General features: G+C 48.9%; 4 protein-coding genes across 11 annotated transcripts in view; 2 read left to right on the top strand and 2 right to left on the bottom strand.

Annotated features, from left to right (window-relative positions):
* The first annotated feature begins 846 nt into the window (after positions 1-846).
* On the top strand, positions 847-11225 carry LOC310662787 (uncharacterized protein). 5 transcript variants are annotated; one of them, XR_014504313.1, is made up of 3 exons: positions 847-2069; positions 2564-2608; positions 3159-3436. XR_014504313.1 is itself a non-coding variant. In XM_083409901.1 (3 exons), the coding sequence occupies exon 3, from the start codon at positions 7005-7007 to the stop codon at positions 8367-8369; it is 1365 nt and encodes a 454-aa protein (XP_083266027.1). In that variant the 5' UTR covers positions 1618-2069; positions 2564-2608; positions 6968-7004; the 3' UTR covers positions 8370-11225. The 5 variants fall into 5 exon arrangements, 3 of the variants coding, with proteins under 3 accessions (XP_083266027.1, XP_083266025.1, XP_083266026.1); XR_014504314.1 differs by having other exon boundaries at positions 2564-2612; positions 3164-3436; XM_083409901.1 differs by lacking the exon at positions 3159-3436 and adding an exon at positions 6968-11225 and having other exon boundaries at positions 1618-2069.
* Positions 11065-34959, bottom strand: TGFB1I1 (transforming growth factor beta 1 induced transcript 1). 2 transcript variants are annotated; one of them, XM_083409892.1, is made up of 11 exons: positions 34452-34959; positions 25165-25322; positions 22885-22964; positions 21429-21571; positions 19270-19366; positions 17841-17940; positions 16691-16942; positions 16134-16307; positions 14880-14961; positions 14229-14377; positions 11065-12573 (listed from the first exon to the last, which is right to left on the bottom strand). In XM_083409892.1, the coding sequence occupies exons 1-11, from the start codon at positions 34462-34464 to the stop codon at positions 12307-12309; spliced, it is 1515 nt and encodes a 504-aa protein (XP_083266018.1). In that variant the 5' UTR covers positions 34465-34959; the 3' UTR covers positions 11065-12306. The 2 variants fall into 2 exon arrangements, with proteins under 2 accessions (XP_083266018.1, XP_083266019.1); XM_083409893.1 differs by lacking the exon at positions 34452-34959 and adding an exon at positions 30744-30983.
* A 3840-nt stretch (positions 34960-38799) lies between these two features.
* On the bottom strand, positions 38800-49264 carry ARMC5 (armadillo repeat containing 5). 2 transcript variants are annotated; one of them, XM_083408846.1, is made up of 6 exons: positions 48724-49264; positions 46916-47023; positions 44792-45629; positions 42651-43930; positions 41022-41154; positions 38800-40573 (listed from the first exon to the last, which is right to left on the bottom strand). In XM_083408846.1, exons 1-6 carry the CDS (start codon positions 49061-49063, stop codon positions 39781-39783), a joined length of 3492 nt encoding a protein of 1163 aa, XP_083264972.1. In that variant the 5' UTR covers positions 49064-49264; the 3' UTR covers positions 38800-39780. The 2 variants fall into 2 exon arrangements, with proteins under 2 accessions (XP_083264972.1, XP_083264973.1); XM_083408847.1 differs by lacking the exon at positions 48724-49264 and adding an exon at positions 48061-48243.
* A 9159-nt stretch (positions 49265-58423) lies between these two features.
* LOC310662722 (carbonic anhydrase 4-like) overlaps positions 58424-60948 on the top strand; it is a 10815-nt gene continuing 8290 nt past the window's right edge. For both annotated transcript variants that reach the window (XM_083409759.1, XM_083409758.1), the window contains exon 1: positions 58424-59022. The gene's annotated coding sequence lies outside the window, so the exon portion shown is untranslated. The remainder of the gene's footprint in view (positions 59023-60948) is intronic.

Here is a 60948-nt window from a genome sequence, read left to right as displayed (position 1 = left end):
CAGCCGTCACTGTCACTGTGGCAGTGGCAGCAAAGTTATCCCCACCACAGTAGAATGCACGCCTCCATTTAACTTATAAGAGGACTCTAGAAAGGGAGCTGGCTCCTGAAAAGTAATAACTTTAGCAACTCAAGCTCACAAAATTTTAACAAGACATTGTCAAAAGGCATAAACACACAAATCAGGGACAGTGATTTGCCCGAGACAGGGAAGAGATAGGAACTGTCCCTAATAAACAGGGATAACTGAAGCATTTGTCATATTCCTCCAGGACTCAAATTTTTAAGGGCTATTTGCCAAAAACACATGATCTAAAATTGGCAGAAGTGACACATCAGTGAGAGCTAGAAACTTTATTTTCCTCACCCAGCAAAAGAAATAGACACAAGCTGATTAGTCTGACCAAATATAGCCCTGGGGGAGAAGTCTGTCATTCATCCGCTTGTGGTAAACTTCCTTGCTATTTAAAAATACAGATATATGAAAAATTAAACTTCCTCTTTCCTGTACTTTGGCGACCAGTAGTGAGGTGATGCAGAGAAATAATAGCAGGACAGAAATGACTATATGGGATTATTTATGGCTGAGTCCAGCATTGCAATACCACTTTTGTGCAGTGACGTGAACTCACTGCATTTGCAAGCTGACCTTGTGTTTCTCTTGGAAGCAGACGGGAAGAAAGAAATTCAAAATTAAAACGACACCGTCATCACAAATATGGTATCCTGCTTGTTTCCTTTTTAGATAGATGTTTCCTTTTTAGATAGATAGATAAGGGAAATGTATTGGCGTCAGACCTGAAGAAGCTTTATACGTAGAGCTGCACTTCATGTTACTGGACTACAACTCCCATCAGTCCAAGCTATTTTGGCTAAAGGCCAAGGATAATAGGAGTTGTCTTCCAAAAACATCAGAAGAACATCACACTGGCTATTCCTGACCTAAATAGCAATATATTTTTATAGGTTTGTTGTGGGTCAAGTCTGATTTATCCATGAAACCCTTAAAGGCTTGTGATTCTGTGTCCAGTTTCTTTGTAAGATAATTGCTTTAGCTGGCCAGCTAAGTAGCATAATTTACATGTCAAAAGAAGTTGCCCTGTTGCCTTAAGGGAAAAATTGGAATAACCCTCTTCCATCCCTCACCTAATTGGAAGTGACTATACCTTGTAAGGTAGAAGAAAAATAGCCAGAGTATCACCAGAGATTGGTGAGTTAATTGTGTTCAAGGTCCTTGCATTAATTTACAAGGTTCTTGACAACTTTGGCGAAGGATCCCTCAGGGACCACCTGATCCCTCATTCCAGGGGAGTCCCTGGGAGTTGTTCCCCCGTGGCTCAGATGCACAGCTTGTACCCACCAGGTGCAAGCATTCAATATTATGGGCCCAGTTTTATGGAACTCTCTTCCAGATGTGATGAGTCAGCCCCGCCTACTGAATTCTTTTTTTATTCCAGCATGCATTTTAACTGAAGTCTGGATTTATAATTTTAACTCTTCGTTGCATTGCATCAGATTGTAATTAAGCGGCATATAAATTGTCAAAGGAAATAAGGAATCAACTAATATTTCCAAAGAGCCCTGTTGACATCTTTTATACCAGCTACTAGAAATCACAACGGCGGGGACGGCGGAGCGCTCTTGCCAGCTCGCTGGCTTTCCCAAAGGCATCCCATGAGAACAGGGGTGCTGGATTAGATGGGGCTCTGGCTTGATCCAGCGACAAGAGGGCGTTCTGCTAACTTGCTGCAAAACATCATGCTTAAGAAAAAACCACCATCAGCAGCGGCAAAGCGGGAGAGCAAAGAGTTAAAACCACAGAGCGATCGCGGCATTCCCAGCTTTCTGCCAGCCAGGCTGGTGGTTCCTGAAGATGTTGGAGATCGCTGCAGGAAAAGAGAAGGGGAGCTCTAATAAAGGTTGCACCTTCCTCCGTGGCTGCTCCTCCCTCCAGCTGGGCTTTGCTGGCTGGTGGATGCTTTAAGCCACCTGGGGAGGCGGCTTGTGCTAGGAGCCGTCCGGAGGGGAGGCGGGGATGGTGATGTCAGGGGCACAGATACCCTGAGTTCGGTAAGTTGGCCGGGCGTGGGCGAAGGGAGAAAGAGAAAGAGGACTAATGTGTGCTATATATATAGATGATCATAGCGTTGGGAGCCCGACGATCATCTAGTCCAGCCCCCTCTGCGATGCAGAAATATACAGCTGGCGCATACGGGGATCGAACCTGCAACCTTGGCGTTCTCAGCAACACGCTCCAACCAGCTGAGAGAGAGAGAGGCGGGCAGAAAGGAGATGAACGGCGCAGGGAAACGGCAGTGGAATGCAGTGGGTGGGAGAGAAGATATAAAGGGTGTTCTATAGTATAATGCTTAGGAATGAATTGTAGCTTTACTTGCGGATATTTAATTATACATTGCATGCCGAAAAAGAAAGATAAACAGAAGGGAGGACCAAAAGAAGAAAATGCACATCTCACTGCAGGATTCAACATAGTAATTCTTCCCCAGTAGTTGCAATGGCAAACTCCGCTAAACATTTATAAAGAAACCCTCATTTATTTATAGCACAGTCCTAAGCAGGTCTGGTCAGAACTGAGTCCTGAATTCAAGGTGAGTTACTCCCAGAAAAGTGGGGTTAATATTGCAGCTTTAAGGTACTACAAGGGATTGAACATTTGATCTTAATTTTATTTACTTACAGCTTTATTGGTACTATTTTATTTTATTGATTTCTTTTATTCATTAAATTTATATATTCTCTTACAATAGTGCCAGCTACTGCCTGCCTGCCTGCTATTGTCCTCCAGCCTCATTTTATTCCAGTACTGGATAAGCAGCTGCAATATCTCTCTAGTTTTGTTGTACATTCTGATTCCTTCCTACAGGTGTTTAAAACTACTAAGGGTATAATATAGTGTTCTTAAGTGCTCAAAGCCCTTCGTGTACAATGATCTCAGTAACCCTTACAACCACCGTGTAATATAGGTCAATATTATTCCCCTCATATTGTAGCTTGGGACAGGGTGGGACTGGGACTGAGAATGAGAAATAGCAAGCAGTGTAAAGGTAGCCTCTTTAATAATGTGCTTTAACTTCTGTAGTGGGCTGACCATCATGGTGGTTGTGTGAATTATATGACCCTGCTGTTCCCATTTTGCAGATAAGGGCCTTATTAAATATGGAGAAGTCAACATTTGGATCCATCTTCCGAATCTACTTTATCAGTGATGCCTTTGGCCCAGTCCATGTTTTGCATGCCCTTACATAATGCAGCCTAAACACATGGATTTGAAGCAATTGCTTATTCTTTCCCTCTCTTGGTTCTTTCCCTGTGTTGAATTATAGACTGTAACCTTCTCAGGCAGGGACCTGTTTTCTCGTACTGTGTAAAGTTCCATGCACACTGATGGCACTATGCAAATAAATAATAAAAAACCACGCATGAGGGAATCAACCTTTTTATAATAAATTGAGTGAAGCATACACACACACACACACACACACACACACACTGCATTTTACAATAAAATAAAAGCTCAGGAGTTGAAATTACACTAGAGCCATTTTTACCATGTTCATATTGATTGTGTTTCTTTTCTCATTTTTACATTTAACTTTTATAGAATTAACTCAGACTAACATTTTTGTATTGTTACGTAGTCCAGACATCTTAGTGCTCTCTCCCACCATTGCTTTTTTGTTGTTGTGGGGAGGGGTGCCCAAAAACATAAAAGGTTGAAACCAAATGGGAAGAAAACAGCATATTTCATCAGTCACCCTACCTCATCCATTAGTAAAACGTAAAGATAAAGGGACCCCTGACCATTAGGTCCAGTCGTGGCCGACTCTGGGGTTGCGACGCTCATCTCGCTTTATTGGCCGAGGGAGCCGGCGTACAGCTTCCGGGTCATGTTGCCAGCATGACTAAGCTGCTTATGGCGAACCAGAGCAGCGCATGGAAACACCGTTTACCTTCCCACCGGAGCGGTACCTATTTATCTATTTGCACTTTGAGGTGCTTTCAAACTGCTAGGTTGGCAGGAGCAGGACCGAGCAACGGGAGCTCACCCCGTTACGATGATTCGAACCGCCAACCTTCTGATCGGCAAGTCCTAGGCTCTGTGGTTTAACCCACAGCGCCACCCACGTCCCACTCATCCATTAGAAACGGTGCTAGTTAAATACAAAAGAAACACACGCAGGAAAGCAGTAGAAAGGATTTTGGGGGCGACGACCAATAGTAATAACTGTAATAACCAGGGTACATTATATAAGATAGAGGATACTAATGAAAAGAAAAATAAAGAGGGGAAAAGAGAAGGGGTGGGGAGAAGAAAGGAAGGAAGGAAGGAAGGAAGGAAGGAAGGAAGGAAGGAAGGGAGGAAGGAAGGAAGGAAAGAGAGAGAGAGAGAGATTGTATATGTAGTGCAGAGGAAAGGTATTTGAAAATGGGTTGCGGGGTGTTATCGCCAACCCTTTCATTCCAGTGACTTATAAAAAGGACCCATCGTTTTAAGAACTTGATCTCTTGTTGGTTTCTGGCTTCTCGAGTATGGCATTTTAATGCATTTTACCACTTCTCATAATTTCTCTGGCCAGTCTTTTCATTGGGGGTGGGGGTCGCTTCATCTTCCAGCATTTAGCTAAGCAAATTCTGGCTTGTGTTTCTTAAAATGAATACTGCAATATACATACCTATTTCCTTGAATGTCTGAGCATTGTTTTGGTCTGGACCCCCAGCCACCTGCCCCATTTCCCTTTCTTCCCCACACAGAACACATTGTTTTATTTAACAGTATTTGTTTTTCTTTTTGGAAAGGCCAATAAAAAACTATTAATAATAATAAATCAAAATTCCAAGAATTCTGATTTTTTTCCCTCTGAACAAAATACAGTAGGTTAGCTTTCTCTCTATATATATGTGCTTTGAAATTCATGGTAGCTGCTAACATATCTAAAATAAAGGTATCTTCTAATGAAAATGAGTTACTAAGTATAAATACCATTAAAGAAATTGTGGAAAGAAGTACAATATTAGCTTCCCAAATTGCAAACCAGGGGGGTTTACTCGTCAAAGCATTTGACATAGATGGGTAATAAACTCCGTTTTAGGCCCCTAAACTCATTGGGTTTGGCCAAACCTACCTTACCTGTTTGTTTTTAGGCATTTGTAGGCTCTTCTATATCAAAACGCTTTCAGGGCAGCTGAGTTAACCAAAAAAAGTTAAAAGACAACAATAGGAAAATTAATAGAATACAATGTGAAGCAGAATTTAAATTCCACATTAAGCTCAGAAACAAAAAGGGGAGTGTCAAAAATGAAAACAGCAAGATTTGAAAGCCCTAGGAAATTAAGGTTGGTGCCAAGGAAGCCTCTCTGCGGAGGGCATTCCACAGCTGGGGTGCCACCACTGAAAAGATCCTTTGATTCATTTGACATCTCTTCCCTGGTGGGACACCTAAAGAAGATCCTCCAGCTTTGATCTCAGGGTCCAGGTAGGTACGTTAGGAGCGGCGACCCTTCAGGTACCCCCGTCCCATGCTATGAAGGGCCTTAAAACTGCATTTTGAATCTGGCCCAGAAACAGACTGTGAGCCAATGCAGGTGTCAAAATAACATGTATGGTGTAAGATGTTTTTAACACTCAGTCCCAGCGAGCAATCTTGCTGTCATGTTCCTTACCAGCCGGAGTTTCTGGATAGTTTTCAAAGGCAGTCCCCTCCACCTCATGACATGTTGTAACAACCCAGATGGGAGATTACCTGGGCATGGATCACCAGAGCAAGGCTTTCTCTGTCCTGGTAGAGTTATAGCTGTCCCAGCTCCTGCCAACCTAGCAGTTTGAAAGCATACCAGTGCAAGTAGATAAATAGGTACCACTGTGGCGGGAAGTTAAATGGCGTTTCCATGTACTCTGGCCTCTGTCACGGTGTCCTGTTGCACCAGAAGTGGTTTAGTCATGCTGGCCAGATGACCCAGAAAGCTGTCTGTGGACAAACACTGACTCCCTCAGCCTGAAAGCAAGATGAGTGCCACACCCCATAGTTGCTTCTGACTGGACTTAACTATCAAGGGGTCCTTTACCTTTACCTATAGCTGGGGTACAAACCTAGGCTGGGAAGAGGCACTCTGAGCTAATGACAAAGATTGCTCCACAAGTACCTCTGAACTACAAAACTGGCCCTTGAGGGAGAATGCAACCTCCTCCAGAACAGGTTGAACACAGAGGAACCACCTATTAACAGTACCAACAACATTTTGTCTGGATTGAGCCTTGTTTATTGGCCCTTGTCCAATCCATTTCCACGTCAAGCCACTGATTTAACAACACACCTCACCTAGGTTTTGATGAAAAAGATAAGTAGAACCCAGAGTTACCTGCAAATCCCCCAGTGACCTCACACAGTTAAATAGCATGTTTTGAAGATAAAGAGGAGGGGATAACCAAATTAATGGAGGTTAACCTGACCTTTTAAAGGGGACTGTTTGCTCCTGTAAGATCATTTAGAATTAGATCATCTGAGGAAATTCTATTCATGGTACCACACTACAGAATGTCATAGGGCAGTGACCCCAAACCAGGCATTTTCTATTGTTGCCCCTCTTCTATGGAAGTCCCTTCCCTCTGCCATACACAAAGCAGCAACCATCAGTTGCTTCAAATGTCTTCTAAAGGAATATATTTTCGCCAATACCTTTCCTGACCAATAAGATTGGGGCCTGTTTTTATCTGTTGGAATTCCTGTTTTCATATGCTTCAATTTGCTTTTACATTCCATTTTGCTGGTTTTATGTTGTATTTTGTTTTAAAGATACTGTTCTGCTGCTTTTAAGTTGTACACTACTTAGAGATTTTTAAAATATTAAGCAGGTTTTCAACGTAATGGCAAGGAAATAGAAAAGACTCATCAATGATTCTTGACAGAGCTTGTGTGATCCATAACCCCATTTCTGTGGTTTTTTTCCAGTCTCAGTCCAGGATCTCATGTCCTCCAGGCTCCTAGAATGGATCAGGAAGAGGATCTGATTACCCAGAGTTCAAGGGATCTACCTGAGGCTCCTAGAGGACACATAGCAAGCAGTGGGCCTGGGATGGGGGGACTTGCGGGCGAGCCGGCCCCTTACAAGTGCTCCGTTTGCCGAAAGAGGTTCAACAAGACATCCAACCTGGTCCAGCACGAGAAGATCCACACGGGCGAGAAGCCCTACAAATGCTCGCAGTGCGGGAAAAGGTTCACCCGGAGCAACAACCTGGCCGAGCACGAGAGAATCCACACGGGAGAGAAGCCTTTCAAATGTCCCGAGTGCGGGAAGACCTTCAACCGCAGCTCCATTCTGCTCAGGCACCGGAGGATCCATACAGGAGACAAGCCCTACAAGTGCCCCCGGTGCGGGAAGAGTTTCAACGAGAGCGCCCGGCTCCGGGTGCACCAAAGGACTCACCTGACAGAGGTGGCCTACCTCATCGACAGCAACGGGGAGGCCACGGCCATCGACACGAGCGGCGTGGCCCACAGCTGCTCCGACTGCGGCAAGACCTTCAGCCTCTACTCCAACCTGACGAAGCACCAGAGGATTCACACGGGCGAGAAGCCGTACCGCTGCGCCCAGTGCGGGGTCCACTTCAGCGAGGCCTCCAACCTGATCCGCCACCAGAGGTACCACGCGCGAGACAAGCCCTTCCAGTGCCCCATGTGCCAGAAGAGCTTCGGCCAGAGCTCGCACCTCATCCAGCACCAGCGCATCCACACGGGCGAGCGGCCCCACAAGTGCCCTGACTGCGGGAAGAGCTTCATCGAGAACTCAACGCTGAGGAAGCACCAGCGGATCCACACCGGGGAGAGGCCCCACCGGTGCGTGGAGTGCGGCAAAAGCTTCAGCCTCAGCTCCCACCTGGTGACGCACCAGAGGAGCCACACCGGGGAGCGGCCTTACAAATGCGATCAGTGCGGGAAGGGCTTCGCAGACACGTCCTCCCTCATCATCCACCGCCGGAGCCACACCGGGGAGAAGCCCTACAAGTGTGACGTGTGCGGCAAGGCCTTTGTGCTGAGCTCCGTCTACCTGAACCACCGCCGGACTCATACCGGGGAGAAGCCTTTTGGCTGCCCCGACTGCGGCCGCGCCTTCCGCCAGTGGTCGCAGCTGGTCATTCACCGGAGACTCCACACGGGCGAGCGGCCCTACAAATGCCCCTATTGCAACAAGGGGTTCTGCGACAGCTCCACCCTGACGAAGCACAAAAGGACCCACACGGGAGAGAAGCCAAACACGTGCTCTGAGTGCGGGGTGAGCTTCGGCTCAAAGGCGCAGCTGGTGGAGCATCAGGCGCTGCACGGGGGAGAGGCGTCCGCTCTGGCTATCCTGTAGCCCACAACTGGCCATTGGGAACCTTGCCTTTTATATAGGAGGTCCAGATGCCGTTGGACTCTTCTTCCCATCATCCCTGGTAGCTGTGGCCAGTGGTGAGGGATGATGGGAGTTGTAGTCCATCAACATCTGGATGGGCCATTCTTGCCTTTATTTTTGAGATGTGTATGGGATAGCTCTGCTATCTGTTTGCTCATCTCTGTATTCATTCTTGACCCTTTGCCTTCCAGCGCCAGTGAGCATGGCAACCTTCGCCCCCTTGCTTAGTGTGAGGTGCGTTGGTTGCTGGGCATGCAAATAGGTATGAGATGAAGGTGGACATCGGAGTGGTGACTGGTAATGTTGCACAGGCATTGATGCTGCCAGAAGCAGAGGAAAGCAGAGGTGTTCCCCTCATTGGTTTCCACAGATGGGCACAGAGGTGGGGGCTCCTTTCACAAACAGGCTATTATCCTCCCCTCACTCTTTACTTTCAGATGATGCTCCTATGTGCACCAGCAAAACAGTGGACAGACTCACAAAGTATGGAATGTTGAGAGATGCACACTTGAGGGTTGTTTTTTGTTGTTGTTTTTAGGGAGTAGAAAACCTGTCCTCTGTTTTTTCTCTGTGTAGAATTTTGAGAGTATAAGAACAGAAAGTTCTCTCGCATAGCACTGTTACTAAGGGTTGACAATTACCACAGCTGCTATTTTTTTCCTGCATTCCACTTGGTGCTACAAAATATTTTTTTCTCCTTGTGAAAGGAATACCCCACCATCCATGGATTTCACGGAAGAAACACAATGTGCCAATTCAGTGTGTGTCCATAAAACCTTTTTTTAATTGTCTTTTTGAAAGGACCCCAAAGCCAATAGCACTGCTTCCTCGGGTATAAGGGGCAGCATGGGAACTTTTGGCACTGGTTAAATCACCCCAAGCTTGCTGTGTTGTCACACAAAATATAGTTAAGATTAACTGTGGCTTGTTGAAAGAAGCCGACTTCAAACCACAAGAAGCTGGCCTATTTTCAACAAGTGGGGCTGTCTCTGCGGCTCTCAGAGGGCTGGCCCAGCCTTAGTCCAGCCCTCAGGCTAAAAGGGGCCATTGCCCCGCACTAAACCATGGTTTAGCTTTCGTGTGAAATGCACATGTGCAAAAGTAATCCAAACATTTCCCAAAACACTATATTTTTGTGCTTCCCCTTGCATTTGTCAATTCTGTTTTGGTCTGTTCAATCTTCAAATGTTTGTTTTCTCCAAGTGATGAAATATGAAGTTATGCAAGAGCTGAATGCTTGATTTAATGGAAGTTCCTTCCAGGAGCTGCTCTAACGTTCAAGAAAATCCACAATGCTACATCTTGCAGGGATATTTAGTTTTCTCTTTGGAAGACTGATATTTTGAAAGAGTGGTGGGCCAAAGGGTCCAAAAACAGACTGGGCATTATTCCATAATGTTCTGTCAGCTCTGAAAAGAAAGATGGCCAATGATGGTCTTCTCTTATGGCCTTAAAATCCTTCCAACAAAGATTGCAATATTTAGTCATTTATTTGATTAAAAGCATTGATAAAGGAGATGCCCCCACAATTAATTGGAAAGAAGATCAAGATGCATTTAATTGACTCAAATGCCTGATTTCTAACACCAGTATCTGGGTATTAGAAGTGGGGATAATGAAACTAATGGGGCACTGAATAACTTTCCCTAAGTTTTGTTGTATAGCGCACTAGGGCCTAGAGAGGGGATCAGCAACCAGAGCCCCCTGGGACTAATCAAATTTCCCAGAGGATGCTCTCTTTTCCCCAACACAGAAGGCAAAGAGATGTAGTAATATTTCCATCTGTGGGATCCTCCTCATGCTGATGGAGGGGAGGAGCTTGAGGGAGTACCTTGATTTGCCCATCAAGAAAACAAGTGTTTTATTTTTGAATATGAGACCATTTAGCGAAGGGCAGGCTTTGGACGATGGCTTAAGGTCCAGACCAAGATCATCACACTTCATTCCTATTGAAATCAGTGGGAGCAAAGTAATCGTGACTACCTTGTCCCATTGATTTCAGTAGAAGTGCAACTAGCTTGGATTCAGCTCATTTGAATTATGGGCGAGGCATGTGGGTGATGATGAGTTATATGAAACTTTGGAAGGAGAAGTGATGGGGACAAAAACTTCCCTCAGGACTGATTTTGCGCCTTGGCGTCAAACCACAAAGAGAGGAAGCTGTGCTCTTTCTGTGAGAAGAGGACCAACCAGCGTAGAAGCTCTGAAGATCTTCCCTCCAAAATAAGGTGCCCTTCAGGTCTTCGCCCTGTTGCTCTTTTTGTGGTAAAGGCGGTTAGGAATCCCTTGAAAAGTGCATAGAGCTGAAGGGGGAAGTCGAAAGAATGCCACTCTCTGCCTACTTCCTCTGTCGGCACTGTGCTTCTCAAGGCTTAGGTTATTTCTCCTGGATTCAGCCATTACCCAGTTCCCTCAGAAAACCAAATTGTGTGTTGTCAGGGGTGGGGAATGAGAAGTGGCCAGAGGGGATGATGCCCAGGGACCTAAATGGACTGATAATACCTGTCCTACAGAAAAACATCCTAACAATATCTTCATGCTATCGGGGAGAAGGACAAGAGTTTATTTTGGAGTGCAAAGTTTTCCAATATCTACCACACTTCCTTGTAAGTCCACTTTTTAGCTGAACCACCACACATGACAACTGTCTGGATTCTTTTTTTTAATATACGTGAATTTTATTATATAATATACAGCAGTGTGAGGGTAAAAAGTTGGCGGCAGAAGGAAAACCACATGCTCCTTGGACTCCCGACCCAAGTTCTGTCATAATAACAGCCTCAATTTGGGTTTACACCGTAAGATTTTTTTATTTTTTTTAAATGACCCTGATAAAGTAAAACTGCAAGCTCAGGCACATTCCCCCACCCACCCATTCCCTTCCTCCTTGATTCTTTAAAACCCAAACCAAAAGTGTTTTAATTATTTGCAATCCAGGGCTTTTTAAAAACTGCAACATGCAAAGGGAGGGGGGTGGAGTGCCACTTCCTTTCCTCAACACCAGCCGGTCATCTACCCAAAGCTGCTACATTAGGGAGGCTTTACTCTTGCCATACCACTAACCTCCTTAGGACTCTATGGGTCCCTAAGGGAGAGAGGCATCTTCCCAAATCCCACTGACAGCTCACAGATATAACCCTTGGGGTGGTGTCAAACCTGATTTTACATAAAATCGCCCCAAAATCTCTGCCACTGAAGGATGGGCCACAGAGTTACTGCTGCCTCTCCCCTCTTGTAGTTGAACCATTTTAGATCATACTTGATCACAATCGTAAGTGCCTTAGGGCAGCCCCGAAGTGAAACAGCCCCTCACCTTGCACCCGAAAGCAAAAGCGGTAAAAAATACCAAAGGACCTGGAAGTAAAGGGTTTTTCTCCCCACCTCCCACCTGAATGGCTTTTATGGCTTGAGAGTAGGGAGATGGGTTTCAGGTGCTTCCTTTCTGACACACTACCAGACGGCATTGCAGGAACAGACTTCACAGGGAGCAGAGGGGGTGTGGCTTCTTTATGGCCCCGCCTTCTACCTGGATGACATCGCCAGCTAGTCGTGTGTGAGTTGCGGCTTAAGGCACTGCCTCCTGTCTGAAGCGCTGGTGCTGTGTGGGTGTGGCTTAAAGTAGCATGTGATGGGGGTGAGGGCCAAGGATTGGCTGCTCGTGGCTGCGATGGGATTGGCTCCTGAGTAGAGTGGGAGAAGCGGACAAGTCCAGCTTCTCGCCTTTGGCTAGAGGCGTGGCTTTGGCAATCGTGTGGTGGCTCCGCCGGGGTGGAACCCATAAGGCACAGGCCTCTCCCATGCGTGGCAGTGGGCGTGGCTCGGTCAAAGGCTGGGATTGGTGGGCCTTCCCCCTTCCCATGCTGGTAGCGGGCATGGCGCGGCCGTGGCGCCCTCCTGGTCACCCAAAGAGCTTGATGAAGCAAGGGTGGCAGTAGGGCTTGTCGTTCTGCTCCTTGAAGGTGCCCTTGTTGAGCTGCTTGAGGCAGAAGGCGCAGACAAAATGCTCGGGGTGGAACTTGCGCGCCATGGCCGTGATGCAGCGGCCAGTGATGGGCTTCTCGCAGCCCGAACAGAGCGAGCCGCGCTGCTTGTGGTAGTGGATCTCGCAGAATGGGCGGCCGGCGTGCTCAAAGAAGCTCCCGTTCACAAATGGCGTGTAGCACTCCTGCAGCGGGGAGAAAGGCAGAGGCGTTTCAGCAATTTGAAATGCAACGTGAAAAAAATAGTTTAAAACAACTTACAAAAATACGCCAGGGCCTAAAAATACACATCTTGGGAGTCAACGGCCAGGGTAAACAGGTGAATCTTCAGCATTTGCCAAAAAATGCACATTGAAGGTGCCACACACCCCTGTGTAGGGAACAACTCTTATTTAGTGGTCCAGCTACATCTTGTTTTCTACATCTTGTGTATTTTTCATTTTTATTTTTGGTGCTCACACTTTCAGCATGGTCCTCAATTTCCCTTTTTGTTAACTTATGTTTGCTTTGCCAGAATTTGTGCTCCTTTTCGTTTCCTCACTTGGCATGACCTTCCACTGTTGAGGAGAAGTTTTGTTGCTTGTAAACCACGTGCCAATATCTTATTGGACTTGATCGCTTCCTTTCCTACTTTCTAGATGAGCTTCTGTTATTGTGGCTTTAAATAACCTCCAAATTGGGGGTGGGGGTGGGCCTGGATAAATTTATCCCTCTTAACTGCTCTTAATTATTTTAAAAATCAATTCCTCTTTTGAAATCCAATGGGATAATGCTGGATTTTCTCAGAAATTTTCAATTGAGGTGATAGCACTACGGTCAGTGCCACTCGCATCTCACACCAAGTCCTGGACACTGTGGTTTGGATCCAATGTTAGTTCTACTCAATGTAGACCTATTGAAACTAATGGCCAATACTAATTTAGGTCCATTGATTTTAACTGGGCTACTCTTGAGTACAGGGACACGGGTGGCGCTGTGGGTAAAACCTCAGCGCCTAGGACTTGCCGATCGTATGGTCGGCGGTTTGAATCCCCGCGGTGGGGTGAGCTCCCGTTGTTCGGTCTCAGCTCCTGCCCACCTAGCAGTTCGAAAGCACCCCTAAGTGCAAGTAGATAAATAGGGACCGCTTTCTAGCAGGAAGGTAAACGGCGTTTCCGTGTGCTGCGCTGGTGCTGGCTCGCCAGAGCAGCTTCGTCACGCTGGCCACGTGACCCGGAAGTGTCTTCGGACAGCGCTGGCTCCCGGCCTCTTAAGCGAGATGAGCACGCAACCCCAGAGTCGGTCACGACTGGCCCATACAGGCAGGGGTACCTTTACCTTTACCTTACTCTTGAGTACAATTAGCATTGGGAAATGGAAGTTATCCCCCCCCCAAAATAATCCAGATATCTCAGCTGCCTCCCTCCACCAACTGCTGTTCACATCAGCAAGGCTTCCTTAGCATCAGCCCCCTATTCCCCACTACCACTAGCTGAGTTACAATCCCCAGAGTGAAGAGGGATAGATTCTTAAACATCTCTGGAAATCGTAGCTCTGTGAGGGGAATAGGGGCCTCCTAACAACAAACTACAGCTCCCAGAATTCTGTGGGGGAAGTTACAGCCTGTTTAAAGTGTATCACAGTGCTTTAAATGTATTGAGTAAACGCAGCCCATGTCCAGATTTTCATTCGCTGATCCCCAACACCCACCCACCCATTTTTGCAGGAAAAGTTCCCTGAGGGACTTTGGGTGGAGCCCTAATTAACCCATCACTTTCTCACTTGGCTGCCTCCCTCATTGGCTTCCCCGCACCCCCATGAAGCCCTGCCAGCCATAGGGCCCCTGTCCGGACATGCATACCCTGCAAACAAAGCATTCTGGGTGCCACAAGGCATTCAGGGCCGAGATGTAGTTCTCCAAGATGGCCTGGCTGCACCCCTGGCAGCGGGTGGAGAAAAGCTCGTAGAAGTCCTGGCGGCAGTACTGCTTCCCGTCCTTCTCGTGGAAGCCTGCGGGGAACAAGAAGGGATCCTTGAGCTAAGCTATTGCCGCGTGTTTCCGTGGATGGAGGATTGGGGTGGGCTGTCCACACTTTTGCCATGTTCACTATTGCAGACCCTCCAAGCATCCCTATTTTCATAGGACAGTCCTGGAATCACAGAAGCCCTCCCGGTTTCTGATCCGAACCCCTGAATGTCCTGCTTTTACCTTAGGAAGTCCTCTATTTTCAGTGGAGAATTGTCGGAGGGTAGGCAATTGGCATACGGCCCCGGGAAGGCTTCCCACAAGAAGAATGGGGCCCTCAGGGTGAGTAAGTTTCCCTGTCTCTGCTCTAGCCATGTTGTCTCATAAACTACAGTAAGCTTACACGTAAAATACAAACGGGCCTATAATTCTTTATCCCCTATTTCCAAGGAAGACTAATCATGCCTCTGTGTGTGTGTGTTTTGTTGTTTTTCTTCCCCGCCCGTCATTTGAGGGGCCACTCACTAAGGCCCCGCCGACACTCACCTTCCTCCCCAAAGGGCCGCCCACACTTGACGCAGCAGAAGTGCTCTGGGTGCCAGTTCTTATCCAATGCGGTCACCATTTTCTACACGAGTCAGGTGGATGCGGGGCAGGGGGGAAAAGGAGGTCGCGTCAATGAGGAAACAGCAACCTGGCAGCAAAGCAGCAAACTAGACACGACAGGCCTGTGTTTCCCAGGCTTGGCCCCTTTGGTGTCTCCTTGCCACTCTGGCACCCACAAACGGTCTACATAAATATCCCCTCCCAAAAAATGACAATGTGCAAGAGATCATTTGCACCTCCTGTTCAGTTCCTGTATGGACTGGAACATGCCCACATGTCCATACCACTGTGTGGTCCTATCTCTTCTCCCACTCTTTCACACGTGGCAGCCATTTTGTGTTGTGCCATGCTGCCGCCACGGCAGCCATTTTTTGACCGGCGCCCACAGCACTTGCTCAAAAATCCAAACGTGCCAAGAAAAGCAGGCAAGCCCTGTATACTGTTGTCATATTCAGTAACATTTTCTGGATTACACTGCATTTAGGCACACTGCCCATGCCTGGAGTGCCGTTTTAGGTTTCATCAGGAAGGGAGAGGAAGGGAGTTTTGGTCTAGGGTTCAAAGGATTGCTCTTGATATACTCCAACTGTAAAAGTGCAAAAGGACCGGGGGGCGGGGAGTGGTGTACTTTAAGAACATTTGGCACAATTACTTTTTTTGCAGCACGTAATGACCAGAGATCTAGGAGAAGTGGTCTGAATCACCAAAGAAGGCAACAGCAGCCCTCTCCACAAAAGAATAAAACAGAAATGATGCCTCAGGGTGGTCTGTCTTGCAGCATGAAACTGAAGGAAATTAATGAGGGGTAGCCAATGTAATGCATCAAAATGTAGTTGGACTACAACTCCCATCATCCTTAACCATTGGCTACACCTTCTGGGGCTGATGGGAGCTGGAGTCCAACAACCCCCGGAAGGTACCATGTGCGCCAGCCCTGAAATAATAGCTCAGTCGGTAGAGCATGAGACTCTTAATCTCAGGGTTATGAGTTCAAGCCCCACATCAAACAAAAGATTCCTGCCTCACAAAGCTCAGTTGCCTCTAACTGTGATGTTATTTCCCTGTATAATTTTCTTTTAATATGCTTTTTTTGTGCAAATCTTTTGTGAGGCACTGAGAGTCTCTCGGGGCTGTACAGTCTTCTACAACCATCTGTAAGGAAGTAGGGACCAGCTGAGGGTTAGGGCAACTCACGTCCAGGATGGGTTCATTGCAGAGTCCACAGCGGGGCGAAAAGAGCTGGAAGTAGTCCCTCTCGCAGTAGGGGGCGCCATCCTTCTCAAAGAAGTTGCTGCCCCCCATCTCCTTCTGGCAGTGGCTGCACACAAAATGCTCAGGGTGCCAGGTACTTCCCAGTGCTGTGACCACCTGGGCAAATGGGAGCGGGGAGAGGAGGCAGGGAAAGCAAAGATCCATCTGAGTTCAGGTAGCGACAGATGATTCTGGGGCTCACAAGTTTCGAGAGGGAGCACGTCATGCGTACCACACAGGGTGGCGCACCTCTGTTTCTTATGCTACGTCCAGCAGTGGCCAAGAACTTCCAAAGAAGTTGGGAGCGACAACCGTGGCAGGATTCCGTGGCCCTTGAAAATGGCCGACAGCATGCACAAAAACGACTTGGTTGAGGAGTCCCTCCCTAATCCCAAATCCATCTTTCTTCCCCCTGCTTCGGCCTTTGGCAATCATCTATCTGCCCCACCTGATGACCCCTCCAAGGAGAAGCCCGTTCTCCACCAGCAGCCGGCACTCACCTGCCCTGCGATGGGTTTCTGGCAGGATGCGCACAGCCCCTTGGCAGTGGTGGAGATCCCTTGGCGGCTGAGATCTGACTCCAGCATCACAAGCATACTGTCCAGGTTCCCGCTCGGCTGCGCTGGGGAGGTCTGTGGGGGCGCAGCAGCGGGGCTGGGGCAGACGGATGAGACCACTGGCAGCTGCGCTGAGGAGACTCGAGCAGGAGCTGGAGGGGGCGACACAGTGGTGGAGGTGGAGGCTCCTGGGAGCTAGAAGGTCAGAGATGGATATGGGTAGAGCTGAGATTTCTCTCTCAAAGACATTTCCAGACAACTTTGAATGTTTCCTCTCCTCCCGCCCCAAACCAATGAAGAATTTCCATCCTCCCATCAAGCATATTTGGGTGAAATGGCCTCCTCCATTTCAGCACCCATGAATTTTGGCACACCTGTGTGTCTAGCTTTATTATTGCTGCATCTTACTTCATTTTCGTTGATGGCAGGAAATGCCCCCTGCTCCTTCCAGTCCTCCCTTTGCCCATTGCTCCCTTCATCAACCAAGAATAATCTTTCTTTCTTTCTTTTATTCTTTCTTTCTTTCCCGCCCATCTGGCTGGCTTTCCCCAGCCACTCTGGGCAGCTTCCAGCAAAATATTAAAATACAATAATTTATCAAATATTATAAGCTTCCCTAAACAGGGCTGCCTTCAGATGTCTTCTAAAAGTCAGATAGTTGTTTATTTATCTAGTGGGAGGATGTTCCACAGGGCAGGAGCCACTATGGATAATGTGCACTAGCTACAAAGTGCCATTTTAAAGAAAACAGTTAGAAAATTTCACCTCCTCCAGCAGAATATTTGGCGAAATCCCCCTCCCCTCAATTTTTCTGCTTGCAAATAGCAAGTGGAATATTTGACTGGCAATTGTCACTTCATTTAAACGGCATAAATAGCTTCGGCAACTTTGCTAGGTTTAGCTGCCTCACTTTGCAGCCATAATGACTAGAAACTTGCCTTTTTTAAAAAAAGAAATCTGGGCTTTTCAGGTTTGTAATTATGCACACAATCCCTGTGTTTGCAGGTTCCTATCACCAAATCACGAACAGCCCTGAAAGTAACCCCACTCCACCCCTTCTTCAGTCCCAGTGGTACCCGAGCCCCACACTCACATTGCTCTGGACCCGGAAATCTGACAGGGAGGCCATCAGCTTGTCCAACTCCAAGGTGGCAGACGTAGCCGATGGCTTGGCAGGCGGAGGAGCTGTTGACCTGAGAGTAAGAACGCAGCATCAAGGGGCATGAACAAAGATCCAGTTCTCTCAATTGCAGTTTGATTCTGAGATATTTTACAGATCCTTCATTTTAGTGACACGAGTTCAAAGCCCACTTTGGCAGCCATCTACAGACACACTGATGGCTTCTGTACTTTAGCATGGGGAATCCACCAGCACGGCTTCCTTTACGCCAGTAGCACTGGGACAGGAAAATTCTCCCTTCCACGAAACTCTGAAAGATACAGACGCTCTCTCAGGTGAGGGAGCTGGCAACACCAGGTCCCACCTCTCCCATAAGCTGTAGTCTGTATATGGGAATATGGTAGCAAACCCATCCTCACTGGGATGCTGTGAAAGCAACTCAAAGTGTTTGCATTTGAACCTGGTTAAGATCTTAGGAATGTCTGTGGGGTAGAAGAAAGAAGGCAAACTGTACTAGGGCTGCCATACATCCAGGATTTCAAAGGCAGAAGTGACATCTGGGGACAAGCAAACCGAAAATCATGGGATTTATTTGAGTTTTTGTAAAAAAATAAAAAAATAAAATATATGAATAAAAATGTTTAGGAAAACTCAGCAACTATCCTGGTTTTTACTTTTTGAAATATGGCAATCCTAGCCGCACAGCAGTGGTCCAGAGGCCTAATTAGGCCCATTAAACCACACCCACATGACCTGGCACCAAATGTGGCATCAGGTATGGACGTGGTTGCAAAGTAACCAACCGGGAGCTTAAAGTGAGCCCCCAATTGTTCCTTTGCAAGCAAGGCTCCCTCTTGGTGCTGATCAGCTGACAGGAAGCCCTGCTGGGGCCAGAAGTCTACCTTCGAAGGAACCTGCTGTAACCATCAACAGAGTAAAAATGCAAGAGGACTTTAAAGGCCTCTGTGTAACCAATGATCAGCTGAGCCCCTTGGAACTTTGGCAGCTGTCAGTCACCTGACACCATTCTGGCCCCGCCCACCTGTCAATGTTGGCCCACAGGGTGGGATGGTGGGAATTCATAATCTGCCCCCTCCCCCCTGCCAGATCCAGTTCCCCACCTTTGCTCTATGGCAAGGCTGGGGAAACTATGGGCCTCCTGATATATTCTGGACTCCGATTCCCATCTTCCCTACCAGCTGGTCATGGGAGTTGGAGCTGATGGGAGTTGGAGTCCAGCAACACCTGGAGAGCCACAGGTTGTGCCTACATAGATCACTGGGATGAAAATGGGATTTTGCACCAAACATCTGTTTGCCAAGACCCAAAGCACAGCTCTTTTGGTGCAATGCCTTTGCTTGCCATTGATCCGCCCATACTACCTCATCAACCATCTGCTTACCGGGAAATGGAGCTGCCGTCTATAGATTCTTCCGGCCTGTCTTTGCCCTTGTCTCCGCCTGGGCTTTTGCTGGTTGGGAACTGAGACATTATTTCATCTGGGATGAGTGAGGAGAGAGAGAATGAGAATACATCTTTTTATCACTTGCCATTTCACATCCTTGCCAGCAGATGGCAGCACTGCTGCACTTCTAACAGCAAGAAGAGCACTCAAGCAGCACTTTGGTCCAGGGCCAGGGCTCAGAGCCACAAAGGACTGGAACCACTCCATAACATGGTGGCAGTGCCTCTGAGAATTTGCAGAGTGCCCCCCTCACACCGCTTAGCATGTCTTGGATGAGCCTAAAGGCCTTTCACCATCTGAATGTGAGGCAATGCATTCTGCTGCTGTTTCACTGCCTCTGTTCAAAGGATTCTGTACTGTCTTGATTGCAATGTATTTTGCCTCTTGCCTTTTGGATTTGATATCACGCTTTATGTTTTCAAAGCTTTGTAAGTCGCTTAGGGGCTTATTACAAGTAACCAGGCAGAGGGCCTTATCAGTGGTGGCACCCACTCTGTGGAACAACTTCCCATCAGATGTCAAGGAAATAAACAACTATCTGACTTTTAGAAGACATCTGAAGGCAGTCCTGTTTAGGAAAGTTTTTAATGTTTGATGTTGTATTGTGCTTTTAATTCTGTTGGGAGCCGCCCAGAGTGGCTGGGAAACCCAGCCAGATGGGTGGGGTATTAACAACAACAACAACAACAACAACAACCTCATAAACCGAGTGGATTAATAATAATAACAAAACCAGCCAGTTATCACCAGGAGTTTCCGCTTACACTGTCTTTAAAAAGGTAGAAGATGCAGCCTCTGCAGACCTGTCCCCTCTGTCAATCTCCTGCTGTATCCAGCAGGGGTCCAGTTTTACCTCACAGCCTGGGCTTGCCCTCCCAAGAGGCAGAGTGAGGCAGCAGCCTCAGGCGGCAAATTCTGAGTTGCAGAAAGTGGCTAGAAATGTGTGCCATGTGGTCTGCCTCAGGTTGGGGCCTGGCCACCTCATGCAGGAACAATGGAACAAAGCACATGGCACAGGTGGAACCTGCAATGTTGTGCTCCGTTGCAGGAAATAGCAAGAGCCCCACAGGCCCCACAGCTCATGAGGCCAACTCCTACTGCTCCCAAAGTTAGCATGCAAGAGACATCACTCAGCTACAGCGTCCTTCAAGCTTTGTTCCCCAGATGTTGTCGGACTACAAATCCCATCATCCCAGGCCAGCTTAGCCAGTGGTCAGGGAACGATGGGAGTTGTAGCCCAACAAAGAATGCTGAGAGCACAGGACACCCGGAGCAAACTGTGGGCTGCTTGTCGAAAACAGGGGGGCTGGTCCAATTGTCCTGACAGGGTTGAAGGGAGAGAGCTCCATTAGGAGAGACGAGATGCAAGGCCTAAGGGGAGCAGAGAACGTCACCCTCTGAGTCACAACAAATCCAGGTCCAGCATCAGGACCTGAGCCAGTGCCAAAGCCTGGAGTGTGTGACCTCATTGCTAAACGAAAGCAATGCAATGCCTCTGAGCAAGGGCAACCATTGCCTGCTCTCAAACACTGGAGATTGGAAAGGGACCCTGGCAGGCAGGATAAATCAGCTCCAAGGGATCTTTAAGAACACAAGAGGAAATCCTCCTGGTCCAGCAATTCATGGCCAGCCTGAGAAACTCACAGACCGCAGACTGCAGCAGTCGCTCCTTGTTACTCATTCCCAGCAGAGGCATGCCACAACTTATACACGCTCTGTTTTAAGCTGTCAGTGGGGAAGGGCTGTAGGAGCTCAGTGCCTTGCGATCAAAAAACCCCAGGTTCAAACTCCAGCCCCTCCAGGTAGGAATACCACTTGCCTGGAATTTTAGACAGCTGCTGCCAGCCAGTGTAGGAGGTGCTGAGTTGATGCACCATGCCTCTGACTCAGAATAAGGCAGCTTCTTACGTTCCCCATTGTGGTTTGTGTTTTTAAACCTACGCTAGCATCTTCTCGTGGCAGCGAGTGAGAAATGCATGCACACACAAGAGATAAATAATTCCTTTCACTGTTCCATTAGAGTCTTCACTTCTCTCTCCTTCTCTCTCTCTGCAAATCCACCCCCCAAGCACCATTTCATACCCCACTTGCCGTACCTGTGATGTTGAACTGGGTCGCATTGAGTTCCTGCAGGAGCCGGTCCAGTTCACAAAGTCCTGCTCCGAGCACGCCGCTGGAGGAGGAGAAGGGCGGTGGGGCCCCTTCCTTGGGCTTGGGCGAGCGAGGCTTGCAGACCGTGCTGGAAGAGGCACCCGCATGAGAGAGAAAGAGATGGGATACATTAGAGAGAGGTGGGGGCGGGGGAAGGAGAGCTCAGGACTCTCTCTCTCTCTCTCTCTCTCTCACACACACACACACACACACACACCCCACCCCAAGGAGGAAGATGCAGCATCCCTCTGCTCCAGAGAAAGATGGGGAAGGACGGAGCAGTAAAAGGGAGGCAGAGGGGTGGCAGCTATTTATAGGATTCCTCTGCTTAATGGATGCTCTGGAACGAGGCCAGGGGAGATGGGCACAGCTCCCAAGGAGGCCAAACTCCTCGTCGTATTTCTTGCTCCTCACAGCTTCCCACACCCTGGTGCTTGTGGTCCTCCAAATCGGGCCAGGTTAAGGGCCAGAGAAAAAGGTGCTTCTGATATTTGAAGGGGGGTTTTGATGCTCGCCACTTCTCCCATCAAAGAGCTGTAGCAATAGGAGGAACGGCACACACCATGTAAGATTATAAGCAAGAGGCCTGCTGGATCTAGGCCAGGATCTTGTTCTCGCAGCGGCCAACCAGATGCCTCTGGGAAACAGCGCCTGAGATGCAACCGCAGCTCTCCCCGCTTGTGATTCCCAGAAAACGACATTCAGAGGTAGGAGATTCTCTGCACCTAAATTCTCCCTGGTACAGCTGTTAATGGGAGAGAGAGCCCCAGTCCCTGATCAGAGGCACATTTAGGGGAGCGTAACCAGTTTGGTTGCACTGGGCCTGGTTATAAATGGTTTCGCCTGGCGCCTAAAGAGATGTGTAATGAAGGTGCCAGGTTCTTGGACTACAGCTCCCATCAGCCTCAGCCAGCAAGGCCAATGGCCAGGGGTGATGGGAGTTGTAGTCCAACAACATCTGGAAAATGCACCACTGTTGTTATTGTTATTGTTGCTGCTGCTGCTGCTGCTGTTCCGCCCATCTGACTGCCACTCTGGGCAGCTTCCAACAAATTAAAACACAATAAGGCATCAAACATTACAAAACTTCCCTGCCGCAGACACTGTGGTTCGTAGGATTTCCTCCACCATCTTTTCTTAAATGAAAAAAGTCACCTTCCTTTCACAGCTTATTTCCCTGGTCCCACACCCCCACATCTTTGTTCTCTTGCCCCTCTCATAACCACCTCACCAGACTGTTTCCCTTCCTTGCATTTAAAAGTCATGCTTTCATCTTATTTGGGGAAACTGCTGAGGAAATGGGAGAAATGGTTCCCCTAAACACAGCCAAGGTAACGCTAGGGAAATAAGCCCTCTCTCGTGTGCATGCAGAGAGGCCCCACAAAACAACCCACTGTTTACCTGTACAGGTGTTCCTTGTCACTTCCGCCCTGCATGGTCGATGCTGGGAATGGGTCTACCGGCATGGCTGTGGTCCCAGCCTGAGATTAAAAGGTGGAGATGGAGGTTGTAAAAGCAGAGGAAAGAGTTTGCATCTTGCTGTGCTGGACAGACACAGACTAACTAGAAGAACATGAAGCCTCTGAATAATCCACATGCAAAGACAAAACATCTAGAGATGGACAGTTTTCTTTCTTTCTAGAGCGTTGGAAGAAGCAAGTAAAAGAGAGCGCTGCTCATCTGGGTTCTTATCCTGTTCCTGAAACTTGCAAAATCTTGATCAGTGGGACAAAGGAAGTATTTGGGGAGTAAAGCCTTCCTCAAGTCATACATACAGCTGTGCATCATTTGGTTGGTGAGCTCACTGCAGAAGTGCACATTTTGTTTAGACATACTGGTCCAGGCCACACATTCTGGTAAACCAGGAGTGAGGAGTCTCAGGCCTGTGGACCAAATGCTGGCCTCCCTCTGTGTGGTCCCTGGGACTCTCTCCCGGCTCCTCTTTGGCCACACCCCTCTCCCCAGGTCCCACCTATGACCAGCCCTAATGTGTACCCTCCGTGGGTGGTTTTGCCTGGCTGGAATGTGTCCTTGAACTTTGATCTTGCCTCTTGCTTTTTTCAACAGGTAAGTGCAGGAGCATTGGTAAAACTTGCCTACTGTACACAGGTAAAAATTTGCATTTGTTTCTCTATCCATTTTTGTCCCTGTCATGCAGCTCCTGAAATGTGACCCAGGAGGAAATGTGGCCCTCAGTCTGAAAAGGGTTCCCCATTCCTGTGGCAAAGCCATGTTTGAGTTCCCTCGCGTCACAGTAAATAAACCATAGTTCTCATGTCACAGTAAATAAACCATAGTTAATGGTTTACCATGATGGTACACAGAAGAAGCAAACCACCATTCATGGCTTAGCAGTACATCTGAAACAGATATCGGTAAGCTAAGAATTAAGTGTGACTGGTTTGCTGGGAGAGAAATAAACATTGACCCCTGGTAATGCTAAGCCAGAGATCATGGCTTGTTTCCTCCCAGGAGGAGCCCAGAAGACAAACAGACCAGAAAGGTGTGATCATGGAAAGCCATTAATTATAGTTTACCATGAAGTACAAACAATGATGGAGCTCAGGGGGAGAAAACTGGAGCTGTGTGTTTGAGGCTGTGCACAGTGCTGATTGGCTGGGAATTAACAGCATCACTAACTCAGTTCCTCCCCAAAGAAGCTTTTCAGTAGGGTAGTTGTGACCACTAGGCCACCACCACAGCCAGCAATCAGACACCCCCGCTATCAACATCTCACCCAATCCGCCACTGCGCTCTTGCAGATACCACCTAATCAGGAGTTCAGTTCCTCAGGACGTAAGAATTCAGTAATCCTTTTTGTAGTACCTTTCCTTTAGAATTCCCTCCCCATGAATAATAGACAAGCACAATCTCTGATATCTCTTTGGTGTCTACTGAAGACCTTCCTCTTTCAGCAAAGCCTTTTGAGTTAAGATTTTCCCCAGACTGCATCTGCACCGGAGTTGTTTTAAGAAACTTTAATTTTTTTATCAGTGGTCATTTGCCACCCAGGGCTCATTTAGATAAGATTAATTAATTAATGCTTACTTTTATTGTATATTTCTCAGGGAAATGTTCTCATCAACTTTTTTTTGAGCATTAAAATTTTGTTATATTTTGGAGCTTTAGTGAATCATATCATTTTTCTTTGTGTCATGAGCTGCCTTGAGCAGGATTTACTATGGCAAGGCAGCATTCAAATAAATGATCATTATTTTTATGGACAGATGTTCTGTTCCTTTAAAGAAACAAACAAAAGTGTTTACAGTCATACCTCAGAAGTCTAATGCCTTGCGACCTGAATGTTTTGGCTCCCAAATGCCGCAAACCCAGAAGTGAGTGTCCCAGTTTGCGAACATTCTTTGGAACCCAAACGTCCAACATGGACTCCAATCGGAAGCTGCGCCTTGGTTTCTGAAAGTTTTAGAAGTCGAACGGACTTCCAGAACGGATTCCGTTCAACTTCCGAGGTACAAATGTATTCCCAAAGCAGCAGCTACATACATAACTCAATGGCAATGCCAGTCAGCTTGTTTCCTTTCCTCCCATAATACCTGTTGCCTCCCTTCAAACAAGTTATGGTTAAGCACTGATGCTAATGAGAGGGAGCCACTCCCTGGGCTAAGGTCTATTGCCCCACAGAGCTCCTCTGCCCCCTCCTTAACCTCCCCAAATGCTTACCTGCTGCTGAGGGTTGTTGTACGGTGGAGGAGTTGGCTTGGGGTCTGGGGTCCCGTCTTGGCTCAGCCCGTTGGGGTGGGCTCCTCCGGAGTCGGTAAGCAGGACGGGGCGTTTGGATATATGGGAGGTTGTCGTCTCCAGATCAGCCAGGAGAGCATCTAGTACGGAAAGAGATGAAGCAGGTTGAGAATGGGGGGAATAGCGGGAAAGGGCAGGCGGGAAGTCAGGAAGGGGGCATTCTAGGAATATGGGAGGACCTGGGGAGGCTTTGATGTAAACATGAGGGACAGAGCAGGGGAGAGGAAGAGGCAGAGGGGGGAGAATCACTACCAATTCCAGCTCTCTAAGCAGAAAAGGCAAGAATCCTCATTCTGAGCAATGCCACTGCCGCTCCCGCCCCCAATATAAGGACTTTAAAGGGGCCCTGCTAGATCTGTCCAAAGGCTCATTTTGTAGGAAGGAGCAAACATAACAGTTATAGTTTCTTTCAGTTTCTCTCAGTTTTCCATTCTTAAGTTTAGTTCCGCACATTTCTTCATTCGTTTGCGGGGGGGGGGCGTTGTTTTTAATCCTCACGAAACTTCACCAGCCTTTAGTGCAATTTTCTCCTAGTTTTCGAATGCAATTTTGCCCCAAAAGACACATTTTTGGCAGGCCAATTTTCCCCCCACCCCCCATATATTGTACATGATTTTCACTCATATATTCATTTTGAAGCACCTCCTAAATATATGGAGTTTTGCACCCATGACTTGGCTGGAGAGCTCCATTGCAAAATTTGGAGCAGTGCAAATTTCAAAGAATGGCTGTGTTTTAATTCGTATACAGTTTTGGGAAGTGTGAATTAGGCAGGTTCACTGCAAACTGAACTGAATTCCTCCCTTGTCCATACTATTTATCCAACCATCTTGTTCTCACAGTGGCCAGCCAGATGTCAATGGGAAGTTTGCAAGCAAGGCCTGATAGCAACTCCCCCCAGTTGTGATTCTGCACAATGGATGCTCAGAGGCCTCGGTAGCCACAGGTAGCCACAAGTGTCTTCTGGAATGGTAATAATGCCGAGCGCTGCAACCAGTCCTTTCGACGCAATCTGAACCTTCCCTCCACACAAACACACCAAGGAAAGTTCCCCCTAGAATGACCCTCTTTTAGTAAAATCTGGGGAGAGACAGAAGTCTCTGATTTTCTCCTCTTCCAGTATCCAGCAGCTAAATGTGCAGGGAGAATGCTGAAGTCAGCCTGCAAGACCCCAAAATAAGCTGCAAGGCCACCCCCCGGCCAGGCCTGCTGTCTCAGAAACACAAGCAAGCAAGCCAGCAGCTGGCTTTTCCTTGTGTTTAATACTGAAAAGGAAGCATAGCCTGAATTTACATTATTTAAGCAACCATCTATTGCGTCCTTTTTATATATTGGCCCTGATTGGGCCTAAGGGACATGATCCCCTTATAATCCCATCCTGACTGGTTCTATACTTGCCACAGTCCAATGCCCTCTCTGCATATATTGATGGGGAAGGATAGTCTTACAGCAAGAGGATAGACTTGACACTGTTTGCCCTGGTTTTTTTCCCCCTTTTAATCTAGATATCGAGGTGCCCTCCTGCACAAGAGAGGAGGCGTGCACAGCTCCTAAAGCATTTTATTAAATGAGAATGGCAACCAACCAACAGCAGATCAATAGGATCCAGCCTAGGCTATGCCCACAACAGGAAGCTTACACAGAGTCAGGCCATTGGTCCATCTACCTCAATACTATTGACACCTACTGACAGCAGCTCTCCAGGGTTTTAAGAAGGAGTCCTAACTAGAGATAGAATAGAATCATAGAATCATAGAGTAGGAAGAGACCACAGGGGCCATCGAGTCCAACCCCCTGCCAAGCAGGAAACACCATCAGAGCACTCCTGACATATGGTTGTCAAGCCTCTGCTTAAAGACCTCCAAAGAAGAAGACTCCACCACACTCCTTGGCAGCAAATTCCACTGTCGAACAGCTCTTACTGTCAGGAAGTTCTTCCTAATGTTTAGGTGGAATCTTCTTTCTTGTAGTTTGGATCCATTGCTCCATGTCCGCTTCTCTGGAGCAGCAGAAAACAACCTTTCTCCCTCCTCTATGTGACATCCTTTTATATATTTGAACATGGCTATCATATCACCCCTTAACCTCCTCTTCTCCAGGCTAAACATGCCCAGCTCCCTTAGCCGTTCCTCATAAGGCATCGTTTCCAGGCCTTTGACCATTTTGGTTGCCCTCCTCTGGACACGTTCCAGTTTGTCAGTGTCCTTCTTGAACTGTGGTGCCCAGAACTGGACACAGTACTCCAGGTGAGGTCTGACCAGAGCAGAATACAGTGGCACTATTACTTCCCTTGATCTAGATGCTATACTCCTATTGATGCAGCCCAGAATTGCATTGGCTTTTTTAGCTGCCCCATCACACTGTTGGCTCATGTCAAGTTTGTGGTCAACCAAGACTCCTAGATCCTTTTCACACGTACTGCTCTCAAGCCAGGTGTCACCCATCTTGTATTTGTGCCTCTCATTTCTTTTGCCCAAGTGCAATACTTTACATTTCTCCCTGTTAAAATTCATCTTGTTTGTTTTGGCCCAGTTCTCTAATCTGTCAAGGTCGTTTTGAAGTGTGATCCTGTCCTCTGGGGTGTTAGCCACCACTCCCAGTTTGGTGTCATCTGCAAATTTGATCTTGGATGTCCATCATCCAAGTCGTTGATAAAGATGTTGAATAAGACCGGGCCCAAGACAGAACCCTATGGCACCCCACTAATCACTCTTCTCCAGGATGAAGAGGAACCATTGATGAGCACCCTTTGGGTCCGGTCAGTCAGCCAGTTACAAATCCACTGAGTGGTAGCATAGTCAAGACCGCATTTTACCAGCTTCTTTACAAGAATATCATGGGGCACCTTGTCAAATGCCTTGCTGAAATCAAGATGTTGAGGATCAAACCACCCAAAGCATGTGCTCTGAACTTTGTCCCTTTCCCTCTTGCAATCGCATTCCTCACCGGAAGGGATACTGTGCTTTCTCAGGAAATTTAGCATTCTCCCTGGTACAAATCAGCAGGATTTGCGCACTCAGATAGTGTCACATCCCAGCAAACTTCAGAGAAGATACGAGGAGTGGGCTGGATGACAGATCCGAAAGAAATGCCTGTTTGTTTATGAGTCATTGACTCCACAAAGCTTAGAGTGGCCTATGCAGAACTGCCAGGCAAGCTCCCATATGCAGGCCTTGATCAGACCCAGAGCTGCTTTGCTTGAGCAAAGTAGGCACGTCATGCGCCTTCAGAGCCTAGGCGGAATCCAGAGGAATTCTAATGCCACTTACATGGGAGCAAGCCCCACTGAATCCACGGGGATTTACTTCTGAGTAAACATGGTTAAGATTGCAGCCTAAGTCTCACTAAAATTAGTGGAACTTAATCAAAACCCTTTAATTTCAACGGGATTAAAATGTGGTTGACTTCCCCCAGAACCATCCTATGCTTTGAAATCCAATTATTTATTTTTGTGCTTTTTGTGTGTGTAATAAAGCACACAGAGAGGCCTTCTCATGAAGCAACACAAAGCAGATTGGTCATTTTCTTTTCTCCAGCCCTCTAGTTCTGATTGACATAAAGAAAAGGAACCCAGCTAAGGTTCTGAAATAGCCAGTGCCTATAAGGCTAAAGTCACTAGTCCTCATTCATCCGAAAGAACTCAAAGCATCCTGGTTCAAACCGTTCCCCCTGACAACAACCACTAAAGAACCCAGGGATTATACCAGGCATAGGCAAACCCGGCCCTCCAGATGTTTTGGGACTACAACTCCCATCATCCCTGACCACTGGTCCTGCTAGCTAGGGATGATGGGAGTTGTAGTCCCAAAACATCTGGAGGCCGAGTCTGCCTATGCCTAGATTATACTGTATTTATTATTATTAATCTGCAGGGAGAGAGACTGATGGGCAGTATGAGGGCCCTCACCAAATACAGGATTTTTTTTACCCAACATGGGGCTCAAACCCACAACCCTGAGATTAAGAATCACAACAACCTTGTGAAGTAGGCTGAAGTTGATGTATTGTTCAGAGCTAAAGGGATGTTTTTTTCTTGCACATGCTCAGAGCCTTCCTCACAGGGTCAAAGCCTTAGAATTTAAACCACGTTCTTGGGACAAGCCCAGGAAATTTTGACCTCAGCATTGAATTCTCCCTGCATGGGCTTACAAGTTTGTTGCTTTCCATCAAGCCTTCTTGCCTGCAGAGACTTAAACTTTCCGTTTCAACTGCAGGCAAAGTTGCTCGGCCTTCCCGCACAATCACTCTTTTGTACAAAAGACCCCCTCCCTGCCATTTTCCCACCCAGAGTGAGATGTCCACCACAGAGGCCTTTTTGAGTTCCCTAAACCCAACAGACCATCTGCGGCAGATCAGATGTGCATCTGGGACAAGAAGTCTGTTCATCCTCCTGGTCTCAGTCAGCTTGTCCCAAGATGCCAGGAGCCAGCGTCTATATAAACAAGAGGCCGACATGGTTCTCAAGTGCGCCCAACGCCAGTCGGCAGTCCGGGAATAATAAAGATATTGACAAGGTGCCCCTCGCCACCCGCAACCTGTTGTGGCAGTTGTAGTCTGAAGCCTGTGGAGGTCCCCTCCATCCCATTCGCCCAGTCCATTTGCTTTAATACATTGGCTCCATCTAAGGCAGGCACTGTACCACTCCTGGGTCCAGCCTAGACTCCAGCACATACTGCAGATGCTACAGAATAAATGTTAGCAGCACTTGGGCCGACAACAAGAAAGCAGCAAATGTTATTACAAACCCACCAAGTCAGGACAGTCTGTATTATTGCTGGCCAAATCTTCTTTTTCCCTTTTAACATTCCTAATTATTGCAATGTTCCCATTTAATTAAATGCCCCGGTTTCATAATTAAATTCACACGTGCAACCCAAATGTATTCCTGGACGCACAACACACACATCTTCCCTCCAGATTCTTTGCTTCAAAGCCCCAAGCAACTGGCTCCCAGGGATCCCCTTCTAATCTGACCCTGTGGATTCCTGATCCCTCCCAGCCGGCATGCTCTTTTGACCACACAGGCTATAATTATAATGCATCCCTTCCAAGCCATCCTCTCCCATTGGAGGGACAGCCAGCATTTCTGGAACAGCCATTCAGAAGTCCTCTTAAAACTCAGGCCTTTGTGGTGTCAAATAAACCTCCATAATAATTGATTCCCCCTCCAGTGGGTCTTTTACCAGATCTGCGCTGGATCTCCATCTTTCAACATCCTTTTTCTGTATCCCTAACCATCTATTTTAATGCACATTTGGAGCAGAACACACAGATCCTTTTGAAGCCAGAAAATGTCCCAAGAGGGTCCAGCAATTCTGGTATGGATCGTCGAGTCGAGTGGATCTGAGGCTGCAATCAGTTCCTTCCCCATGCAGAGACAGTCACATTATTATGATGATGATGATGATCATCATCATCATCACCACCACCCATCCCCTCCCACCCCTTGCCCCTGACACACAGCCCTCTTGCTCCCTTCACCAAATCTCCAGTAAATTCACCCAGTAAGCTTGCTCAAGCCTGAGTGTGCCTCTTCTTCCAGAGGTCATCTCAGGCCAAAAAGGGGAGGGGGTGTCAGAAGGAGAGAGGGATTTGGAGAGCATAATTAGAAAGAGTGGATCTTTAACTGTTATTCCAGCTGTTTGCTGGAGTGTGCGAGCATAGAATAAGGGGAAGGGGGGAAATCTCTCTCTCTCCCTCTCCCTTCTTTCCTTCCTTCCTTTCTTCCTCTCACTCTCTCAACTTTGCCTCCCGCCCCTCTCTGGCTGATGTCACAGCGCAGAAATGTGTCTAAAGCTGAGAAGCAAACCACAGAGGGAGAGACACAGGAATGTAACATACAAGAGGGGAGGATAAGAGACATGGGGACTGGGAGCAGGGCGGGGAGGAGAGGGGGAAGAGCCAACACACAGCCATAACCTCCCTCGGAGCACCGATGCTTCACCCCGGAGCCAGCAGATGGAATAAAAGAGGACCACCACCTCTCAACGCTCACTACTGATTAATCCACAAGAAAGCTGTTTCTGTGCTTGAAGCTGACAAATCTAAACACACACAAACAAGGGGTCTGTCCACTAATGCGCACAGCTGCTGTTTATTTCGGTTTCTTTGTTCCCTGCATGTTTTAGCCACCCTTCCTCCAAGAAGCTTCAAGCATTTAAATGGCAGGACAATCCTGCGAGGTAGGCCAGGCCTGAAAGACTATCATAGGCCCGAGGCCGCCTGGAGAGCTTCCAGGGCTGCCTTAGGAGAACTTCCTGGTGGGCTACTTCCCACCCGAATCAGATCTGCCTCGGCAACAGGAAACCGGCACCCAGATCCGGACATGACCTCCTTGAAATGGGAGGTATAGAGATTAGGAAATAACTCTCCTCACAAGTGCTCCCTGAAAAACACAGGGCTCCATCGCTTCTTTGAGCAGTCTTTGTAAAACACCCCCTTGCACATAAGTCCAAAGTTAACAGTTTAAGTGTGGCCAATCCGTGTTATATGATCTTCTTCAGCCCACACAAGAGAGTGAAACTGCCCTGGGATGAGCTCTCTCACCCTGGCTTTCCTATCAGTTGGTGGCTGAGCAGCAATTGGAGGATGAATTGCTCCACAAATTTGCCCCTTGAAAATAAACCAGCTGGGAGAGGGATTATAAAAGAAGATGGTGGCTTGGTGGCAGCCAGAGCTCCTGGTTCCATGAGGTGTGTGTTTTAATGCACTAAGAGGAAGAGGTGTTCCTTTGCCTGTTCACCACATATCTGTGGGGAGTTTCTGTTCCCAGCATTGTGAGGAAACTGAAGGCAAGAGGGGGAACCCACAGCGGGCACTTCTGAGAAGAGCCAGTCCTGCCATTAGGCAGAATGAGGCAGCAACTTCAGGCGGACGTTTCTGGTAAACAGGAAGCAACTGCAAAGTGTTAGGCAGAGGTGTGAGTCTTGCACGGAAGGCCAGCCGCCTGCTCCCTATGCTACCCTGCAGGCCTCAGGAAAAGTGGAGGGAGCTGCCCCACATACCAGTGGAAGATTCAGCTACCAGTCTGGTCAGCTACTTTATGTGGAACGCCGTGGGGCAGTGCCAGGGAGCAAAGCATCTTGGGCGGGCCCTGGCTCTTGGGCCCTAGGCCAGAGGTTCCCAAACTGTGGTCCACAGACCACCAGTCATCCATTAATGTTGCTCAGATGGTCCACTGCGTGTCTGTCAAGAGCAGCAGGAGCAGCAGCCACGAACAGCGGGTGCAGTGCACTGAATATTGATATTGGAATTTAATTTTTCTTATTGCTTCTTTTTATATTGTATGGTACTATTGTATTTGGTATTCTGTGGGATTCTGTGGGGTTGTATTCTGTGGGATTGTATTCTGTGGAATTGTATTCTGTGGGATTAAAGTTGTAGAACAATAAAATACAAAATGGGAAATAAAAGCAATTAGAAATGCAATTAGAAACCATGCAGCAATTAGCACAGCACATTAAAATTGCAGCAACAGACAGAAATATCATTATACAGTCCGCCACTATTTTCAAGTAGTTGTGGACAGTCTGGAAACCACTGTCCGATACATCCACACTTGTCTCCACACATTTAAAGCATTATGGTTCCACTTTAAACAGCCATGGCGTTCTCCAGAGTCTCCTGGGAACTGTAGTTTGTTAAGGCTGCAGAGAGTAGCTAGGAGACCCCTCTATTCCCCCCACATTACAATTCCCAGAGTTCCCGGGGGGGGGGGAAGGATTGATTGCTGCACCCCTCTGACAGTTGCCACTCTGTGCAGGGAATAGGGGCTCTCCTAACAACCTCCAGCACCCTAAACAAACTATACTTTCCAGGATTCCTCATGGGAGGGAACAATGACTGTTTTAAGTGTCAAAATCCTGCTTTAAATGTGTGATGCAGATGTGGCCTCAGTCTCTGATCTAGTTTGAAGTAAAGGGAGTGGATGAGGACCTCAGATTTCTGGGCTCTCTGCTGCAACTCTTTTCTCCCATGAATGCTGGGGTGCAGAGGAGGCCCCCCCCCCCATTTTCCTGCCTAGCTGAGGCAGCTGCAGGCAATGTCAGCGGGGTGCTGGAGAAGTTAAGAGAGGACTGCGAGGCACCCTTGTTCTCCCCTGGCGTCGAGCCGCTGTTCAGCTATTCCGCAAAGCCACAGGAATACGCTGAGAAATACATTCCTTCTCCGGATGGGAAGGGCTGAGGAAACGCAGCCTCTTCCCCCACCCCACCCTCGACACCCGCCCTGCCAGCTACAAGGATATGGGGAGAGAGAGACAGGGAGGGGCATTCAGGGAAAAGAGGGAGAGAATAGGAGTGGCAAGGGATGAAAGGAGCCAGGGAGGAGGAAGACAAGGAGGTGTCAGAGAAAGAAATGGGGGGGGCGGTGAAAGCAGGCACAAGGAATAAAGTGCCAGTTCACACATTACTTTTGCACACTTGAAAATGTTAAATGAAGGCCACAGGCGTCAGGCGGCAATAGGAATTTGTGTGCTTGCAGACACGTGTATCAGACACAAGTACACACACTCTTCCATCAGGAGAGCCCAGAATGGGCAATCCGTCATTTCAGAGGTTAAACCAGGGTTTGTCCTCACGTAATGTGTGAAAGGGCCCGCAGAACGCGAGGAACAGCCAACAGGGGGTTTCATTTCTTTCTTTTTGTAAAGAGTGAAAGAAAGTTATTGCAAAAACAGCACAGCACAAAGACTGTACAAGAATCCATTGCCGGGGGGTGGGGGGTGGGGGGGTGTACAGCATCTGGCACAAAGGGTGTTTCCCACAGTAGCAGGAGCATTAAAAGAAGTGACAGGAAGAGGGATAGTTGGACAAAAGGGGACAGCGAAAAAGTAAGACAGAAGGAGCGTCGAAAGGAAATATGGCAAGATGAAGAAAGGAGGGGATCGCGCGCACAAAAACCACCCAAACCCTCAACGAGAGTAGTAAGTGAAAAGAAGAAAGGAAGGAAGAAAAAGAGGAGGGGGGCAATTCGACAGGCAGGCAGACAACATGGGAAGCAAGGAGATCGGTTTGGGTCAAGAACTGCTGCCAGGCTGCATGCAAGAAGGAAAAACTGTCACAGAGAAAGACAAGAGGGAGCGCGGAAGAAAAGGAGAAAGAAAGAAGGAGGAAAGAAAAGGAATGCGCGAAAGAGCGCGAGGAGGGAGGAGGGAGATGGGGTAGTCGGGGGGGGGGGCGCGGACGGAGCTCCCTCTCGGCTCTCCTTACCCAGATCGTCCATCCCGGGCGGGCGCGGGCTGGGTCCCGGACTCCGGGGCCGGTGGCTGGCTGCTGGGCGGCCCCCGCCCCAGTGACGCGCCTTCCCGGAGCGCAGCCCCGCTCGACTGCCGCGCCGCCGCTGCTGCCGCCGCTGCCGCTGCGGTGACCATTTATGGCAAAGGGGATCCGAGGCTCGGGCAGGAAGGATGGAGACGCCCCCCCCCCCTCGCCCCACAGCGCATCGCGCGGCAGGGGGGGGCACCGCTCTGGAACTTGCCCCCCCAAACACTCGATCCCCCCCATCCCACCCTATAGGGCGCGGGAGGGGGGGGCGTTACAGGGTAATAAAGCAAGCAGCCCGTAGAAATCGCCTCCTGATCTCCCCAGCTAGGACGCCTGGGTTCCATTTCTGAGGGGTCTTGTCTTTTGAGCAGGGGGTGGGGGGGCTGGATTCTCTTGCAGGAAAGTTAATAGCGGGCTAGAACCGCAGGGTGGGAGTCTGGGGATGGAAGAGAAGAGAATATAAGCACCTTCTGGGAAAGGGAAGTAAGGCCTAGTGAGGGGAGGCAGTTGCTGAGGGCTCCTGGCACCGCTGTGGAGCATGAGACAGCAAGGCCCCCAGTTTTGGACGTGGTAAAGAAGAGGCAATAACTTTTTAAGCTACTTGATTTTAGATTTTTACCTGAGCTCCTGTGGTTTTCAGCCTCAGGGGCTAAAATGACTTAACTGGCCTTGGGATACTTTGCTTTACCCCCTTGGCTTTTGAGGGGAGCCTTTGCTGCTGTGCCTCAGGCGGCAGAACATCTTGGACCAGCTCGGCAAAGATGTGGGGTGGCAGCTGCTCAAAGCTAAGAGAGCTGCTTGGCCATTTAGGAGACTCCTTCTGAAGAGGTCCAGCCTATTGCTCCTGCCAGCTGGCTTCTTTTAGGGAGCAGAATGAGATGAGGCTTGTGCAGAACCCTGCGCGGCATGGATATTATGGAGTAAAACAGTGAGAACCGGAAAAGGTGTGAACTTCGGAGAAAAGTTATCAATTGGATTTTGAACACTGGGAAGAAAGCCTGGCAGCTAAGCATGTATATTCTCTCTTTCTCTCTCAACACACAGTCTGCACTGTATATTTAAAGCAGTATTTTATCACTTTAAAATAGTCATGTCTTCCCCCAAAGAATCATGGGAAGTGTAGTCAGGGGCATACCTGAGGTTAGCTAGGTTGCTCCTCATCAAGGGTTTAGGCCAGGATTCCTCAAACTCAGCCCTCCAGATGTTTGAGACTACAATTCCCATCATCCCTGACCACTGGTCCTGCTAGCTAGGGGCCATGGGAGTTGTAGGCCAAAAACATCCGGAGGGCCAAGTTTGAGGTTCAGGCCCAGGAGGAGCAAAAATCACACCTCTCCTCTCTGGCTCTGAGTGGCTAGGAGCCCACCCACCCATTTGCTCACTCCTCCTGGGCCACTGGGCACATGTCCTTGCCAAGGGCACAAGGGATGGGGGGGCACTGCCAAAACAGCTCCTTGCCAAGGGCACAAGGGAGCCTAGGTATGACTCTACGCATTGTTTGTTAAGGGTCCGGAGAATTTTTTGGAGACCCCACTTCTTCCCAGAGAGCTACAATTCTCTGTTCTCTGGGAAGAGGGATTGGCTGTTAAACCACCCTGAGAGTTGTAGAGGAGAACAGGGTCTCACAACAATTTTGAGCAACCTTAACAAACTACAGTTCCCAGGTGGAAACTGTGGTTTAAAGTTGTATGATCTTGCTTTAAACATATATAGTGCAGATGAGGCCATAGATGTATGCATACGGGCCAATTCCTAAGGGCCACGGTGGCTTTGGCCCCTACAATAAAATATTTGAGGGGGCTGGACCCCCACAAAGTTGATGGGCACTCCCGATCAACTGGTGTGTGCACAATGTGTCATGCGATCGATTATGTGGAGCGGGGCTTACCTGGTCCCCCACAATATTTTATTCAAGTTGGCACTGCGCCTACACATGCACACAGGGTGGTCTACTAACTTTCCAGTATCATTTCAAGTTCTGATGAGGCCCAGGAATTCACAAGATTCCAGGTGCCAAAACGGGGAAAGAGATGTACAACTTCCAAGTCCAGCTGAGGTCATGAGGTCTTTGGACAGAAATGGGTTTTGGCTACGCTGCAGCTGTTGTTCATGATGGGGTGAGGACGGAATCTAATACCTTGTGCCAAATGAGATTATTTAATTCAGAGGATGTTTATAGGACTGAGGAAACACGGGGTGTAAATGGTGCAAGCCAAAAAAAAGTTGCTGAGAGCGAGAGAACTCTGATACGCAATAAACGTACCTGAATGTTAAATCAGGGCTGGATTGTTAAAAGCTTTGGTGGAGGTGGGCTTTTGACCATAACAATTCTGGGGTGCCCATAAGGTTTGATGGCTTAAGGAGTGGGGGAGGGGGACATTTGGAGCAGTCTGTAAGAAGAGGGTATGCTAATGAGAGCGAGAGTTGTGATTAGGCATGGGAGCTCAGAGCCCAGAGGTCCCTGCTTCATATCACCTCAGTTTTGTTCCGACAGGTAAATGGTTAAGATGGAGGGTTACCCCTTTTCCCACGGTCCATGGCTCAGTAGCAGAACACATGCTTTGCTTGTGCCTCCAAGGTCAGATGCAGCAGGCCTGTGAATATGAGCTGCTGAGAACAGCAGGAAGAACAGTGCTCTGGCATCCTGTTGACCACTGGGCAAGATGGGATACTGGCCTGATCCCACCAAGCCATTCCTGGTTCTTAGACTATTCAATAGACAGGACCTGGTACAGGCAAGCTTCCTAGGCAGTTACGAGTGAATTTGTCAGGCCAAAAGGGTTATTGATTTTTATCTGCCTGTTGACAGACCTTCTACATCACATCTAGTGGCAGCCCTAGGCAAGCCACTTAAGACTGAGCCCTGCCCCCAATTGAAATAGGATTTTTAAAATCCTAATTTACAAGCGTATTGATGTACTCAGAATGCACCCTACGAGTTGTAAGCATGCGTGTGTTAAAATGGGCTGTCACAATCCTGCATGATTTTGCCTTGCAATGGTTTGTTGTTTTGAATTGCAGACCATAGAGTATTTTGGGGATCGGGCTGTACTTGCAAGGTTTAGGACTTGCTGAATTTTCTAGGATAGAGGGGACATTTTTGAAGTGAACACTTTGTAAGAGACTTTTTCGCAAGGTATGGTCTCAGCCCTCCTGAAAGTGGCCTGCTCACAGTGTGGGCTTTTTCAGATGAATGCTTTTTCAGCACCATAATAAAAACTCTCCACCCAGGTTGAAACACTCAAGAGCGTAACGGGCTTGTGCCAAGAGAAGAGCCAGGCACAGGAGGAATTCGGGAAGGAAAACAAGCCCTGGAACACTCAGCCTGGTTTGCTTCTGCACCAGATATGTTGAGACTGCATGATGGCTGCGGGATGAACAAGGGCTGCCACCGTTAGTGTTACGCCCGGCTCCTCTGCCTTCTACAGCAACCAATCATGCAGAAATTAAGCAGGTGACTGTTTTCTTGGCATAGAGATAGAATTATAGGAAATGCTTCTCACATGCTGAGGAACTGGAGCATGACCAGAAAATAACATTAATAAAACGAAGTCCTTACAAAACTTCAAATCATCCACACAGTATTCCAAGAGGGAAGGAGCAGCCTACCTCTGCTGCATCTCCCAGCTGTGATTTTACACCATAACCTCAGCGGCAGGGTTACGTATGCTAGCCGTCAGCTTCCAGCACCCAATAAACGCCATGGAAAAAACAGAAGACAGCCAACCCTTCAAAAACAACAATGGTACGGGACAGAAAATGGGACCCAGAAAGAACCCACCGGGGAAGGCGCTCCCTCCCACCCCATCCTAGACGAACAGACTCTATAGTAATCAGGCTCTCAGGAAGTGGTTTCTCCCTCCCCTTCGCCAGTTCTCCAGACCATCTGGATGCAGTTAGAAGCAGGCGTTTCCTGTCCTTGGCGGGGAAAGGAGGTGGGGAGGGGAGGAACGGGGGCTAAGAGGCCTGGCATCACAGGGCATGCAAGTGTAAATCCAAAATCCCACCCCTCAAGAGCTTGCTCAATGGCCAGAGAACTCTATTGCGCAGACCAGACACATTTTATCCCTTGTGCCAAGAACCCTCCATTGGATGACACTGAAAAATCCCTCCGGCCCATTAAGAGTGAGCGGGGTTAATGGTGAGAGACTCATTGTGGGGGTCTGGAACAACTGGTTTGTTTGCAGAAGGCTGGCTCAAAAATGGGTCACAGCCAATTTTGCAGCAACAAGGGTTGGTCACCTCCCATTTGTTCACTCACAGAAATAAGCTGAGGCCAGGTAGACGCTCCGAGTACCTCTTTGATGTCTGTATTTCTCTATGTACAATAGCTTATATGCAATATAGTTCCATCTATACAAATGGGCCAGACTCCTCTCAGTGCTTCCACGTGTCCTGGAGAGAAGCACCTTGATATCCTGCAAATTCCTTCCACTACTTGGTGGCATCAACTCTTTTGCTGCCCCCCCCCCCCATCTCTGTGAGATGGCTCATCTTTCTTCAGTTATACATTCATGCTCTTTTAACATCTCCGCCCAAGACTAGGATCAATCCCAGGAGCAGCTGGCATCAGAACGGCACTCTCAGAAATGTTGTATTTTTCAATCTGGGGTCCCTTCCTGATACGCTATCAGAAAGGGATCCTGCCCACTTTGAACATACTGCCATGCCCAAGATCACATTGAGGCTGGCCGTTCTTTGTTTTTTAAGTGCTCTTGACAGAAACCCTCCTCAAAAGGGGCTATTGTTGCCTCCAAGCGGAAACTGACACCTGGTTCCTCCACCTTTCATCTTAATCAGGTGTGGAGAACCTCTGGCACTCCTGTCACTAAACTACAATGCCCACCATCCCTCAGCAAGAGTGGTCAGCGGCCAAGGATGATGGGAGTTGTAGTTCAGCAACATCTGGAGGGCCAAAAGTTCCCCATATCTGATTTAAAAGCTCCTCCATGCCTTTTGGGTGGCAGCGTTCCCCTGGCCCTCTTCCACCCTCATGCAGTCACCTCCACCAACCTTACACACACAACCACTCTATCAAGTGGAGCGCTCACTGCCACATCACTGCCCCACACGCTTCCCCACTCCAGAAGTTGACCCTTTGACTGCTGTGAGGCCATTCTTTTGAGTCTCACCCTATTTATTCTCCTAGCACTCCTTTTGTCGTCATACTTGGGTTTCCACTATAAAGCCAATATTTCGGTTATGTGTGTGCATGTGTGCGTGAGAGAGAAAAGGGGGGTGGAACAGGGCAGGAGGAGACAGAGCTGTAAATCCCTCAGCCCAGCTGGACCTCAGCACCAGAGCCCCACGGGGACTCCATCACCACCCTGAGCAGCTCCTCAGCCAACCTGCTAGGATTCCCAACGGATTGGAGAAGCTTGGCCAACACCGCGGCTTGGCGGGTGGGCCTTGCCACGTCCTGGAGAGTGTAAGCAGCACATTTCCGAAGCAAGCGGGGCCGGTTCTGCCGTTCAGCCAGGCAATACACCTGGCCTAGAGTCTCGGGGCGCAGGAAGTCCCGGCACACGGCGTCATCAACCAGGGACTGGAGCTCGGGGAGGAGATACTGCTCGGCAACCGTGAGGATTTCTTCGGCTAAAGCGAAGGGGACCGAAACCCCCAGCACCGAGCAGGGTTTGCCGCGGCAGCCATGGAGGAAGTGTGCGAGAGCCAGGAAGGGCTCAGGAGACACACCGCCCAGCCTCACGGTGGTGTGGCACGACTCTGCAAACCCTGTGCTCAGCATGGCACAGAAGACCTCGGAGGCTTCGCTGATGACCTGGCGCACGGCGGGCACCCGGGTGCCAGAGTCCAGCTGGAAATACAAGTCGGCCTTGCCTTCGTCCATGAAGCGGCAATAAGAGCAAGGGGGCGGGGAGTCCAGGCGCGGCCTCTTGGAGGCAGGAGGGGACGGCGAGGGAAGACTTGTGGCTTGGGAGCCCAGGAGGAGGGAGAGGGAATCCAAGGCGTAGAAAACAAGGCAGGGATCGGGGTCCCGCACCAGGGCACCTAAGAGGAGACGCAGGCCAGAGTGGTCCAGCAGAAGTTTCCGGCAAAGGGAATCCTTCCTATGGGAGACAAAGAGAAAACCGCTTTGTATCCTCAGTACCTTTCGTTAGATCCCAACTCTCCCCTTCTATTAGCTGAAAAATGAGAATTGTAAAATATCAAACCCCCAACATTAGCACACACTTTCCTCTTTCCTCAGTCTCCACACTTTTCGCTTCTTCCAAAAATAAATCTCTCATACACTATTTTGAGTGCCTTGTGGGTTCATGTGGTGAGGAGTAATATATATTTTTTTTTCATAGTTTCACTGTCCATACCCCCAAATTTCTGAATCTGGGGCTAAATAAAACCCTGAGGTCACTCTGTCCCAGCCCGGTGGCTGCTCCTCATTCAAGATGGCCGCCACCATTTTGGTAGCCACATGAGGAAACTGCAACCACGTGAGGAAGTAAATCCTTTTTATCCCCTTCTCTTCATACCAGTTTGACAGAGTAATGTCAGACCTACCTGCAGATAAGCGGAAGGGCGAGTGCACAGGCCACCTGATCGGTTTCGGAGCCCGACAGCAGCATGTGGGTGAGAACACCCACTCCATAAGGGGACTCCGCTTGCACACAAAGGTTCATCAGCAACGTCTCTCCTGGTGGGAAGCGGAAGAATGGGTCAGAAATGTGTTCAACAAATAGTGCCTCCGTTTGATGCGGCATCTGCATCAACTCTGAAGGGAGCCAGCCCACTTTTTGGCATCTGCCCCGCCCCCAACTGCCCAGTCAGCCTTTTCTGTATCGCAAGAGCTGCGGTCCCCCCACAATTTATTTCATGCTCCATTTTACGTCTGCAAAACATGTGGGAAGCAAAAAGTCTCTCTCTGATCTGAAGCCTCAACCCCAGCCTACGTCAGCTGGGGTGAGGTGGAGGGGACTTCAATTACGCAGCGGTGAGGGGAAAAGTGGTTTCATACACTACCGTAAGGGCTCTCCTTAGGGTCGCTTTACACGTTCCAACACTGAAAACCACTTCAGAGGCAAAGGCCTGCTGAGCATCAGCTAACAGCACGGCCTGTAGCAAAGACAGACTAGGAACCACAGTATCCCAACAAACCAACTGGCTTTCCAATGAGCCAAAGACCCACTAAAGTGAGACACCACAGCATCTTCAACGTGAGAATACCCGGTTCAGAAGCCCTCTTTAATATGAGGAACTCAAAAAAATAAACTATGCAGGCTTGAATTCCAATATCCTAGAACAGAGGTTCTCAAATCATCCTCAGCAGACCACCTTTTTGGTGGTCTCCTTTTGGGTGCTCCACAGAAAGGTTGTGGAATATCAATACTTCGCCCTCAACTCCCAGGCCCTGGGATAGCTCAGTTGGTAGAGCATGAGACTCTCAGGGTTGTGGGTCTGAGCCCCATGTTGAGCAAAAAGACCCTTGCATTGCAGGGGGTTGGACTAAAAGACCCTTGTGGTCCCTTCAAACTCTACAATTATATGGTTTATTTTTCTGACGAGCCAAGCTAGACTTCCCTGAACTCCATTCAAAAGCTCCCAACACATCCATTGCATTAGAAAGGCATTATCAAATGCCAATTATAATGGGGGGGAGGGAGGTTATTAAATGGCCTTTTGAGATCTCCTGAAATTTTTAATTTACCGTATTTTTCGCCCTATAGGACGCACTTTTTTCCCTCCAAAAATGAAGGGGAAATGTGTGTGCGTCCTATGGGGCGAATCCAGGCTTCAGGAGAGCCCCAGCACCAGTCCCACAAGGTCGGGGGACAGAGGAAGGCGGAACGCCGCCATCCCGCTATCTCCCGAAGTGGTTTGGAGGCTGACGGCGGGGAGACCCCGCCGACAGCCCTGCAAGCTCCGGGGACAGTGGGGAGGCGCAGCGCGTCTTCCCGCTGTCCCCGTACCTGATCTGAAGGCGGGCGGCGGGGAGAAGAGCGCTTCTCCCCGCTGCCGGCCCCACAAGCGCTGGGGGGGGGGGAATAATTTTTTTTTCTTTATTTCCCCCCAAAAAAACATGGTGTGTCCTATGGGCCGGTGCGTCCTATGGGGCGAAAAATACGGTACTAGTGGGGGGAAAGTTTAAGAACCGCTACGCTGGAATGCAGAGATAATAGAAAATCCACACACCAAGTTCCTTGAACCTCCTGGCGTCATGCTCCCCGGCATCCAGGCTTCTTGGCTCCGCCTCTTCCCCCTCTTCCTCGGCAGTAACAGCCGCCGCCACCTGCTCAGGCGACACGCCAAGGATCAGCCAGGCATGGATGAGCGAAGCGCCGTAGGAACGCACAAAGGCCTCCAGGCAAGTGGGGTTGCAGGTGAGGCGATGCAGCAGCCGGAGGCAGCGAGAGGAGGGGACGGGGCTTCTCGTGATGTAGCGCAGCAGCCCTTGCAAGGTGGCCGGTGTCACCAAGCTGCGGCTGGGATCCTCAGCCTGGGAAAAGCGGGAGAGGAGCAGCAGGACGGGGGCCTCGGGGGCATGGAGCTCTCTGTCGCCCCCGTGTGGAGAGAGGGAGAGCGGCAGGGCTAGGGAGAGCAGTGGGGACAGAGTCTCGCCAGCAGGACGTGATGCTTGAGGAGGTGGCGCCTGCTCAGACATTGACCGGAACTTGGCGCGGCGTTTCCAGCAGGACGTAGGTGTCCTGTGCTCATCGGGGGAACTTGAGAGGCTCTGAATGCTCAGCTTTGGGGAGCTGGCCTCCTCGCTGGCTGGCGATTTGGCAATGGGCCTGGGGGACAGTGGGCTTTGGTCACTCTTGCTCGGAATCAACGCCATGGCAGCCAAGTGCGAGTTACTGGTCCCAGGCTCATTTTGGTCCATTGTCAAAGCAGCAACCCAGGTTGACTGTTCCGTATCTTCATCTGGTTTTGATGGATTCGTCAGCACTGAATTTGGGGCTGCCCCTGAAGACAATGAACAGGGCAGCTTCAACGCGTCCTGTCCAGGAAGCCCTTTCTTTGGACTGGCTAGACCTTCCTCTTCTGATTCCATCAGCAGCCCCTTCTGCTGCTTATTCGTCTCAACCATTTCTAGCTCCTTGATCTCCTCTGAATCTGGCACCTCCAAACAGAGACTTCCAGGTTTGTCGAACATCGGTGATGCCACTGGGCACAGGCTCTGCTGTGGATATGCTCCATCTCCCTCCGCTGGGTTTAAGGTCTCGGTAGAACTTGGCTGACATGCAAGGGGCAAATCCAGTAATGGAGAGTTTAAGAAATCGGGGGATTCGGCCCGGGACTGGGTTTTCACTCCAGATATGGCATGGCAGGGCCCATGGGGTTCATCTTGCAGCTCTTGGTTAGGGCTGACACATCCTTGGACATCCAGTTCAGAAAGGGTGGTGTCGGGGGACCACTGTGGAGAAAGGTCTCCTGGGCTGGCAATGTAGCCTTCAGAAAGAAGCCAGGATCTGCAGAGTGGATAGAAGGAAATGCACAGATATAAGGGATGAAGTACAAAGGCAATTGTAGAGTTTGGGGTAGGCAGTGGGGAGGGAATCACATGACCATGTGGCATGTGGTTGGTAGCCATTAGCGGGTGCGAAGTCTTGGAGAAGAGTGCATGTATCAGCTCCTAGCCCACAGCAAGCGGACTACAGGCATCTGTTGTTGCGTGCATGACTCCGCTTTTGGCAGCCAGCTGCAAAATACTGCAAGCGTCTGCACGTACAGCTGTGCGGTGGCACATGCTTGCCAGAGCCTGGAATCGAACACTGCAGGCTCCCGCTACTGCTACCACGCGGCCAAACGATGGCATCAATAGGACATGGAAGCAAAATACAAAGAACATCTGGTGGCAGCAACCACAGCCACCCTCAGTAGCACAACAATCCTGGGGAACAAAGCAAGCACAGGACACAGAACCCTAAGAAACTCAAGCCCCGTTTAAAATTGCTTAGTTTTCCAACCTGCGTTTCCAGCGGAGAAAAGTCTGAAAACAAGCTAAAAGTGATTCCGCAGAGCTGGCAATGGTTGGAGCAGGGCAACATCCCTGTCCAGTTCCTTTGACCAACAGTCCACTAGCCCCCAATCTTGACACCTTTGCTTCTTTCCATTTTCCACGGCCTTGCTAAAAATTTAGAAAAAGCTACACATTTAGATATGACTAATTTGCACAAGACATTCCAAATGGGGTTTGATTTGTTTTGCTGGTACATAACTGGCATGTTCTGGGTATATACTTCGCTCACCATAAAAAGCCCTTTTTTGAAAGGACATCACCTCTTTCAACCCTTGCATAAAACAACCCCCTAGCTCAAGACATTCTTTACCTGAGACTCTGAAAGCTGGAAGACTCTGCTCCAGGCGTGGCCTGCTCCCCACGGCGCCCCTCTGCAGGTAGGTCAAAAGAAGCTGCATCCTTCTCATCTACCAGGTCGTCCTCCTCCTCTTCCTCTTCTTCCTTCCGGCCTCTCCATTGGCCCAGCGCTGCCAGCCTCCCAACTAGCAAAGGCACAAGCCCTCCAGCCTGCAGCACCTCCAGGGCCTCCTCATCATAGAAAAAGGCCACGAAGGCCACCACCACGCGGTCGTGGGAGGAGCTGTGGCCCTGGTCCCGCAGCAGGGACAGCAGCAGCTCCAGCCCCCCGGCTTCTCGGACCCGGCTTCTATTGATTGCCTCTCGGCACAGCAGGCACAAAGCTTTCACCAGAGGATGGAGGGCCATGCCAGGTGCCCCGGCCCTCTGGCGTTGCCGGATCTCCCCCACCAGCACCTCCACTCCGCCAGCATTGCCCACAGCTGGCCTCAGCATGCCCTGCAGACAGAGGTTGGACAGGGCCAAAAGAGCAGTCTCCCGCACCACCCGCTTCTCGTGGCTAGTCAAGGACACGAGGGTTGCCACGGCGCCCGCCAAGCTGAGCTGCTGCGCGCAGTCGCGGCTGCAAGCCTTCGTCAGCTCCAGGAGGGCGCGCACGGCAGCTGCAACAAGGGCGGCGTCATCCAAGGAGGAAGCCAAGCGCTCGGCAATGGAGCGCACCACCCCCTGCTGGACCAGCACAAGGCGATGCGCAGGCGTGTCAGCCAGGTAGCGCACTGCCCTGATCACACTCTGCAAGCACTCTCTGTCCTGGGAGGTGGTGAGGACCTGCACCAGCGGGGGCACTGCTCCTGTAATGGGAGGTTTTTTTGGGTGGCGGGGAGGGGGAGAGAATGGAAGAAAAAGAAAGCCAAGTTATAGAGTCTCATATATTACAATTTCTCTACGGTTTGCTAGCAAACGTCCAAGCCTCTCCAACTGGCCTGCCAAGTCTCAGCACCATCTCTCTCCACAACCACCCCCATCTTTTTCTGCTACTCTCAGCAGCTGCTGCAATGAAGGTGCTGGGAGCAGCAGATGCAGAGGACCTTAAAGGGAAGTAGCCACTTCCCAGGCAATTTTATCAAGGAAATTTGCCACACCCTTCCAGGCTACTAGAAAAACACGTGGGTGATTTTTTAGCAGAGATGGGTGTCCACCTTACCCCCAGCTCCGCAGAAGGGAGAAAGAAGAAAAGGGTTCTGTGGCCACATCCTTTTCTTTTGAGAGGGCTGCCACAGATTCCAAAGCAAGCCCTCCATCTGCATCTAAGTTTTTGAAGTTTATATGAACGTCTGCACTTGAATCCAAACACAAAGTTATGTGGAAATTTCACCCAAATCACGGCAAAATTCCCACCCCTCCTCTGTCCCAGATAAATGAGGGTGGGGAGAGAGATACACAGAGAGAATTAAAACAAGTTTCCCCACCAATTTTACCTAGGCTAAAAGAGAAAACTGCTAACATGTTACCTAATTTAACACACAACCTGTTTGTAGTTTATCCAGAAGTGACCAAATGCTCCACACAGATCCCCTATTCATTCTGGAATCCCAGTGCATTCTATCTGGGAATTTTGTAATACGTGAAGACTAAATATTTTCAATAACGAGAATAAAGCTTCATGCTTATATAGTGCATTTCAAGGGCTCAGAGTACTTCGCAGACATTATTTCGGTAATCCTTACAACAGCTCAGTAAGGTAGGCCAGCATGATCCTGGTATTGCAGAGCAGGTGCCAAGAGTGAGAGAGCAGAAGTCTGCCTGGGGCCACCAAGGGAGGCTATAACTGGGATAAAACTGGGCTATTCCAGCTCAGATTCTTAGCACTCCCCCCCCCCCCCACTATGCTAGTTTTCACCAGGAAGCTTCCAGTTATTAAGATAGGAGGCAATGAGTAATTATATAAACTCATGTCAGTCTAACATGTGGAAATGAGGAGCACCTCATTATGGAGGGGGAAAGCAGGCAGAAAGAGATGCCCTTCCCCCTGTTGAAAAGGGGCAGGAAGTCATAGCATATGGACTGGACCCCCACCCAGCCCCTCATGAGCAAACCCGCCCTCCATCCCTACCCAGTGCACCATCCCACTTCCAACCTGCTTCGTGAATGGCCTGGCAGTTTTCTGTGTCTACAGCCAAGTTGCCGAGGGCGCGTGCCGTCCGATTCTGGATGCTTTCTGCAGCAAGCGATCTCAGGATAGTAACTATAAACCCACAGATTGTGGCGGGGGGGGGGGGCAGGAAGGAAGAGAGATGGAGAATAATGTAGCTGTAAAACCACAAACAACTTTCAGGGGAATAGCTGTGGTAGTCTGTTCCAGTGAAAAGCAACGAGTCTTGTGGCACTTTAAAGGCCAGCAGATTTCGCTCTCTTTGCTTTTTTTATATATAAAAAAAAGTTGTGTAAGAACAGCTGTTTAAAGAGGGTAGCATTTTCTGCCTGATTCTACCCCCACCCCTTCCATGTAATACAGGCCTTAAGCCCTCAACCAGGAATTATCACATTTCTGCACTCTATGTACTGCAGTGCTTACTCTACACTGTATAGTGCTAAAGATTTATGAAAAGGTGTGGTCTCTCTTGACAACCAGTGTAAACACTGCTTTCCAAACGCACAAGGTCTTGCTACTGCTAGGGGGAACCTCAATATAATCCCAAATCCCCAAGATCATTGCTAGCTTCTCCTAGAGGGAAAAAGCCAACCACTTCTAGTTTGCATGTGTTCACTCATCTTAAAACAGCCCCACAACCTATGAAAGAACCAAACAGGGTAGAAGCTCAAAAGGAAAACACTGAACTTAAACAAATTTGCATTGGTTCAAGCCAGCAGTTTTGCACCGTCCTTCATCAATGGAAAGACTGAGGCTTTGGCATTTACATGTTTAACGGCCAGGTGGCGCTGCCAGCTGCAAAAAGCAAATTACAAGTCCCTGCGCATCCTCAAGCAACTTCCCTTAAAGGCTTAGGCATCTCCTCCCGCATCTCCTCCCACCGCAGCATTCAAAGGGTCACAAGTCCAACTTGAGTAGCTCAGGATGCCAAGACGTGTGCCCATGTTCCAGGCCAATGCCCTTTATTCTTATTACATTTATATCCCACCTTTCTTCCAAGGAGCTCAAGATGGCATGCATGGCTGTCCCCCCACCCCATTTTATCCTCACAACAAGCCTGTGAGGCAGAGAGTGACAGGCCCAAGTTATTTTATTTATGTATGTGTTCAGTTTGTATACCCTTCACCCACAGATCTCAGGGCGGTTCATCCAATGAGATTCGTGGCTGAGCAGGGATCTGAACCCTGGCATCCCAGGTCCTATTCTGACACATCAGTTGGGCGTAGAGGTTAACCAAGGGCGACAGCTCATCACCCTTAGAACTGCACATATGGCTTCAACCCTCCCCAGCCCCACAGGGCAAAGCCTAACATTAGCTGCAGGGGCTTGGGCTGGCTGGCCCTTCCAACAGTTCTGCGACTCTGTGATTTCCACTTGCCAACACTTAACGCCCTTTAAGCACGAGATTTTTTTATAAAAACCAAAAACTTAAGGAAATCCGGGCTACATCATCTTATTTAACGAGATGGGTATCACACATGACAGCCCAAAGTAAAGGTATTGGAGAAGGCAGAAAGGCACAGAAAGTGAGCCAAAGCAGCTATTATTGCACGCGAGGATCCAATAATCCTTACAAACTCTGGGGGCGGGACCCCAACCTTTGACAAGTCAAGGGGGCCTTGGCAACACAGGCACCCAGGCAATTTGAGGGGGGCTGGAGGGTTTACTTGGGGGTCTTAGGATCCCACCTGGCGCCCCCCAAATGTTGTGGGGGTACCAAGACTGCCCCGCGAGCTCCCCCTTACCCCCAAGGGGGTACCTAGTCCTCCCCATAAGTGGGGCCCCCCACTTACCGAGGGGCGGGATCCCGCCCAGCTCGCGCACCTGGGTGCGGCTGGCGCCCTCGGTGCAGCAGTTGCCCAGGATGCTGAGGGCGAGGTCCAGGGTGCGTCGCGGCCGAGGGGCGCCGGCCAGGACCCCCAGGAGAGGCGCCAGGCCCCCTCGGCTCCGGAAGCGGGCGATGCCCCCGGCCTCCTTGATGTGCTGCGTCCTGAGGGCCAGCAGGGCCCGGCCGAGGCCCGGCTCGGCGCCCTTCTGCAGCTGGGCCAAGCAGTAGCCCAGGGAGCCCCCCGGGGAGGTGGCCCCGACCCCGGCGCCCCGGGGAGCAGCAGCAGGAGGAGGGGGAGCCGCCATCTTGGGAGAAGCCCCTGCCAAGGCCGGGCGGGGGAGGGGCGGCGGAGACCTTAGAGCGGCCGGGCCCCTCGGCTCTGCGGGAACTGTAGTTCGCTCCCCATGAGGACAAAGGTGCGCGGGGGGGTGCGAAGACTATAGGTCCCGAGATATTGCCCGAGTCCCCCTCCCGGGCCAAGGGAGGCGCGTTGCGTGACGGGAGTTGTAGTACCTTTCCCCTCCTCCTAGCTATAGACGTTATAGGGAAACGTCGGGAGGAAAGACTGCAACTCCCAGAAGGCAACGCGCCACCAAATGGTTCACTCGGGGAAAATGGAGCAAGGCACGACGGGAAAGTATCCCGGACTGCGCCGCGCGTCGTTTTTGGGGTTCGCAGCCGTCAGTTTACCCTGTTTTTCTGGGGAGAAATACGCGAAAGTTGTGTCTTGATCGATCGTTCCGGGCTTCAGATATAATAAAGTGTTATCTTAAATGCTTGCATAGGAGCACCGTGGCTTTTGCTCGTTCGATTTAAGTTTCAAAGTGTGGTGATGAAACATTGCATCAGCTATGTAGTTAATGGCTTACACACTTAAGACGGAAAGTCAAAGGCGAGGGTTTTAAAAAAAAACAACCCGTCCCGGGAATTGTGTACAGTAGTCTAAATTTAGGCAGGGAAAGAGAAGACAACAAAGGGAGAGGAGAGTCGCAGAATAAAGTTCCGCTCTGGTCACGGGGTTTTACTTAATGTGGTTGCTTTGATATTTATATTCAGAGTTACGCTTTCCAAGGTGACTTATTATATATTTTTAAAAAAACAATTACAATCATGTTACAATTTTTTATTTATGAAATGTATATCCCACCTTCCAAAGGAAAATAAAAAGTTATAACTAGAAAATCCTCACACATATGATAGTGGCGACAAATTAAAATAGCAGCAGAATCAAACAATGCAGTGACCCCCAAAAAGCAGCAAATGTGTATCTATGAGTGTTGGCATCCGTCTGTCTTGGGAGACAATGGAAGAGTGCATCATCGAGGGTAAAGTCAAACCCAAACTGCTGGAGAATTCCAGCACCTGCTCTGGCTGTCGAGACCAATGAGGGAGAGACATGCTTTATTGCAGCTGTGGCAGATGAGGGCATAACTAATGCAGGTGCACCATGCCATTTCTTCTCCTCTCCTCCAGTGGTCATTTCTCCTCTGGTTACTGATGTGGCTATACAACTTGTCTGTCTCCAGGGATTCCCATACAGTGGGGTTAATGTTGCCAGACTTCATGTCACTCTTGCAGACGTCTTTGTAATGCAGAGTTGGTTGGTCAACAGGCCTGGTGCTGAAGCCAGCTCCCTGTAAAGCACATCCTTGGAGATCCTGTCATCTTTCATACTATGTACATGACCAAGCCAGTGTAGACGTCACTGAGACAGAAGTGTGAACAAGCTGGGAATGTGGGCTTGAAAGAGCACGTCTTTCTTTGTTTAAGACTCTGTCCTGCCATATGATGCCCAAAATCTTCCTGACACAATGCATATGGAAGGCACTGGGGCGTTGCTCCTGGCCGCTGTAAGTTGCCCACAACCAACTCAGTATGCAAGCTTGGTAGATCTTCATGTTGGTATTGATCATTCTCCCAAACCCTTTTGGAGAGGCAAGCCATTGCCATAGCTGCCTTGCCAATTAGCTTGTCCAGCTCAGCGTCAATGGAAAGGTTGCTGGTTATGGTGGAGTCCAGGTAGACAAAATTGTCTATCATCTCAAGCATGTGGTCACCACCACTGATGCATGGAGTGCTGGTGACATCCTGACCCAATACGGCTGATGGTGAGACGTTTCCCCACAGGTTTGGGCAGGAGCCTGTCTCTAGTGTCCCATCTATTGTGTCCTTGAGTCTAATATCTCCTGAGGGTGGATTCGCAAGCATGGCCTCAGAGGTCAATATTAACCTTGGATCCAAATAAGTGGGCATAGGATTGCAGCCCCTGTAACCCGATTTCCAGTCGGCCATGCCAGTCCATCTACAGTATAGGACAAATGTTTGCCTAAAAGGGAAGCCTCAAAGGATCAACCCCCCTACTAATAATTAAACCTCACAGCCTTGCTCAGTGTACTGTGAGAGGCAGCTAAATCCAAGAGAAGATGCTTGAAGCCCAAGACAGGCTCTCCTTGGTGGAAGAGGACAAGCCCTTTGAAGGGATCAGCGGCGGTTCACTAGGCTATGTGGTGGAGAACTGGCCTCAGCTGGACTTGGAAGCCTCTTCACCTTCCTGGCAGTAGAGATGGAGGACACTTGGGGGAGCTTGTAAACAGAGTGCTGATGACTGTAAACTTAAACCTATACCAGCAGCCACTAATTTCATTTGGGGGTAGAAAGTTTATTGGGAATGGGGTGTGGGGACAGTCCGTCCCTAGGAGAAAACAAGCCACACAAAGAGCACATTTTCAAAACAAAGCAACACGGATCGGATGAGCCTACTGATCTAGTCACCTTTATCGATTGGACAATCTGAACAAGTGTTGGCTAAACATCAAAGATGGACAGAGCCAAGGGGCGCTATTTTTCAACCTTCAACCCTCCACCTCTGGGGCCTGGTTCAGACAAAAGTACATGGTGAAGGAACATGATCATGGCCACCCCACTCAGCAGGCATGGCTGTCTCTTGCCACACGTTTCAGGGGTGAAATGTCTTTTTAGATCATATTTGCACACAGACCCACACTTATGTTTTCATTAATGTACATAGAATCTGGGAAAGAATGGTTCAGCCTGAAACTACATTCAGTGGATTTTTTTTATGAACATCACCCGTCTGTGTAAAATTATGTCCATGTGTCATGTCTGTAATAAGTAAGCATGGTCCTGTTTCTTCACTGTCTGTTCCCTCAGTGTTTATTCAGACTCGGCTTCTGCGTCATGAAAAAATGAGCTAGGCAGCATGCAACATTTTGGTGTTTGTACTTCAGATGTGGCAACATCTAGCATCGTAGTGGTCCGAGCCTGAGTACATGTTCCATTGACATTAATCATAATGTCAAAAGTAGCCTTACGTAACTCAGACCCTGTATACAAAATACATTTAAAGCACTATGAAAGCATTCTAAACAGCATGGCTTCCCCCAAAGAATTATGGGAACTTTAGTTCATTAAGGGTGCCGAAAGTTGTTAGGAAATGCCCCATTCCTTTCATAGAGCTACAATTCCCAGAATTCCATGGGAAGGGGATTGATCGTTAAACCATTCTGGGAACTGTAGGTCTTTGAGAGGATCAGGGGGTCTCCTAACAACTCTCAGCAGCCTTGACAAACTACAGTTCCCAGGAGAAGCCATTTTTCCAGGTGCCTCCTCAGTCTTGGGGCAGGTATTGAAGGAGCTGCAGGCTGTCTTTCTCTATTATTTATCACTCCTTTGATGTGTTAACCTTTCAGTCTGAGAATTTTGTCCAGGATGCTGGACTAGGTAGGCCATTGGCCTGATCCAGCAGGCTCTTCTTAAGTTCTCATCAAAATGAAGTAAGAAGTAAGAGCCTGCTGGATCCGACCAAAGGCCTACCTAGTCCAGCATCCTGTTCTCACAGTATTCAAACACATCCTGCCTCAGACAGCGAAGATTGAAACATAGCCATCATGGCTGGCTGTCACTGATAGCCGTTTCCTCCATGAATATGTCTAATCTTTTAAAGCCACCCAAGTTTGTAGCCATTGCAAATCTTGTGGAAGTGAATTCCACAAATTAACTACATTGTGTGAAGAATGTCCAGAGGTGGGCAACCAAAATAGTCAAAGGCCTGGAAACGATGCCTTATGAAGAACGGCTAAGGGAGTGGGCATGTTTAGCCTGGAGAAGAGGAGGTTAAGGGGTGATATGATAGCCATGTTCAAATATATAAAAGGATGTCACATAGAGGAGGGAGAAAGGTTGTTTTCTGCTGCTCCAGAGAAGCGGACACGGAGCAATGGATCCAAACTACAAGAAAGAAGATTCCACCTAAACATTAGGAAGAACATCCTGACAGTAAGAGCTGTTCGACAGTGGAACTTGCTGCCAAGGAGTGTGGTGGAGTCTCCTTCTATGGAGGTCTTTAAGCAGAGGCTTGACAACCATATGTCAGGAGTGCTCTGACGGTGTTTCCTGCTTGGCAGGGGGTTGGACTCGATGGCCCTTGTGGTCTCTTCCAACTCTATGATTCTATGATTCTATGATTCTAAGTAATTTTGAAAAATGTACCGTATTTTTTCGATATAACACGCCCCCATAATTAAGACGACCCCTATTTTTTGGGACCGCAACAAAAAATGGGGTGGGGCGGGGATTGCCCAAAGTTGTTGTTGAGCTTTTGGGGGGAGGAGCCGCCGCCGCCAATCACTCTACAGTCTGCCCGCCAATGCAAATTGCATGCATTGCCACAGCCACCAATTGTCTGCACACTTGGTGCCAAAAGCAGACCTGCACACTCGACGAAACCACAACCAATTGCACACACACCTTGCTGATGCAGTAAATAGCCCACCCAACTTTCACAGCTGCAGCCAATCGTCAGCAGGCCTTGCCGCAGCAACCAATCACACACCCTATCACCACTGCTAATCTCCTGCTGGATGCTGCCACCAATCTTCTATCTGTGTATAAGACGACCCACAATTTTGGCTATTATTTCTAAGGAAAAAATATCTTATACACGGAAAAATACGGTATGTGCCCAAGGTGGGTCTCGAACCCATGACCTTGAGACTGACGCTGTGAACACACCATACATTTAAATAACACCTCCCTAAGCTTCCTGGGAACTGTAGCTTGCACCTCAGAGAGCTACAATTCCCAGCACCCTTAACCAACTACAGTTCCCAGGATTCCGTGGGGAGGGACATGCACATATTATGTGCAGGCAGTCTAGGAGTCTCATGCTCTACCAACTGAGCTAGCTGGATGTGTAGCCCAACCACAATCTAAGATTTATTTTATCGAAAGGTAACTACTGGCTTGTCTTCTAAGAAGCTTGAGGCGGTGTAGATGGAGCTATCCCATTTTTATCTTCACAGTTACCCTGTGAGGTAGCTTCCTAGTTGGGAGGCAGTTGCCCAAGGCCACAAAGTGACCTTCATGTGTTGGGACAGCATTATCTTCCACTCCATCTCTCACAGCCTGGTTCACACTTGGTGTCAATGGCAGCAGGGACAGGAGGGCAGGAAGTATCCAATATGGTTAGTAGGGTAGGGCTGACTGGTATAAAATCAAGCCTTTTTATACCATAATATCTGCTGTTCTCAAAAGTCCTGAAATCATAAACTCATCACACCACATTCCACCTTTTTGGTTTATTAGGCGTGATGAGTCCTCAGAATGGAAGGGAGGACACTCGTAAAAAAACTAAAAAAAAATCTGGTTGCTTCGGGGTGAACTCTGGCATAGGCATTGTTGGCACCCCGGGACCGAGGGTGGTTTGGAGAGCAGAGAGCTGCTTGTCAGCAGGTAGCTGATTATGAAAACCAGGCCACAACAAGCTCCTTATATCTTGCCCAAATCGTTGCTACCTGTCTTTGTTTCCTCATCAGATGAAACTCCGGCCTGGCAGGCGGAAGGATGATGCAAGAGATTGCCACCTCCAAGTTGCCGCACGCAAAACAACTCACTCAGCGGCCTCTCTGCCTCAGGGCTCTTGGGTTGACTCACAACAACGAGAGGGGAGGGTAGCTTGGGATATTTGGGGGAAACCCTGGGCTCCTCAATTCCCTGCCAGCATTTCTTCCTGACTTCTCAGAGCCAGACATTCAGGTTCCTCTTTGACCTGCTTCCATGAGATCCTATGGTAGCCACCATCGGCTCAGCTGACAGCAAACTGGCATGTGGTTCCTGCTCTCCCAGGACTGCTTCCCACATTATAAAATCTGTGTCACTTTAGGGAAGAATTAGGGCCTGAATGTGCTTGTTTTCCTTTCCCTCCTCATGCCTTTTTCCTTTTGTATCGGAAGGTTGGCAGTTCAAATCAGCCCGACAGGGTGAGCTCTGTCCCAGCTCCTGCCAACCTAGCAGTTTGAAAGCACACCAGAGCACATAGATAAATAGGTACCGCTGCAACGGGAAGGCAAACGGCGTTTCCGTGTGCTCTGGCACTCGTCATGGTCCTCCGTGCGTCAGAAGCAGTTTAGTCAAGCTGGCCACATGACCCGGAACACTATCTGCGAACAAATGCCAGCTCCCTCCGCCTGAAAGCAAGATGAGTGCTGCAACCCCATAGTCACCTTTGACTGGACTTAACTGTCCAGGGGTTATTTACCTTTTTACCTATCCTGTCTACTGGATGGCAAGCCTATGTTGTATACTAATCTATACAACTAAAAATTGTAAAGTAAAATAAAATAAAATACTATTATATTGCCTATAAAACTTTGAGAATGGTGGTGGAGGTCACGAATGGACTAGCTAAATGAACCAATAAGGAAACCCTACTGAGAAGTTATATAATGTGACTCAAAATGTCCACCTTGTCCTAGATGCTTAAGGGGGTCAGGTGACTTGTCTTTCATGCCCCAGGGTAAAAGAACAGTGCTACATTATCTGAAGTCCATTTCCACTCTCTGCTTTCACCATTATTGAGTAATGCCTTACTTCCCCTTTTCCGGGAAGAACCCCGGAGTCCTGGTGTGCCCATCCCATAACCCACAGCACGTTTGACCTCATGCACCAACCCAGAGCCAGTAATCCTGACACACAGCCCAGCTCTCTCCTTCCAAAGAATCTAGAAGTCTTGAACCCACCCACCCCTGAAAAACCAACCTGATCCTCTCTATGGCTTTGCCCAGTGCAACTCAGTCCTCTTCTGGAGGTCTCCAGGCACCAGCCCCATACCCGTCTAATCTCGATTTCTCCCCTTCTAACCTGTAGTGGGAATAGAACTCCACTACCCTTGAGTATCCCTTCTCAGCCTCACTTCCTCTATTGCCCCTACAAGGATTAATACCGGGTATTGTTTAGGGTGAGTAGTACGAAGTGGATCAAAGCTGGTCAGTCCACATACCCCGCCCTGCCCCAACCGGTTCTCTTGAAATTTGCAGTGGGAAAGAGGTTTGTTGTAATGACAAAACCACATCCCCCAAACGTACCAAAGAGTGTGCTTTGATGGCTAAGTGCGAGTGCCCCTACAGCACTCCGGTCAAACACGTGTCTGATCTTAATACAGAAATCAGTGCCAGATTTAGGGTGCTGTGGGCGATTCCCCCGCACAGGGTGCTGAGCTGAGAGGGTGCAAACTCGCTGCCGCCACCACCAGCATCCCTGAAAGATCCGTAAAAAAGCTGTACCAACTGTACCAAAAGGAATTATTTTGAAAATTATATTGGGGGGGGGGGTGCAATTTATGTCCTGGCTCAGGGCGCCATATTACCAAAGTTTTCCCCTGAGGGAAATAGCTGCTTTGGAGAGACAGGACCCCTGGTTACCCCCCCCCCAACAGAGAATTGGGGCTGGGTGTCTGATGGGGTGGAGGAGGAATCAGTATTTTCCAGAGCAGGGCTATGTGCCCCTTGTCTGCCCTTCTAGCCTGGCTGGTTTCTTCTGTCTGAACAGCTGCATCACAGGCAGAAATTATACAGAAACATCTGCATCTGATGCTAGTCCTCCCCAGAGCAGACCCACTGAAGTTAATAAGCATGACTAATTTAGGCCCATTAATTTCAGTGGGTCTACTCTAAGTAGAACCTAATTAGATTTTTTTCTCTCCTCTGTTCAGCTGAAAAGGCTCCCAGAGAGCAGCTTACAGAACAATCATTATTTTCCAAAAAGCTGTTGTTTCCCACAAGCTTACAATATTTTCAAAAATGACAGAAAAGGAAAAGGGAATGGGGAGTAGGGAGGAAGAATGTCAGGTGCCATCAGTTCCTACTGCTAAAAAAACACGTGGCTTGAATTGAAATACCATATTTTTCGCCCTATAGGACGCACTTTTCCCCCTCCAAAAATGAAGGGGAAATGTGTGTGCGTCCTATGGGGCGAATGCAGGCTTTCGCTGAAGCCTGGAGAGCGAGAGGGGTCGGTGCGCACCGACCCCTCTCGCTCTCCAGGCTTCAGGAGAGCCGCAGCGCCAGCCCCACAAGATCGGGGGACAGCGGGGAGGCGGAACGCTGCCATCCCACTGTCTCCCGATGTGGTTTGGAGGCTGACGGCGGGGAGACGCGTGCTTCTCCCCGCCGCCAGCCCCGCAAGCTCCGGGGACAGCGGGGAGGCGCAGCGCGTCTTCCCGTTGTCCCCTGACCTGGTCTGCAGGCGGGTGGTGGGGAGAAGAGCGCTTCTCCCCGCTGCCTGCCCCGCAAGCTCCGGGGACAGCGGGGAGGCACAGCGCGTCTTCCCGTTGTCCCCGGACCTGGTCTGCAGGCGGGCGGTGGGGAGAAGAGCGCTTCTCCCCACTGCCAGCCTCACAAGCACCTGGGGGGGAAATAATTTTTTTTTTCTTTATTTCCCCCCCAAAAAACTTGGTGTGTCCTATGGGCCGGTGCGTCCTATGGGGCGAAAAATACGGTAGTTCAGATAACCATTAAAGGCATCCCCAAATTCGGCCCTTCAGATGTTTTCGGACTACAGTTCCCATCATCCCTGACCACTGGTTGGTCCTGTTAGCTAGGGATGATGGAAGTTGTAGTCCCAAAACATCTGGAGGGCCGAGTTTGGGGATGCCTGAGATAACCTGATGGAATGGCTGAGATGAAGGGAAAGAGCAGTCAGAGCACCTGGTGTGTCAGCAGAGCTGATGGAGAAGCCCTGCTCTCTTCTCCCTCTCCCTCTCCCTCTCCCTCTCCTCTGCAACCTGCCAATGTCTTTGACTGTAGAGATAAAGCTGGCAGGAGATGCAGTGATGGAGCGAAGCTTCACCTGCTGAATTTCTGCCTGCCTGACGACTGTTACAAAAACCATAGCCCTGCTCATGGGAATCTTAGCTTTGTGGAAGTGTTTGGGTGGAGGAAATACTGACGCAATCCAGACGTTTTGAACTACAACTCGCATCAGCCCTCAACATGCCAACATACATCTGTTGAATTGCAAAGCCCCCGCCTATCCCTGCACCTTAGGCCTCATTCCCCTTAGAATCATAGAATTGTAGAGTTGCAAGGTACCCCTGAGGGTCATCTAGTCTAAACCCCTAGAAGTGCAGGAATCTTTTTGCCCAATGCGGGGCTCAAACCCACAACCTTGAGATGAAGAGTCTCGTGCTCTGCTTGGCTTCAAAGGTTCTTTGACAGGTGAAAAGGATCCAGCCTGTAAATCCAAGTAGCTAAGGGAATTTCCACTTGCTTTGTCATGCAGAAAGGGCGCAGGAACTTTTACTAGAGGAAAAAGTTGGCAACCCTCCCTGCTGGTGGGAAGAAACCGGTACTTCTGGGTTGCTTGAGAAAGAGAGCACTTGGGATCAGGAGGGAAAGGTGGCGAGATTTTGTTGTCCGGGGAGCCCTTAATCCCCTGAAAGGCAAGTATGGATCTGCGCAGGGGTTAGGGCCTTACTTTGCAGAAGGGAGTGGAATCTAGTGGTTAGATCAGCCCCTGGGTTCTACAGCATGGGGGGGAGGAAGGGGTTGCTTTTGAGAAATGGGGACGTGAGCTTCCTCATGTTGAAAGGTTGGCTCCTACCTCGAGTCATTTCCTAATTGTGTAATTGACTTGCTCACAGCCTTTACGTATGAAATCATTGCCCTCCCCAGTAATAGGTGCAGGGGACTAAGCCTACATGGATTTGCCTGAGGCCTGCCCCTTTTCCTGCACCGTCCCTGACTGACTGACTGACTGCCTCCTGCCTGCTCCTTTTTATCTTCTCTTTTCTCCTTCCTGGTAATCTACCCTCCCCTTCTCTGTAATTCCACCCACCCCAGAAGCAGACGGGGCGGTGACCTTAATGCACAGATATATATATCCACCTAAAAGGAGCCAAGATGCTTTTCCACCATCATCTGTGTCACCTTGCCCAGGAGGCGGACGGAGAGAGGAGCACACTTGACAGGTGAGTTTACCTGGGGCTGGGTGGAGAAATAATGGGGACCAGACCCCCAGATCTGGAAGGAAACCATTTTGCAGAAACTAACTTTACCTGCGCTCAGGGGTACAGTTGTGGTGTTTACTAACGATATAAGTGCTCTGGTGAATCGTTTTTGGAGGATCAGCTTAATCTTGCATTCTGTTTCCAAAAGCAGCTGCTCAGATGCCTCTGGAAAGCAGGGCAGGAAGATGACAGCCCTGTTCCTGTTATTCATTCCCATCAATTGGTGTTCCGAGATACACTGGTTCTGTTAATGGAAGATCCATTCAGCTGCCATAGCTAGCAATATATATATATATATATATATATATATATATATATATATTCTAATCTCTTTTTTAACCCATCGGCACTGGTGACCCTCACCACTTCTTGTGGCAGTCACATCCAGGAGGAAATTATCTGCACTTTCCAGAATCAGTTGAAGACATTTTTTTTGTCCCCTGTCCGCTTGTTAGGGTTTTAGTCTTGTTTTAAATACATTTGTTTTTTTGTTTAACTGTTTTTAATTGTCTTATACATAAATTGCCTTGAGACCGTGGTTTGGAAGGGGATTAGTAAATTAATAATGGCGATAATAAGAAGGTATTATTTATTATTATTATTATTATTATTATTATTATTATTCACGTCCTACAGTTTAACCCTGTCATTTTTAGAAAGGTAAACCATTTTATGAGATGTGTCTGTGTGTATGGTATTACACTTCTGTGAATGAATAGGTATTACTGTGGCTTGTGGTTTGGCATGTGGGAACGTCTGTGGCTTGTTGGTAGAGCTTCCCCCTTGCATGTAGAAGATCTTGGATTCAGCCCCCAGGATCTGTAGGCAGGGCTGGAACAGATTCCTGTCCAGACCATGGAGAATCGCTGCCAGTCAATGCAGATTAATGGTCCCCAGTTACCTAAGTATTGTGGACCCCCTGTTTTTCAAAAGCCAAGACGTGCCCCCCCCCCCACTTTTGAAAATTTAAATAACCCTATGGTGGCTTTTGTAGGTAGGTTACATGGACCCCTCAGGTCTATGGACCACCAATTGGGAACCACTGGCATAGGCAGTACAGAGCCAGATGGAGCCCTGTAGCTTCCTATGTGCAAATCATCACAAGTGTGCCTCTCCCATGCACATGTATCCTGTACACACCAAAAGACTTGCACACAACCACCTACACCAGATGATCTGCCTACAACTTTCATGCATTTCCCCACTTCCAGCGCATTGGGAAAGTTGGAACTTTTCAAGCAATCCTTAGGACACTGCTTTGAACTCGTTTGCCGCGATGCTACCTCAAAGCCGCAGATGGATCCAAAGGAGAACGGCTTCCATGCCGCCTGTAGACCAATTTCAAAGAGACAGAATGTTACTGATAGCCGTCCCAAGGCCACGCAAGAGACTCCCTTGACCTTCAATCCAAGACTCGCTAAATTTTTCATCTGCTCCGCAAACCTTGCAAGACTCGTTTATCTGGGCTTCTGGTAGCCACATTAAACCTCTGGCCGTGAGGTTTTGAGCATGTTTTCTCTTGTTTGAAGACGCTCATTGCTCGTTAATGCTCTGCCGCCACCCCATTAATCCACATTTATGTGGTAACTCCACCTACCCTGTGGGAGTCCATATCAAATAAAACTGTTATTCCAAAAGAAAACAAGTTTCTAGACCTTGTGGCTGCCTGGGGAAATCATAACGTTTGCCACCTGTAGAGAGCAGAGCAGCTACAAGTATAACGTTGGTTTTTGCATGTTTCGCCTGGTAAGCTCCCTCACATCTGCCACCGAACGGACATTGGTAAATTCCGTATGCTGCTATTGACACAGACTCTTGTTCAAGAATTGTCTCATTTGTTCAAGAATGGCATCGCTTACTCATCTCTTCTCCTGCACTTTTTCTCCA

Source organism: Podarcis tiliguerta (genome assembly GCF_965153285.1).
Source record: "Podarcis tiliguerta genome assembly, chromosome: 13".
NCBI lineage: Eukaryota > Metazoa > Chordata > Lepidosauria > Squamata > Lacertidae > Podarcis > Podarcis tiliguerta.
The sequence above is the reverse complement of the archived record's forward strand: the minus strand, read 5'-3'. Positions and strand labels throughout refer to the sequence as shown.

Bases quoted from the DNA above. Each gene is read 5' to 3' on its own strand.
- LOC310662787 (XM_083409901.1), top strand. From the start codon at position 7,005: ATGGATCAGGAAGAGGATCTGATTACCCAGAGTTCAAGGGATCTACCT.
- TGFB1I1 (XM_083409892.1), bottom strand. The intron at 22,965-25,164 runs GTAAGCATTTGG...TTTTAATCTCAG, and splicing joins ACAACAACCCTCAGCAGCAG to GCTGGGACCACAGCCATGCC. The intron at 21,572-22,884 runs GTAAACAGTGGG...TGCCTCTTCCAG, and splicing joins GACAAGGAACACCTGTACAG to CACGGTCTGCAAGCCTCGCT.
- ARMC5 (XM_083408846.1), bottom strand. From the start codon at position 49,063: ATGGCGGCTCCCCCTCCTCCTGCTGCTGCTCCCCGGGGCGCCGGGGTC. The intron at 47,024-48,723 runs GTAAGTGGGGGG...GTGGGTTTATAG, and splicing joins GGGCGGGATCCCGCCCCTCG to TTACTATCCTGAGATCGCTT. The intron at 40,574-41,021 runs GTAGGTCTGACA...TGTCTCCCATAG, and splicing joins GCCCTTCCGCTTATCTGCAG to GAAGGATTCCCTTTGCCGGA.